The 71,039-nt window shown below is 50.5% G+C and overlaps 1 protein-coding gene and 1 long non-coding RNA gene across 8 annotated transcripts; one reads left to right on the top strand and one right to left on the bottom strand.

Moving 5' to 3' along the window:
* Nucleotides 1–54,713: 54,713 nt before the first annotated feature.
* LOC122442096 lies at nucleotides 54,714–63,921 on the bottom strand. 7 transcript variants are annotated; one of them, XR_006269543.1, is made up of 4 exons: nucleotides 62,810–63,449; nucleotides 59,350–59,481; nucleotides 59,183–59,263; nucleotides 54,714–55,239 (listed from the first exon to the last, which is right to left on the bottom strand). It is a non-coding gene; the product is annotated as an uncharacterized LOC122442096 (long non-coding RNA). The 7 variants fall into 7 exon arrangements; XR_006269541.1 differs by having other exon boundaries at nucleotides 59,350–59,477; nucleotides 62,810–63,447; XR_006269544.1 differs by lacking the exon at nucleotides 62,810–63,449 and adding an exon at nucleotides 60,575–62,786 and having other exon boundaries at nucleotides 59,350–59,477.
* Nucleotides 63,922–65,312: 1,391 nt separating this feature from the next.
* On the top strand, nucleotides 65,313–68,707 carry ID2 (inhibitor of DNA binding 2). The gene is made up of 4 exons (XM_043469424.1): nucleotides 65,313–65,511; nucleotides 66,065–66,770; nucleotides 67,092–67,155; nucleotides 67,942–68,707. The coding sequence occupies exons 2-3, from the start codon at nucleotides 66,423–66,425 to the stop codon at nucleotides 67,146–67,148; spliced, it is 405 nt and encodes a 134-aa protein (XP_043325359.1). The 5' UTR covers nucleotides 65,313–65,511; nucleotides 66,065–66,422; the 3' UTR covers nucleotides 67,149–67,155; nucleotides 67,942–68,707.
* Nucleotides 68,708–71,039: the final 2,332 nt, after the last annotated feature.

The raw sequence follows: 71,039 nt of genomic DNA, 5'->3' as shown, positions 1-71,039 counted from the left end.
TCTCCTTCTGCGCTCAACCGTCCCCAGGATCAAGTTCTTTTCCAATGAGTCAGCTCTTTGCATTAGGTGGCCAAAGTATTGGCTTCAGCATAAGTCCTTCCAATGAACACTCAGGGCTGATTTTCTTTAGGATTGACTGATTTGATGTCCTTGCTGTCCAAGGAACTCTCAAGAATCTTCTCCAACACCACAATTTGAAAGCATCAGTTGTCAACACTAAGCCTTCCTTATGATGAGGTTGAAAGTGAAAGTCAAAGTGTTAGTCGCTCAGTCATGTCCGACTCTGCAATCCCATGGACTGTAGTCCACCAGCTTCCTCAGTCCTTGGGATTCTCCAGGCAAGAATACTGGAGTGGGTTGCCATTCCCTTCTCCAGGGGATCTTCCTGACCCAGGGATCGAACCCAGGTCTCCTGCATTGTGGGCAGATTCTTTACCATCTGGGCCACCAGGTTGATGATCCAATAATTCTGCCACATCTAGTCCCAGTTGTCATTGTTTCAGCAGGAGCCCTAAACTAGAGGCTGCAAGGTCACGTGCATTTTGGAGCTTCTGTTTACCTGTCCTTTGTCCTGGGGAGGGATCTGTCTCTGTGGGGAGGATCAAGGCACAAATCCCCTGATGGCCTCTCAGGGGCAATCAGATTTTATGTGACAAACCCACACAGGGAATTCCCTCCTGATATGACAACCATGGTATGCAGTCCAGAGAGAGGGACTGCAGATAAAGGAGGCGCCTGTCCCCTGAAGGCCCATCCCGAGGCCACAAAGACCTACGTGCTCTCAGTGGGGTAAGGAGAATTCCAGGCAGACCTGGAGTTGATCTTTATGGCCTGTGTCTGGGTCAGCTCCACTTAAACGAGATTTTACACCCTGTGGTCAGTTTATTATTTCCCGTGAGAGGAGAAGGAGACCAGTCTTTTGCAAATTTTGAAAATATGCCAAGCAGAGCGTCCAGTAATTTGGCCTGATTGGGCAACAATCGGTCTCAGTTTCTAACCCGTATTTCTTTTAAGCGGATTATGCAAAAATGGCCTCACTAGAGTGGAAAGGGCTTCCCAGGTGGCGTTAGTGGTAAAGAATCTGCCTGCAATGCAGGAGACGCAGGTTCGATCCCTGGGTGGGAAAGATCCCCTGGAGGAGGGCATGGCAACCCACTCCAGTATTCTTGCCTGGGGAATGGACCGAGGAGCCTGGCAGGCTACAGACCATGGGGTCAGAGAGAGTCGGACACGACTGAAGTGACTTGGCACACATTCAACGTGCTAAGGGAGGACAACTCGATAAAGCCCAGCTTGCGAGCCCTGAACAGTGTCTCCGTGTGGGTTAGAGGCTGGCGTGCTCGATCAACAGAAACCAGGCCGCTTCCGTGGTGGCCCCGGGTTTGACATGAGCTCAGGCAGGGCTGTCTGCAGGGTTTCCCTAGGATGGTCATGAGCGCTGAAAATGTGAAAGGAGCCGGGTCACTGGGCTTCAGAGGCACAGAGAGGCAGCAGAGAGGACCCAGGCCACGGTCTCGCCATCCTCTTATGAGCTGTCTGGCCTTGGACGAATAGCTCACCTGAGCCTCGCTTCTCCAAGGCATCCCTCACGTCAAAGGGGAGCGGCAAGACCTGATCTCACAGCGTGATGGAGGGCACTGGGGGATTCTCAGAGAGACAGCACGCCATGCACTGTGCCTCCAACACGCCGTATCCGTGTCAGCTATGAAGACGGCCATGCTGAGCTCAAGAGTACCTAAACCGGCGTCCCTGACAGGAGAGGTCACCCCCACGTCCAGACTCATCCCATCTCCCCCACACCCACAGAGGCTCGCACAAAATAAAACAGCCAGTAGCTGCCATTACTGGGCACCGGCTCTGTATGCACAAGACCTCATTTATCCATCACAGCTGCGCTCCCGGGCATCAGTGGGACAAGGTCACAGAGAAGGAGGCCAAGAATCTGGCATAAGTGCCGGGAGCTGGGTCTGAAGACTGACTCTAAGAAGTGAAGAGATACAAGTGAAAGTATATATAAAACAAACTCACAGATACAGAAGACAAATCCGTGGTGACCAGTGGGGAGACAGAAGTCGGAGGGCAAATTATGAATATGGGGATAAATGTAGTGAAGAGAAAGAACAAGTGTCCCACTCAAGGCAGAAGGAGAACCTGGTGCTACTAGGGACCCCTGCTTCCTTCCCTGTCCCCCCACCTCCACTGAAGGGAGCCAGCTGGGCCCCCACAACCTCCACCCTGGGGGGGCTGAATAGGGCACTGGGGGTCACTAAGAGCCCCCACATCACTGCTCAGGAGAGAGCGGGCTGCCGGCGACTGCTCTGTGCTCGCTGAGGCACCTCCTCCCTGGGCCCCTCTCAGGACCCGGAAGGTGACCCTGGGCTCCCAGGGAGCCCCATGATGCTGCGACCAAGCGGGTCCCCCAGGTACCCACGGCGAGAAGGGCTCTGTGGTCCTTGCTGCATCTTTTCCGTCCCCTAGTGTGTCGATTCAGGCTTTGAACTTACACGGTGCATGTCTGTAGCATTTCCCTGGAAAGAAAGTGCCCGTGTTCGGCTTGGAAGGTGCCAGACACCCGCTTCCTTCCTCCCATGAGAGACCTGGAGCTTCCAGCTCAAGGCCCAGCAGACTGGGAAAGACCAGTCTGGGAAATGGTCAGAAAAACACTGGGAAACGTGTTTCATGGAGGCTGCTCCCAGCGGAGATGACTCTGTGACTCCTTGCAGAGTCCAGGAGGAATGTTTGGCCTGCCAACATAAAAGGGTAATAAAGTTTGTCGTCAAATATTGAGAAACTTCAGGCCACACGGGGATCGCGGCCTTGAACGCTGAAGGCCCCTGTGAGGCCTGAGTCACAGAAGCAGTATTTCATTCCAACGTGATGCTTTTATAGGTCGTCACGTGGCAGAGCATGGAAGCTGTGAAGACCGGGGTGAGCTGGTCTGGCTCCCTATGTTGGCGAGAAGGAAATGAAACCCATCGAGGCTAGAATACATCCAAGGTCCAGGGTCCTGGATGCAGAGTGGGGAGCGGCCGGAGTTTCAGTCAGTGCCTATTGTGGCTGAACTCCGACCCCCTAAAATGTTCATGTCAAAGCCCTGACCCCCAGTGCTTCAGAATGTGACTGTATTTGGGGAGAAGGTCTTTAATGAGGTAAGTTAAAATGAGTTCATATGGGTGGTCCTAACCCACTGTGACTGGCGTCCTTATAAGAAGTTAGGACACGGACCTGCAGAGGGGAGGCCACGTGAACCGCAGCGAGGACAGGCCGTTGACAAGCCGAGGCAAGAGGCCTCAGGAGAAACCAACGCTGCAGATAACTTGATCTCGGATTCACCGGCCTCCAGAACTTGGAGAAATAAGCTTCTGTTGTTTAAACTACTCTGTCTGTGGCCCTTAGTTCCAGCAAATGCAGCTCACTCAAATATACCCCTCTGCTTGCCCACATCACAGCAGCCATTTAGGGAAGGGGAATTTTAAAGGACAACATTTTTCACAATCACTGACATTGGTGACATGTTGGTAACAGCACTTTCAGTTAGCAACGCCTACTTGGGAGAATCTCTGCAATGCTGTTTTTGTTGTGCAGACAGTGACATAAAGTCACGGAAATGGCTTTTCCAGCACCTCTGTCATCAGTTCCCTAAGAAACCACTCGAAACAGCCCAGACAGCAGTGAACACCCCTGGAGCAACTGGTCAAGGGGAGCGATGCTCACGTCTGTGGACAAGGCCAAGTTCATTTGTTTGAACAAAGTAGCAAAGAGTTTCACGAACGTTTTCCCACACTTAAGTTATGGAGATGGACCAAAAAAGGCAAAAGTAGGGAGCTTTCTAAGGGAAATGTGGATGGAGGAAGGTGGAGAGGGAGTTTAAAAAAAAAAAAGACCAGAAGATGGAGCCCACTCACCCCCATTCATCCCACTGACCAGCAGTGACCAGCATCCTGTGAGTGAAGAGATGGACACGAAGATGGACACTGCCGAGCGCTGCTGGTGACAGACCGTGCGGCACTGGGGCCTCACGTGTGGACGTGGAGCCCGGCTGCCTCCATGCTTGTGGGCTGTGTGAGCTGAGGGAGATTCCTTGACCACTCTGTGCCTCCGTTTCCCTGTTACATTTTAAGTCAAGACACAGTAACGCCTCTCTCACAGGGAGCCTGCAAGGATCCAGTGAGTTAAAACAGGCAAATTTGTCAGCACAGGAACAGGCACTCAGAAGGCTCCCCTTGGGCCTTGCAGGGAAACCCAACTCTCAGAAAAACATTCAGAAGGCAATGCGCTAAGTGTCCTAATGAAGGGCTTTGAAGCCCAGAGGAGAGCGCACCTCTGACTCAGCTGCGGTGGACTGTGCAAAGATGGGTCCTAAGAGGTGCCTCGGAAAGGCCCCCCAGGAAGGCGTCCCCCAGGGCCTTTAATTCCCAGGGTGGCAGCCCCCCTGGGATGCCGCCCCTGCCCGCCCACCCAAACCACCTAGGATGCCAGCCTGCCGCTGCAGAGACACGGCCCAGCCCTGGAATCCAAGGGCTCCCCGACACAACACAAGACAGGATTCGGCTCAATGATAACCCTTGAGCGAGGCCCTTGGCTCAGCACGGGGGAGATAACAGGTGGTTACGACAGTCCCAACCCTTGAGGCACCAGCGGTCCAGGAGGCGAGATAAGGCGGGTTCAGAAATAGCTCACTGGAGGCAGACGGTTGTAAGTGCCCCAGGCGAGGAGCAGATAACGCCCGAGGGAGTCTCAGAGGGAGATGACGTCCAGCTGGGAGAGAGATCAGGGCAGAAACAGGTGAAGCAGGGTCCTGGGGGTGCCAAGCCTACTATGCGGGTGCCCGCGTCACTTCCAGGCTCTGGAATAAGTGGTTTCACTCCTTCATCTGGCCTGGGCTTCCTTCTGATTTAATTAGCAGCCGCTGTCACGGTGGGAAGGGTTTTACTACCCTTTGTTCCTTGGATGATCAGCAGCAAAATGAATCTAATGCAGTAACAAGAGCTGACTCCTGGGTCTCCGTGGACAACTCCTGGGATCACGGGGACATGGGTGTTCAAGCAGGACGCCAGGAATGCCGAGCACTTATATCTTATCATGCGGTTCAGAGCACCTGAGAGGACCACAGTGCCCGCTTTGACAATTACAAGCCATGCTCCTTTGACAATTACAGGCCAGTCCCGACTGTGGGAACAGAATCCCATGGATGAGGCAGCTTCAACAACACTTATTTCTCCCGGTTCTGGGGGCTGGAAGAGATCAGGGCACTGGCTTTGTCGGGTTCATGGGAGAGCTCTCTTCCTGACTTGCAAACGGCCACCTCCTTGCTATGTCCTCACATGGTGGAGGGAGAATTCATTGCTCTCCTGTTTCTGAACAAGGATCCATTCATGGGGGCATCACCTCACCATCTGATCACCTCCCAAAGGCCCCCCACTCCAAATACCATCACCCTGGGGGTGAGAACTTCAACACATGAATTTAGGGGGAACGCAGAAACATAGCCCATAGCACACCTTTGTAAATTCCTGCCTACTGGTAATGAAAAATCCAAGAGGTAAACTTCACTTCTCAGATCTTCCAAATAGTCCATGAATTAGGATCACAAAGGATGTCAGTAATGTTTTAAAGGGAGGGAAGTACATCATCTTGAGTCCCACACATAATGAATTGCTCATTTATGTAAGAAGTCAATTTTGAATAACGAAATGGGCACTCAAGTCAGTGGCTTTTTTAAAAGTATTTTTTTTGCCTCTCTTCACGCGATTTCTCTTACACTCCCCTTGGCAGTCACAGATAGGAAAACCAGGACATGTAACAATTACCGTCGACCTAAGGTCACAGGGTCCCTTGTCAAAAGGCAGTCATGCTCCTGAAACAGTGTTGTGGGAAAGACAGTGGTCATTCTAGAATAGTTCTGGTCAACCCTGGGGGAGGGGTACAGAGAGGAGAATGCCAACAACGTGACAAGCCCGGGGCTGTCATTTCTGTGCTGTGCGCACTAGTGGGCAGGCGACAGTGACCACCTTCAGGGTTGAATTCTTGGGCCACACGCTCAAAACAGTCCCGAGGGCCAGGAATGAGGGGAGGCCAGGAAAGCCCGCATTGCAGACGGCTCACCTTCCACCCTTCACCATCCAAGCCCTCAGGATGCTGAGATGAGCACTGGGGCTTAGCACGTGCAGCCTGCCTCTGGGTGCCTGCACAGTGTCCGAGGGGCCTCGGGGCGCCTCAGTGAGTCAATCCCCCAAACAAGGCCCACTTTCTCTAGCCTTCCTTTATATTCTGCAGGCTGGAGTCTCCCCTCACCCCTCGACACTGAACTTCTAAACTTCATAATCCCACTGGTGGGACTTCCCTGGTGATCCAGTGGTTAAGCCTTCACCTTCCAATCCAGGGGGTGCATGTTCAATCCCTGCTCAGGGAACTCAGATCCCACATGCCTCATGGCCAAAAGCACCAAAACATAAAACAGAAGCAATACTATAACAAATTCCATTGGAAACTTTAAAAATGGTCTACAGAAATAAAGAAGAATCTTAAAAAAAAATCCATTGGCTGCTTTCAGCCCTAAACACAGACATTACGAACCTTCAAGGCCAGCTTTCAGGTCCCCACTTCCTCCATCTCAGGAGCAGGTTGTCCTGGGTTTATTGTTTGGAAGCAGAAGCTTGTGGCTTGGCTTCTTTATATTTTAGAGCTGACAGCTAGGAAAATGTATTTTGCAAGGCGTAATGGAAGTAGACCATCTTTTTCGCTGGTCACTTTGCAGACATATGGCCTGCCATCGCACCAGGGAGGAAATGGTTATTGGAGCGACACAAACAGATTTTTTTTTTTTGGTCAAAGTTGAGGTGTGATTTTTCTCAGGTTCCGTGAGAACATGCACACATATTTTTACCAACCTGATCTGTTTCCCAGCAGCTGAGTCACTGTGGGACCTGGGAGGCCAACTTGGATGTTTGGGAGTTAGGAAGATACAGTCTCTGAAATCTTCGAGTATCTCTGACATGCTGGGAAGCAGAACCACCAAAGATCCGGGGAGGGACTCTGCAAAGCTCACATCTCAGATCTGAGGGCAGCCTTGCTACGAAGCAACCAGCTTTTGTAGCAGAATCCACGAAAGGCTCAAGGCTTCTCAGGTGGCCGTGGTAAAGAATCCGCCTGCCAGTGCAGGAGATGCAAAAGACATAGTTTCGATCCCTGGGTCAGGAAGATCCCCTGGAGGATGAAATGGCAATCCACTCCAGTCAGTATTCTTGCCTGGGAAATCCTATGGACAGAGGAGCCTAGTGGGCTACAGTCCACAGGGTTGCAAAGAGTCAGACAACAGAAGCAACTTAGCACGCAGCATGCATGCCTACAGGGAAGTGAGTTGAGGACAGGGGGACAAAAGCTACATCATTTATGAAGATCACAGCCTCAAAACACAGGTCCATTAAAGACTGAGATTTAATCAGAAGATAGTACAACACTTTCCCCTTCCCAGTGCCTTACCATGGCACCAGCAGGGCTCAGCAGAATAACTGGATTTTGGCTGGAAGAGCTACAAGACACGGCCCTTCCCTGAGAAGGAGAGCTAAGGGAAGCCTGAAGTCAAGAGGGGAGAGAAACAAGGACAGTCAGGGGAGTTGAAGACTCTGGCACCTACAACTACAGCAAATACGAAACACAGTCCAGCTTCCAGGCAGATTTATATAAATCCTCACACGAAAGCCTATTTACATCAATTCCTTTTACCCAACACAACATGTCTGGCTTTCAACAAGAAAGTATAAGGCATGCCAAAAGGCAAACAAAACCACAGTCTGAAGAGACAAGCAATCATCAGAACCAGACTCAGATATAACACAGATGTTGGAATTATCAGACAGGGAATTTTAAATAACCATGATTAATATGTTAAGGATTCTATTGGAAAAAAAATTGACAAAACGTAAGAACATATGGGTAATGTAAGCAGAGCGACGGAAATTCAAAGAAAGAATCAAAGTAGATGCTAGACATTTAAAACACTATCAGGTCAAAAACACTGAAATGAAGAATGCCTCTGATGAACTCATTAGTATCCTGGGCATAGCCAAGAAAAGAATCATGACCTTGAAGATAGATCAAAATAAAATTTTCAAACTGAAAGGCTAGGAAAATAAAGAATGAAAAGATAGGACAGATATCCAAGAACCGTGGAACAAGTTCAAAAGGTATAACTTATGCATAACTGGAATACCAGAAAGAGAAGAGAATAGAGCAAAAGAAATATTTGAAGCAAGCGTGGCCAAGAACTTTCCAAAATCAATGACAGACACCAAATCAGAGATCCAGGAAGTTCGGGGAACACCAACCAGGATTAGCACCAACAAATCTACATCTAGGCATATCACATTCAAACTAAGAAAATAAAAGATGAAGAGAAACTCTTGAACTGCAACCAGAAGAAAAAACAGCTTTTCTACAGAGGAACAAGGATAAGAATTACAGCACCCTTCTCACCAGAAGCCATGCAAGCAAGAAGAAAATGGAGCAAAATATTTAAAGAAAAACAAAATACCAACTTGGAATTTTGTATATCCAGAGATGAGTGCTCAGTCATGTCCTACTCTTTGCAAACCCTTGGACTGTTGCCCACCAGGCTCCTCTCTCCATCCTCCAGGCAAAAAAACAGGAGTGGGTTGCCTTTTCTCCTCCAGGGGATCTTCCTGACCCAGGGATCAAACCCAAGCCTTCTGTATTGGCAAGTGGATTCTTTACCACTGAGGCACCTGGGAAGCCCCCATATCCAGAGATATTACCCTTCAAAAGTGAAGGAGAAAACTCTTCCAGTTTTATACATTAATTATGCACAGCTTTCTGTATGTCGAAAATAGAAGTGAGAACACAGGGACACTTTTGGAGGTGATGAATATGCCATTACTTGATTGTGGTGACGTTTTCACAGCTGTATCCATATGTCCAAACTCACCATATTGTGTACTTAAAACATGCGATATTTTGTATGTCAGTTATATCTCAGTAAAGCTGTTGTAAATAAATAAATAAGAAGGATAAATAAAAAAAGTTCTCAACCAGACAAGAATGGAATTCATCACCAGCAGACCTCTCCTGCAAAAGAAGTTCAAAGAAATCCTTCAGAGAGAAAGAAAATGTTGTAGGTAAGAAATTCATATCTACATAAAAAAGAGTGTTGGGGAAGGAATAAACAAAGGTATAAAATCTTGTGTTTTCCTCATTCTTAATAGATGTAAAATATAACTGATTAAAGCAGTAATGGTAACAAGGTATTGAGTGACTACAGCAGGTAAGTAAGGGAAATGAATGCCAGCAATATTATGTGATAATTGGGAGGGACTAGAACTTGTCACTTGAAAGTTACCTGAGTGACATGTGAAGCGATACAGTGTTATTTGAAGGCAGGCACAGAACAGTTTAACATGTATATTTTAAAATTTAGGCAACTTCTACTAAAATATTTTAAAGCATAACTGATACTCTAAGGAGATAACATGAAATCATATAAAAAGCTCAATTAAAACTAGAGAAAACAGACATCCCTGGTGGTCCAGTGGGTAAAACTCCACGCTCCCCATGCAGGAGGCCTGGGTTCAATCTCTGATCAAGAAACTAGATCCTACGTGTCGCAACTAAGAGTTTGCATCCTGCAGTTAAAGATCCCGTGTGCCACAACTAAGACCTAGCACAGCCAAAATAATTAATTTTTTTTAATTTAAATAAAATGTAGATTTCTCAAGTCACCATGGATTTAAAAGAAAAAGAAAAAAACAGAAAACATGGGGGGAAAAGAATCAAAGAAGGAATGTAACAACAGTAAGCAGTTAGAAATATGGTCAATATTAATTCAACTATATCAGTAATCACTTAAAACATGAATGGTCTAAATATTCCAATTAAAAGAGTTTGTCAGAGTGGATAAAAAAAATGAGACCCAACTATGCTAAATACAAGAAACCCACTTTAAATGTACAGACACGGATAGATTAAAAGTAAAGAGATAGAGAAGGATACATCATGCTGCTGCTGCTAAGTCACTTCAGTCTTGTCCGACTCTGTGCGACCCCATAGACGACAGCCCACCAGGCTCCTCTGTCCACAGGATTCTCCAGGCAAGAATACTGGAGTGGGTTGCCATTTCTTTCTCCAATATATCATGCTAACATTAGTCAAAAGAAAGGTGGAGTAGTTACATTAATCTCAGACAAAGCAGACTTCAAAATATGGAAGATTATCAGGGATAAAGAGGGGACTTACATAATGATAAAGGGGTCAGTTCTCCAAGAGGACATAAAAGCCCTAATTCATGAATACCTAAGGATAAAGCATCAAAATATGAAAGGCAAAAACTGATAGAACTTCAAGGAGAAGTAAATGCATCAACTATTATAGCTAAAAGCTCCAATACCCTTCTATCAGTAATTGGTAGACATCAGGCAGAAAATCTGTGAAGATAGAGGTGACCTGGATAGTCAATGCAGTCTACTTGACATTTAGAGAATATTCCATCCCACAGCACAAACATTGTCTTCTCAAAGAACATAGCTCTGTTTACATAAAGGTGAAAACAGCAAAACTAATCTGTTGTTAGACGTCAGGATGGTGGTTAGCTTTGGGGAGTGGGATAAGAGGGTACCTGGGAGGCACATGAGGCTACTAGTAAAGTTCTAGTTCGTGACAGTTGCATGTGAACGTTAGGATAATTCATCAAGACATGCATTTATGCTTTGTGCACTTCTCGTGTGCTTATTATGTTTCAAGCAAGTTAATTTTTTTAAAGACAGAGGCAAGGGGATGCCTGGAGATAACAGAGTTGCCTGTAGAACAGTCAGCACAGTTGCCAAAGGGCTGCCAGTCCAGCTTGGAGCATCTCAGGAGATTCTAGAGTAGGTCACTTTAGGAGGAGGAAAGTGACCTGCTCCCAAACACCCAGAATCTGGGGGGAAAGAGGAGAGAACCCAGGGGCAGGAGAGGTGGAGCCGTATCTGCACAGATGCCTCAAAGGTACAGATGTTCCCAAAGAACTTTCTTCTCTCACAGAGGAAGAAAGAGGGGCCGATAGGTGATTTGATTACTTTGATCAAGATTCGTGGGCTTAAGCTGAAATAAGCAGAGCCCCTAGTACTCTTTGATGTCCTAGCAAATAGGCAGAGTGGAGTCTGAAGAAACAGAAATATTGTTTTCTTGCTTAACATACTTCCTTCTGAGTGGATGCATTACGTATTGTCATGTGATTCGGTGGTGCTTGTTTTATGAGCAAGAACAGTGACCCTATTCACATTTGTCAGATTCCTTGAGACGGGTGTAAATTCCAGTTTTAGTTTCAGGACAAAGTGTAATGGGGTTTCCCCAGTGGCTCAGTGGTAAAGAATTTGCCTGCAACACAGGAGACTCAGAAGATGCAAGTTTGATCCCTGGGCCCGGAAGATCCCCTGGAGGAGGAAATGGAAACGCACCCCAGTATTCTTGCCTGGAGAATCCCATGGACAGAGGAGCCTGGTGGGGTACAGTCCATGGGGTCACAAAAGAACTGGACACAACTGAGCACCAAATGCACTCCTAACTGGCTTGTTTTATCTTTGCTTTTTTCCCCTCTTAAACCTAATAAATGGCTTATTTTCAATTTCCCTAGTTGTTCATTATAACAGGCAGAGGCCAAGAGAGCAGAGAGAAGTAAAGTTATTAAATGATCTCACCACACACTTTCTCTCTCTTTTTAAAATTTTTTGATATGGACCATTTTTAAGTCTTTATTCAACATGCTACAATATTGCTTCTGTTTTATTTTTTTAATTTTTTGGCCAGAGGTATGTGGGATCTTAGCTCCTCCACCAGGGATTGAATCCACTCTCCCTGCATTGGACTACATTAAAGTCTTTGTGTGGATCACAACACACTGCGGAAAATGATTAAAGAGACGGAAGTAACAGACCACTTTACCTGTCCCCTGAGAAACCTGTATGCAGGTCAAGAAGCAACAGTGAGAACCAGACACGGAACAACAGACTGGTTCAAAACTGGGAAAGCAGTATGATAAGGCTGTATTATTGTCAACTTGCTTAACTTATACGCAGAGTACATCTTGTGAAATGCCAGGCTGGGTGAATCAGAAACTAGCATCACGATCACTGGGAGAAATATCAACAATCTCAGGTATGCAGATGATATCACTTTAATGGCAAAAGGTGAAGAGGAAGTAAAGAGCCTCTTGATGAGAATGAAAGAGAAGAGTGGAAAAGCCAACTTGAAACTCAACATTAAAAAACAAAGATCATGACATCCAGTCCCATCACTTCACGGCAAATAGAATCGGAAAAAGCAGAAGCAGTGACAGATTTTATTTTCTTGCATCCCAAAATCACTGCAGATGGTGACTGCAGCCACAAAATTAAAAGACACTTGCTCCTTGGAATCAAAGCTGTGGCCAACCTAGACAGTGTATTGAAAAGCAAGGACATCACTTTGCCAACAAAGGTCTATGTGGTCAAAGCTATGGATTTTCCAGTAGTCATGTATGGATGTGAGAGCTGGACCATAATGAAGGCTGAGTGCCCAAGAATTGATGCTTTCAAACTGTGGTGCTGGAGAAGACTCTTAAGAGTCCCTTGGATAGAAAGGAGATCAAACAAGTCCATCCTGAAGGAGATCAACCCTGAGTATTCATTGGAAGGACTGATGCTGAAGCTGAAACTCCAATATTTTGGCTACTTGATGTGAAGAGTCAACTCACTGTAAAAGACCCTGGTGCTGGGAAAGATTAAAGGCAGAAGGGGACGACAGAGGATGAGATGGTTGGATGACATCATTGCTTCAATGGACATGATTCTGAGCAAACTCTGGGAGATAGTGGGGGACAGAAGAGCTTGGCGTGCTGCGGTCCATGGGATCTCAAAGAATCAGACACGCCTTAGCGACTAAACAACAACTAAACCAACACATAAAAAGCTGAACGCTTTCACCTCCTTTCTTCCTTCCCCACTGCCAACTGTTGATGCCAAAGAGCCGCAGAATCCTCTGCTTGGGACAGAAGGGAACTCAACATCTAGATCAATCACCAATGAAAAATCAGGAGGGTTTTCTTTTTTTCTGGTAACATTTTTGTAATTAACCTACAAACCTAAATTCTGTGCAAAAGAACCCAGTGCAAAATCCCAAGGCAGTAATCAAACCCTACTTCTTGGTTTTATACTTCAGGCCTGCCACACATTAACTCCAGGGCTTCCCTGGTGCCTCAGCTGGTGAAGAATCCACCTGCAGTGCAGGAGACCTGGGTTCAATCCTGGGTTGGGCAGATCCCCTGGAGAAGGAAAAGGCTACCCACTCCAGTATTCTGGCCTGGAAAATTCCATGGCTTGTGTAGTCCATGTGGTCGCAAAGAGTCAGACGCAACTGAGTGACTTTCACTTCCTCCTCTCCAGCGCTAATCAGGAGTGAAAGAGATCTTCCATCTTCAACCTGTGGCCTTCAATTTACTCTCAGGTCTCTAGGGGGCCTTACTGCTTTTCTAGTCTGGCCTCCTCATCACAAGGATAAGTCAAGGCCCAGGGAGACAGCATCCTACTAAGGGTCACACAAGGTCAGAGGTGCAGCGGGGACCAGAGCATGATCTCGCCCCTGACTTTACCTGCGTGGACCCCACTAGGAGAAGCCCTGGTCCCAAAGGGCCCTGTTCCCTGCCACCACTTGGATCCCCTGCCCTGACCCCCAGCGCTGCTGCCAGCTAGGTGATAACTTCCGGAAACGTGCCCCCTCCTGAAAACTCAGAGCTGCCGCCTCAGCACTTCAGAGGCCACCTGCAGGCAGGAGCTCTCCCCACGTCCAACCAGGCCTGTCTCTGCCCTGTCTGGTCCCTCCCTCGCCTCAAGGCCCATCTCCAGCTGGGCTCCTGACTGACTCCCTTCCAGCTTCCCAAGGCCCCCGTCTCATGGATAGGCCATCTCTCTTTGTCCTGTTCTTTCTCTCTGCACTAGCTTCCTGCAATCAGTTTTCAAGGCTGATACCTCTCATCTTAGAGAACAACACACATGCCCTGATCTCCGGGTCTCTGCCCTTCTGGATGGCTCCTTGCATTAACCGCCCCCCTCCCGCCATCCCATGGAATGATTCTCATGGGATCTGGGAAAGAGTTTCAGGCAAACCATGCATGGTCACAGGGAGATGAGCTCAAACTGCTGACCTCAGCAGAAGCCCAGCGTCCTGGCTGTAGTGGGCGTCCAGGTTACCCAGGCAGGACATGCCCCCATCGCCAGAGAGCTGTCTGTGCTGTCTGCCACTTGTCACGGGGAGAGGCCACCGTCTTCCCAAGACCCGAGGACAGGGGCCTGACGGGCTGCGTGGCTGAAGGTCAGAGCACCGGCCAGCCCTGGCGCCAGGGCAGCACCCAGGCCTTGAACCCACAACCACACAGGCGGTACTGCAAACCAGCTGCCCACAAAGAGCCAGATGTGACTTGTGGACCCAGGGCCGTGCTGGCTAACATGCCGAGAGTACTGGCCACAGAGGGCTACTCCGGCAGTGCCCTGTGTCCAGTGCAGCAAGCCGCCCTGCAGTCCAGCCGGCCTCTGAAAACACAGCAATCAGCCCCGTCTGCAGGACCGGAATGGAGAGAAACCAGTGACGACTGGACTAAGCCTTCAGTCTGACCACAAGGCTCTGAGTGTCTGCGGGGCTGAGGCCAGAAGTGTGCACCTGCCCAGGGGCGGGACGCCGGGTGCCCTGCACACAGGCCTCCGGCGGCCCCAGGCTCTGTGGCTCTCTGTCCCTCCGTCCCCCTCACTGTCCCTCACAGACACGAGTAAATAGCAGGGATCAGGGCCACCAGGCACCCCGGTGAAACACATCTCTTCCCAGGGACGCAGCTGGTCTGACTGTACTTCCAAAAAGGAGCTTGGCTGGAGGGCCGACCCTCACCCGCCCCAGGTGCCTCTGTGCCTAGCTGTGTCTGTGAAGGGTGTGCTTGTGTGTCTGTGTGAAAAGGTTGTGCGTGTGTGTCAATGTGTGAGCAACATGGAGAGACACAGAGAGAGGAACACAAAGAGATCTCAATCAATATATAATTTGACTCTACAGCTAAACACACAGGCCACAATCATGGCCATTTTGCCAAGTGGCCATAAAACTGCAAGATAAATAGGAAATCCCTAAATGGCAGGGATTTTTCTCTGTAGGGAGTGGTGTGATAAAGCGCTATCTGAACCAGGTCAAGCTTGCAGTGACCCGGGTGGAGTGGACAAATAGACAAGGCCCCATTTCTCTCTGGCGTAAAACCTTCTCCATAAAACCCATAAAACCTTCTCCAAGGCTGAGAGCCTGGGTCGAGAGCAGGTCCCCACAACCCCTTCTGGGGACCGGGCTCCCCTCCTCCCATGATAGCAACCGGGGTGAGGGGGCACAGGATGGGGTCCATTTCTCCCCCCAACATACATACATGCATATATGTATATATATGCACATGTGCACACACATACACACATGCATGCACACACACATGCATGCGTGCACACACATACGTGAGTGCACACATGCACACATAGGTGCACATGCGCACACACATACACACATGCATGCTCACACATACATACGTGCAGGCACACATGTGCGCACATACATGCACGTGTGTGAGCACGCACACATGTACAGATGTGTGCACAATACACATGTGCATGCATATACATACTTGCAAGCATACTTGCACACACGCACGTGTGCGCACACATACACACATTCATACACACACATACACACATGCACGCGCACACACATGCACACGCACACACATGCTTCTTGATGCTTGCCATCCAAACAATTTGCTCAGGGACCATCTTTCCCCCAAGGCAGGATGCCCAGTTCCCTCCATCTCCCACCACAAGGGCCCCGCCCCCCAAATCCAGGTCTGCACTCCTCAGCTCCCAAGAGGATGTTCTCTACAACTGAACAGTCATGTGAAACACTGTTTTTCTCCTTTTTTTCCAAAAAAGAAAGGCCTCAAACTTAGGATCCTGTGGCTGGCATTGCTCTGAGAAGGGGAGAGGTGGGCTTCTCCCCCCAGCAGTGTGAAGAGGGTCTCACCCAGGGGTCTCACTGCTGCTCCTTCCTGCTGGCTCCGTGCTGCCAGAGTGGCCAGGGCCAGCCAAGGGCCATCAGACAGTCAGGGGGAGCCCATGGAAGTGCAGCAGAGGAGACCCACAGAGAGCAGAGAGCTGCCTGAGACTGGACAGAATGAAGCAGGAGAGAGGAGAGTGACCGCTTTAAGGACAGCAGGAACATGGAGGGCAGTGACATTCTTTTAAGACCTGCAGTGCCAGGCCCTACATCCAATGCCTAGCACCTTCACCAGAGTCTTCCAAAGTCAGAAACATTGTATCCATTTGATGGATGAAGGAACTGAGATTCAGAGAGGTTAAGACACTCACCATGGTCACACAGCTAACCAGCATCCAAGCAGGCTATGAACCCACGGAGACAAAATCAGAGGACCAGCTGGGAGCAGGGAGGTGGGGCAGGGGGCGCCCGGGGCCTGCACTTCGTGGCCTTGGTGTCCTGCTACGTAGGTGGCGGTCTTGGCTTCACTCAGCAGAGCAGGACAGTGAAGCACAGAGCTCCCTGTGAGGATGTCTGAAGTCACCCAGCAGGCCAGGCCCAGGGCCCAGGCACCAGGGGGCTGTTGCTCAGTCCGGCCACAGTGGCCCTTCGCCCTGATAACACACTGTATCCAGCGAAGCACTCACAGCCCACGGCTTCCCTGCTGTCCTTGAATGGCCGTGAGCTCACTGAGCGCTCTCAGTCAACCGTGCTCAAGGAGTTGAACTTCTCCCAACTCCCCCCCCCACCTCACCCACCCACACACAGATGGGGTGTGCAGACCCCAGGGCCCCTCAGCTGCAGAGCGAGGGGCAGGAAAGGCCAGGGCACCGGGCCTGGCAGTCCCAGCGGGTGCTCAGCCGTCAGGAACAGGGTCAGCATAGTCTACTCAAGTCCACAAACAGGACGACCCACAGACTCACCCCAAGACCGCCTGACCCGGGTTCTCAGAGCGGGGGTGCTTGTGGTGGGGAGTTAGAGGAGTGTAAATCTGGGTTGCTGCTTCTGGGCAAAGATGGCCTGGGGTTCCCTGAGGGGGTTTCTCTTCACCAGGAACAACCTCCTGCCAGCCCTGGTTGACGTCTGCTGCCGAGGCCTCAGCCCGTGTCCCCAGCCGTGGGTGGTCACCGTCACCTACCCCATGGGGAATTGGGATGCGAGTAACTCAGGCACTTGGTCCCTTCAAGGGGCCACATGAGGCCATGGGGCTGGGGCACACACCGGCCTCGGGAGCCCGGGAGGTGAGGGTGGCAGCCAGCGCTGGTCCTGAGAGCAGTGAGTTCACCTCCCAGAGAACTACCACCTCCAAAGGGGACGTTTAAGATACCACAGTCATGCTCTTCTTTTTAAAGTCCTCAGGCTGATAGTTCTCATCTGATTTGAGAGAAAGAACTTCTCTCTGTTCAACTTCTTTTTTTAAGGAATTTTATATAAGGCCAGATGAACACCCTCGGTCTCAGTCATGCGCTCCAAGTATTTAAGACGTGTCCGACTAATGAACACGCACCTCAAGAGGTTAAGGCATGCTGCCTATCGCCTCCAGATTATTTTAGGCGTGTGAACTTCCAGATATCAGCACCTTTTCTAATTCCTACTTGACAAGTCAGTGTAGCAAATTTTAAAATGAAAAATGTGTCAACTTCAAGCTTCCCATTCCGCCCTTGGCCTCCCCCTGACTACCAGTGGCCCCGATACCACCTGCCTCTCCCTCTATCTCTGGCAAAAATTGGGAGGTGCCAGGACAGCCTACCCATCCAGTCTCAAAGCCAGTGCCTGGGCAGGAGTTGTCTGATAAATGTTTACAGAAAGAGAGCCTTCCTTGGCCTGGGGTGAACTGCTTGACGCTCTTGGCATCCAGGCCACCCTTCAGAGAGGTAACATCCCAGGGTGAGAGGCTCCACTTGGGCCTTGAATTTCAACACTTGCTATGTGACTCTCAGCCACCTACCTGATCCTTCTGGGCCCCAGTTTTCCTCATCCCTGAATTAGGGATCACCATAGTGAAAGTGAAAGTCGCTCAGTCGTATCCGACTCTTTGCAATCCCATGGACTATATAGTGGAATTCTCCAGGCCACAATACTGGAGTGGGTAGCCTTTCCCTTCTTCAGGGGTTTGTCCCCACCCAGGGACCAAACCCAGGTCTCCCGCATTGCAGGTGGATTCTTTACCAGCTGAGCCACAAGGAAAGCCCAAGAATACCGGAGTGGGTAGTCTATCCCTTCTCCAGTGGATTTTCCTGACCCAGGATTTGAACTGGGGTCTCCTGCATTGCAGGCAGATTCTTTACCAACTGAGCTATGAGTGAAACCCAGGGATCACGATAGAAGCCGTCAACTCAGATCCTTGAGAGGATTCATTAAAGTAACACGTGTGCCCCAGCAGATCACAAACTTTAGCCAGGCTTACAACAAAAAGTCATGGTGCTCAGTAAGTTACTGTGGAGTAGTCAAATTAATTAATAGAAAATCTAAAGGGAAAGAAAAATGCCACCGATCCTAAAACTCTGGTTTTAGGATTTCCCTGGTGGTCCATGGGTTAAGAATTGGCTTGCCAATGCAGGAGACCTGGAGTCAATCCCTGGTCCGGGAAGATTCCACATGCCAAGGGGTAACTAAGCCTGTGTGTCACGACCACTGAGCGTGTACTCTAAAGCTGCTCTGCAACAAGAGAAGCCACTGCAGTGAGAAGTCCGTGCCCAGCTAGAGAGTAGCGCCTGCTCACCACAACTAGAGAAAGTCTGCACACAGCAACAAAGACCCAGTGGAGCCACAAATAAATAAAGTTTTTTTAAAAACTTAAAACAATTTTTTGGTTTTATTTATTTCACCTTAATGATCATTTTATGGAAATACAACAGCAGTGGATATGATCATTCAGTGAGTGAAACATAGTAAGTATTTATGCCCACTATACTTGGATTACTACACTCAATATGCCAGCAAATTTGGCCTTGGAGTATAAAACGCAGCAGGTCAAAGGCTAACAGAGTTTTGCCAAGAGGACGCACTGGTCACAGCAAACACCCTCTTCCAACAACACAAGAGAAGACTCTACACATGGACATCACCAGATGGTCAACACTGAAATCAGATTGATTATATTCTTTGCAGCCAAAGATGGAGAAGCTCTATAGAGTCAGCAAAAACAAGACCGGGAACTGACTGTGGCTCAGATCATGAACTTCTTATTGCCAAATTCAGACTTAAATTGAAGAAAGTAGGGAAAACCACTAGACCATTCAGGTACAACCTAAATCAAATCTCTTACGATTATACAGTGGAAGTGAGAAATAGATTTAAGGGATTAGATCTGATAGACAGAGTGCCTGAAGAAAGAACTATGGACGAAGGTTCATGACATTGTACAGGAGGCAGTGATCAAGACCATCCCCAAGAAAAAGAAATGCAAAAAGGCAAAATGGTTCTCTGAGGAGGCCTTACAAATAGCTATGAATAGAAGAGAAGCAAAGGCAAAGGAGAAAAGGAAAGATATTCCCATTTGAATGCAGAGTTCCAAAGAATAGCAAGGAAAGATAAGAAAGCCTTCCTGAGATCAATGCAAAGAAATAGAGGAAAACAATAGACTGGGAAAGACTAGAGATCTCTTCAAGAAAATTAGAGATACCAAAGGGACATTTCATACAAAGATGGGCACAATAAAAGACAGAAAAGGTATGGACCTAAAAGAAGCAGAAGATATTAAGAAGAGGTGGCAAGACTACACAGAAGAACTATACAAAAAAGATATTCATGACCCAGATAATCACGATGGTGTGATCACTCACCTAGAGCCAGACATCCTGGAATGTGAAGTCAAGTGGGCCTTAGGAAGCATCACTATGAACTAAGCTAGTGGAGGTGATGGAATTCCAGTTGAGCTATTTCAAATCCTGAGAGATGATGCTGTGAAAGTGCTGCACTCAATATGTTAGCAAATTTGGAAAACTCAGCAGTGGCCACAGGAATGGAAAAGGTCAGTTTTCATTCCAATCCCAAAGAAAGGCAATGCCAAAGAATGTTCAAACTACCACACAATTGCACTCATCTCACACGCTAGTAAAGTAATGCTCAAAATTCTCCAAGCCAGGCTTCAATAGTATGTGAACCGTGAACTTCCAGATGTTCAAGCTGGATTTCGAAAAGGCAGAGGAACCAGAGATCAGATTGCCAACATCCGTTGGATCATCAAAAAAGCAAGTTCTTTCAAGAGAGCAAGAAAAATATGTACTTCTGCTTTATTGACTACGCCAAAGCCTTTGACTGTGTGGATCACAAGAAACTGGAAAATTCTTCAAGAGATGGGAATACGAGACCACCTGACCTGCCTCCAGAGAAATCTGTATGCAGGTCAAGAAGCAACAGTTAGAACTGGACGTGGAACAACAGACGGTTCCAAACTGGGAAAGGAGTACATCAAGGCTGTATATTGTCACCCTGCTTGTTTAACTTATATGCAGAGTACATCATGAGAACTGCCAGGCTGGATGAAGCACAGACTGAAATCAAGATTTTCAGGAGAAATACCAATAACCTCAGATATGCAGATGACACCACCCTTATGGCAAAAAGTGAAGAACTAAAGACCCTCTAGATGAAAATGAAAGAGGAGAGTTAAAAAGCTGACAAAATTCAACATTCAGAAAACTAATATCATGGCATCTGGTCCCACCACTTCATGGCAAATAGATGGAGAAACAATGGAAACAGTGAAGACTTTCTTTTCTTGGGCTCCAAAATCACTGCAGAAGGTGATTGCAGCCATGAAATTAAAAGACGCTTACTCCTTGGAAGAAAAGTTATGACCAACCTAGACAGCATATTAAAAAGCAGAGACATTACTTTGCCAACAAAGGTCCATCTAGTCAAGGCTATGGTTTTTCCAGTGGTCAAGTATGGATGTGAGAGTTGGACTATAAAGAAAGCTGAACACCAAAGAATTGATGCTTTTGAACTGTAATGTTGGAGAAGACTCTTGAGAGTCCCTTGGACTGCAAGGAGATCCAACCAGTCCATCCTAAAAGAAATCAGTCCTGAATATTCATTGGAAGGACTGATGCTGGGAAGCTGAAGTTCCAATACTTTGGCCACCTGATTCAAAGAACTGACTCCTTAGAAAAGACCATAATGCTGGGAAAGACTGAAGGCTGGAGGAGAAGGGGATGACAGGATGAGATGGTTGGATGGCATCACTGGTGTGATGGACATGAGTTTGAGCAAACTCCAGGAGTTGGTGATAGACAGGGAGGCCTGGTGTGCTGCACTCCATGGGGTCTCAGGGAGTCAGACATGACTGAACTGAGCTGATACTTGGATTTAAAATTTATTTTAAAGGGCACTGGCCGATCCTTATTACATATCAGTAGTCTTACAGGAGGGATATACTCACCTTTAAGGATTCAGGGAACCAAATTTTTACTCCATAAAATCATAGAATAAATGCCAATGGATGAACTACTTCAATGGGTTTCATTAACATCTCAACTGAAATGTCTCAAAAGTTTATTTTCCAAAAACATTCAACATTCACTTTTAAAAGTTCCTATTCTGACTGGGTCTAAACAGGGTTGCCTTCTTTCAAAATAACTTACTTATCATTCCAGCACCTACGGGTGCCTGGGGCCTACTGTACAGGTCTCCCAGAAGACAGTTAAGAATACTCCCATACTTGGAACAGAGAAGACTTGAGAGCAATCTTGAAAATCAGATCCTTCGCGTGGAAGCAAGAGTCCAAGGCTTTCTTCCAAGGTGGCCTTTGTCCCTCCTCAGCTTTGGCTCTATCTTGCCCATCCCCCCGCCCCCACCATCCCACCACCTCCCTGCGATTGTTTCTCAGGCCTCCAACCTCCATCCTATCAGCTCATTGTGCTCCTGTTTTCCTCACACACAACACGCCCTTCACAAGACCCCGGGGCTCTTTCTAAACCTAGTTAATCCTCCGAGATAGGCAAACCATGCTGGGGTGAGGGGTTCACCCAGGAGCCTCCAGGGCTTCAGGAACCAAGGTCACACCTTGTTCACTCGATTGCATGGGGCCCATGGGCTCCATGTCTGGGGACCTGGACTCATGAACACGTGGCTTCCGGGTCTGCTGAGTCAATCAACGATCGGCACATATCAGCTCTACTCACAGCCCAAGGGCCAAAGGGGCCCAGAGTGGGGAGGCTGGCAAGGATCCAAGTGCCCGGGAAGAGGAGGAATCTAGGTCACACTACCCTAGTCCTGCCTCTGGATCTGTGCCTGCAGAGCTTCCATCATCTGCCTATATCCCGGGTCCCTGCCCTGCTCTCAGGCTGCTGTACACACCCGTATGGACCTGGCCTCCCCTGAAAGTGGGAGCAAATACCCTGTGGCCTCCCAATGCCTTCCCAATGCACTGTAACCGCGGCCCCCCCCCACCCCGCTCCCCAATGCCCTCCCAGTGTTCTCCGACCATGGCCTGAGTGCAGCCCTGCTTGGGGATCTTCTCTAAACTGAAAGCCAAGACAGGGCCTCCCTCCTCCAACCTCAAGCCTCTCCTCCCAGGGGCTGCAGTCCCATCTGTCCAGCTGAACAGATTAGAGAAAAGCCTCCTGCTATCTGCCCCCTGCCCCCACTGCAGCCACTAAGGAAATGTTCTGAGTTCAACGAGAAGGAGCGGGGTGAGGAAGTACAGCTTTCTGAGCATGGCATCCATGGGACTGTTGGGCTCGGGGACACTGGCAAGAAGCCCCAGGGCCTACCAGCTCACACGGGCCCCCTCCCTGCGGCCCAGTGTCCACCCTGGACACGTGTGCATGGAGAGCTGTTCCCTGAGACAGGTCACAAGAAAAGATGTCACTGGATTTATTCGTTTTTCTGTTGCCACAAATAGAAATTACCTTGCAAATTACCACAAACTCGGTGGCTTAAAACAACACACATTTATTTTCTTCCACTTCTGGAGGCCAGAAGTCCAAAGTAGGTTTCACAGGGCTAAAACCAAGGTGTTGGCAGGGCTGTGTCCTTCCTGGAGCCTCCCAGGGACAGCCTGCTCCCTTGTCCTTTCCAGCTTCCAGGGGCTGTCTGCATTCCTTGGCTCATGGACCCTCCACCTTCATGGTCAGCACTGGCCAGCTGGGTCTTTCCACACAGCATTGCTGGGACACCTCCCCCTTTCACACTGGGGCTTCCCTGTGGCTCAGACAGTGAAGAATCTGCCTGCGATGCAGGAGACCCGGGTTCAATCCTTGGGTCGGGAAGATCCCCTGGAGAAGGGCATGGCAACCCACTCCAGTCATCTTGCCTGGAGAATCCCATGGACAGAGGAGGCTGGTGGGCCACAGTTCATGGGGCCGCAAAGAGTTGGACACAACTGAGCGAGTAACACTTCCACACTGGGCCCACTTGGGTAATCCAGGGTAATCACACCTCAGTGCCCTTGGATGAACCATATCTGCCAAGTCCCTTTTCCTTTCACAGGTTCTCGGGCTGAGAATGTGTTCATCTGGGGGGAGGGAGGTAGTTATTCTGCGCACCGCAGTCAAAGGAGGGTGCTTTCCCCAGGACCCACTGTGAATAAGAAGACACCTCCACTCTGGATCCACGTCTGGGGGCCACTAGACAGCCCCTAGGCGGCACCTACATGTGGTCTCTGTAATCAGCCAGCCACATCTGCCGGGGCCCCTGTGTGCTCACAGCCCCGGGGAAGGACCATCTCCGGGACCCGGGTCCCCTTGTGAGCAGGCAGGAGACAGGGGGTGTGCCTTCTGTGGGACACCTCCTCCAGGAAGCGGCATTTCTCCTATTTTGGAAAGAACTGGAAAGGCTGGGTCCGCGGGGAGTGGCCGGGGTCCCTGGAAGAAACAGGAGCCCCAGACTCTAGGCAGCTCTGACCAAGGGAACCCTCAGGCAGTCAGGCCATCCTGGGGAACCCCTGAGGGGTCTGAAGCAGGGGTGAGGCCTCCATGTGACATGCAGAGCCTGGGGAGCCCAGAAGGGATGACAAGACGCGGGGACTCCGTCTAAGCGGTGGTGGGGCAGGCCCTGAGAGTGGGCAGCCAGGCATCATGGACACAGGCAGGACCACCCAGCCAAGGGACGCCAGAGGCCTATGCCACACTATGCCCCAGGCAGGGATGGTGGGAAAGGAATAGGGGCTACAGGATGGCTCCTGGCAGCCCAGAGCAAAGGAGGCTGGCAGGGCGGGCGCAGGGAGACACCGATGTCCAGTCACTGCCCTGAGGGAGTGACTGTCCGCCCCAGAGCCCAGCTCATCTGAGCACAAAGACAGTCTTTATCCCTTTGAATCTCCAGAAATCACCAACCCTGCAATCTTAGGACTGGACGGCATCCTAAAAAGTCACCTGGTCAGCCTTATTTGCCAGAGGAAGATTCTGTCAAGCCTTCTGCAGGAGCCCTGAGGTCGCCCGGGGTCACCGGGCAGGTGATGGTGGCATGAGGCTGGCCGCCCTGTTCCGGCTTGTCCCCACACAACCACGTAAGACAGGGCAGAGCCAGAGGGGGTCCAGGCCCCTGGTTCCTGTTGCAGTCTCAGATCCTCCTCTCGAAGCTTTGGGAGTCTGGGGGTACCAGCACCACCGTGGGGGGCTCGGGTGTGGGGAGACCTGGGAGCCAACAGGCCTACCCCCTCACTCCTGGCCCGGCCACCCTTGCCTGCTACAGAGCCTTTGGCAGCTGTTTAACCCCTCGGAGCTCCAGGTTCCCCAGAAAAGAGGGGCTCAGAGCCTCCCGTCACCCCCCCACCCCACCCCAGGAGGAGTGCATTGTCAGATGCAGCCCCCACCCTGCCCTTTCTCCCCCTCCTACCAATTCAAGTCAGGCCAAATTGATTTTTCCTAATCACTAATTTCTCACTAATTTCCTGACCTGGCAGCTTCCAAAACTAAAATGCCTTGTTGTTGGTGGCCCTCGGGCTGAGCTTCCTGTGGTGTCCCCGTGTGGACCACATACCGACGATGATGACGGGGTGGGCAGGAGCGGGGTCAGCCCCAAGGACCCTGGGCTCGCCCGGCCCATTGTGGTGGCGCAAATAGTTTAATTATTAACTCTTTCTCCAATGCAGTAGGCCTCCCACGCACATTCATGAGATATTCACCCTCATCTGGTCCAGCATAACTCACCGCCCACAGGACAAGGGGACCAGCGTGCTTGGGCTCTGAGTCACTCTCCAGCACCATGTTCAATGCCTGGACAGGGTTATTTGTCGTCAGGAATCACGTCGGCTCTACATGGCAACATCTCACGGCCACTCTGACTTCCCCGGCCTCCCTGGGGCGACTCTCTGCCTCCAGCCACCTCTCCATCCTCCTGTGTCCACTGCTGCCCACCCGCACCCACGGTCCATCTGCTCCTCCCGGCACCCTGACCCCTCCTGGACCATGGTCTCCATGGAGACCCCACCTCCAGGCCACCGAAGACTCCAGGCCCCCTCCCCCACCCCAGCCACCTTCATATCCCCTTCCTGCCCCCCGCCATCTGCTCTCAAGCACCCTCATGTCCTTAGGGAACTCTCCACTTCTCTCTTTTTTTTTGGCCGTGCCCCTCGGCATGTTGAAGCTGAAGCTCCAATACTTTGACCACCTGATTCAAAGAGCTGACCCATTGGAAAAGACCCAGATGCTGGGAAAGATTGAAGGCGGGAGGAGAAACGATGAGGATGAGATGGTTGGATGGCATCACCAACTCAAAGGACATGAGTTTGAGCAAACTCTGGGAGACAGTGAAGAAGAGGGAAGCCTGGTCCAGGAGACAGTGAAGGACAAGGAAGCCTGGTGTGCTGCAGTCCATGGGGTTGCAAAGAATCGGACAGGACTGAGCGACTAAACAACACAGTGGTAACAAGGTGAGTGCTTGCTGTGTTCATTTCCTGTGGCCACCGTGACAAACTGCTACAAAGTGGGTGGCTGAAAACTACTGAAAGCTTTTCTGTCTCATCTCTGGAGACTGAAAGTCCAAAATGAAGGCATCAGCTGGGCCACGCTCCCTCTGACAACTCAAGGTCCGGACCCTTCCTTGCCTCTTCCCAGCTTCCAGTGTTGCCAGCAATCCTCAGTGATCCTTGGCTTGTAGATGCATCACTCCAGCTCTGGCTCCATCATCCATGGCTCCTCCCTGTGTCCTCTCTGCATACTTGCCCAAACACCCCTCTTCTTATAAAGACCCCAGTCACTGAGTTAGGCCCACCCACAGGACTTCATCTTCATTAGAGTACATCTACAAAAGCCCTGTGTTCAAATAAAGGCCTTCCCTGGTGGCTCAAATGGTAAAGAATTCACCTTTAGTGCAGGAGACACAGGAGATTCGGGTTTGATCTCTGGGTTGGGAAGATCCCCTGGAGAAGGGAATGTCTACCCACTCCAGTATTCTTGCCTGGAGAATCCCATAAACAGAGGAACCTGATGGGCTATAGTCCGTGGGGTCACAAAGAGATTTTGGGGGGGACATAATGCTCCTGCCAACACTGATCTTGTATCTGCCTGAGCCTCAGTTTTCTTATCGTCCAGGTAACAACACCTGCTCCCTCAGGGAGGTTGCGAGGATGTGATGAAATAACACAGGTGGAGACTGGCCACTTCCCGGCACACATTGCTCAACCCTTTTCCGTCAAGACCCACAAGAGGTCCTTGCAGGTGTGATTCCGGGCCCACCTGCCACTGCGTCTCCTTTCCTTCCTTCCTCTCTCGAAAAGGTCAGAGCAAGAGTGACAATCCCGGGGGCCAAATATGAAATCTGCGCTACTTTTTTTTTCTTTTTAGTTAAGTTTTAATTACAACTTTGCCACATTATTATGAAGATCAACTTTGGGTTTGGGGGAGGGTTGTTTTGGTTGGTTTTTTGGGTTTTGTTTTTTAATATTTTGTTTATTATTTGGCTGCACTGGATCTTAGTTGCAGCACATGGGATCTTCCATCTTCGTTGAGGCATGCGGGATCTTTAGCTTTCAAACTCTTTAGCATTTGAACTCAATGCAGCCTCTGGGATCTAGTTCCCTGACCTGGGGTCTATTCCTTTGCATTGGGAATGTACAGTATTAGCCACTGGACCATCAACCAGGGATATCCCCAAAGATCAATTCTCGAAGCATCAATTGTTCTTAAACAAATAAGAGCCATACATTTCAATCCAGCACAGAGTTTCTGAGTTCTGAAAGAGCATCTGTCCGTCACCCTTCCCCACGGCCCAGGGCAGCTGTTGCTTCCTTGAGAGCCTGCACACTAGCCACACAGCCATGGACGAGTCCTTCCAGCAATCTGAACCACCTCCATTTCTCATCCGTGAAATACTAGCGCGCCCCTCATGGGCGGGCTGTGAGGGTGGGTGGGACACTCTCATAACACAGCGGGTACTTGGCAGATCCCGAGGGCTCAGGGCCTGTGAGCTGCTCCAGTCTTTGTGCCAACACTTCTCCTGGGCGAGGAGAGTCTCCTCCATGAGCCAGAGAGCAAGGCCAGAGGTGTTCTCCTCCGAACCTGAAAGTGATATTGTCAGTTGCTCAGTCGTGTCTGACTCTTTGCGACCCCATGGACTGTAGCCCACCAGGCTCCTCTGTCCATGGGATTTCCCAGGCAAGAAAACTGAAGTGGATTGCTCTTTCCTTCTCCAGGGGATCTTCCCAACCTAGACTGACCCTGCGCCTCCTGAATTGCAGACAGATTCTTTTCTGAGCCTGCTTGCATACATGCGAAGTCGCTTCAGTCATGTCCGACTCTTTGCCACCCCATGGACTGTAGCCCACCAGACTCTTCTGTCCATGGGGATTCTCCAGGCAAGAACACCTTCCTAAATTCAATAAGAAGCTATTTGCTGAGTCTCATCAGAGTCCCTCTGAGGTCCCATAAGCCACTTCACTTAGAGCTTTTCTACACTCAGAGCTGGCAGTCAGGAGCTCCTGGAGAGTGAGTGACTCAGAAGGCCCCTGGGGTGCACAGAGCTGGTGTCCAGTCCCACAGAGAGACTTTTTCCCCACTGACCCCACTTCTCCTAGGCATCTCTCTTCCTCTCTGTCTCAGTGGTGACCCAGCCTAGGATGTCTAGTCAGGCCGCTGACAGCAAACTTACTTCTAACTCCAGGGAATTAAAATTAATTTTGTTCTAAATTCAAAGTAGAGTTTCCATATGACCCAGCAATCCCACTTCTGGGCATGTTCAGACAAAACCACAATTCACAAAGATATTTACACGAACCCAGTAATCACAGCAGCACTTTCCACAATAGCCAAGACACGGAAACAATGTAAATGCCCATCAACAGATGATTGGATAAAGAAGATGTGGTACATATATACAGTGGAATACTACTCAGCCATGAAAAAGAATGAAATAATGCCATTTGCAGTAACATGGATGCAACTAGAGATTATCATTCTAAGTGAAGTAAGTCAGAAAGAGAAACACAAATACCATATGATAGCACTTATATGTGGAATCTAAAATATGACATGAATGAACTTACCCACAAAATATAAACAAACTCACAGACATAGAGAACAGACTTATGGTTGCCAAGGGGGTGGGGGGTGGAGGAGGGAAGGATTGGGAGCTTGGGATTAGTGGATGCAAACTATTACATATAGAATGAATGATCAACAAGGTCCTACTGTGGAATACAGGGAACTCTATTCAATATCCTGTGATAAACCATAATGGAAAAGAATATGAAAAAGAAATATGTATATATATATACATGTATATATCTATATAACTGGATCACTTTGCTGTACCCACAAATTAATACAACATTGGAAATCAATTATATTTCAATAAAAAGAAAAAAAGACTCCTGTTGTTCTGAAAATGCCCCGGGTGACTTTGAGAATTTGAAGACTGCTGGCAGGTTGGGAATTCTGTGCTCAGGCTGCAGGCTGCCTGACCTTATGAAGCCCCCCAGACTGTCTCACCTCACCCTCCAGGGTCTGGTCCAGGTGGGGAAGTTAGCCTCAAACTGTCTCCCTGCCCCCAGGGCTCCTCTGGCCAGAATCTTTGTTCTTAATGCATGAAAGAGACAAGGCTGTTAAAATCTCTTTTCCCTTCCTTGCATTTTCCTCCCTCGCATTCCTAAAACACTCTCCTTCACCCCTTCAGTCCTGCGTGGCTGGCCTCTCTTATTTCTGTTTACGTTGCACGAAATTGGAGACTTTTAGAAGAACTGATAAGAATGAAACACTGGGAGGAAAGAGGAGCTAACATCTTAATTAGATGTTAACATTCGGCCAATGGGAATTCTTACTGAAGGGCCAGGCAGATTTTCCCAGAAACACTGCTGCATAATTATTTTCCATTTTTCTTTCATTATCATTCATTCAGCATCATTCATGTTATAATTTTTCAGGCTTCTTCCTCATCCACTTTAATAGTAGTGTGTAATTTTCTCCAAGTGGGCATGGCTGGGTTTGTTTTGTCTCGTTGGTGAGCGGGTTGGTTTGCTTTTTACGTAAAAGCTGTTGTTTTTCTCATTCCATAGATGGGGAAGTGAAAGGACAAAGTGCAAGGAGATTTCTTAATGTGAGTGACTCTGGAGCAGATTTAGAGAAAGGTGTTCCTAGGGTGGCACCTGACAGGGGTGGGCAAGGTGAACTCCCAGGAGTCCTCCCAGAAGGACTGCTCATCTCTGCTCAGCAACTAGGAGGTGGCATGGGGCCCCCTAAATGCACAGAAAGACCTTCCCCTCAGAATGTCTCTGGTGCCCCTAAGTGGGGTGTGGGTCCCCTATCAGCCCAGGTCCCTAGCAGTAATGAGACATTTTCTCAGGACCAGGGCTGACTCTGGGAAAAGACCATCCACTAAGACTCATTCATTGGTCAGTGTTAAATGAGAGCAGCTGATTTTTGAAGTTTTTTTTTTAAATTTCTTTTAACTTTTTATTCTGTTTGGGGGTATAGCTGATTAACAATGTTGTGATGGTCTCAGGTGGACAGCAAAGGAACTCAGCCATACAAACACACATATCCATTCTTCCCCCAACTCCTCTCCTGTCCAGGCTGCCACATAACACTGAGCAGAGATCCCTGTGATTCTCTGGTGGCCCAGGTGGTTAAGTATTCCTGCCTAGAGAATTCCATGCACAGAGGAGCCTGTTGGGCTACAGTCGGTGGGGTCGCAATGCAGTAGGTCCTTGCTGGTTATCCATTTTAAACACAGCACTGTGTACCTGTCAAGACTCCCTAAATATCCCTTTCTCTCCTCCTTTCCCCCAGCAACCATAAGTTCAGCTGATTTTTAGTCCAATATGCCTGAACTGGGCTTCCCAGGGGGTGCTAGAGGTAAAGAACCCACCTGCCAATGCAGGGGACACAGGAGATGTGGGTTCGATCCCTGGGTCGGAAAGATCCTCTGGAGTAGGAAATGGCTACCCGCTCCAGTATTCTTGCCTGAAGAATCCCACGGACAGAGAAGCCTGGAGGGCTACGATCTGTAGGGTCACAAAGAGTCGGACACGACTGAAGCCATGTAGCACACGCGCACGTACTCACGCCGGAACTAAGGATATTGCCTCAAGATCCATCAGAAAAGGCATCTCAGCTCTTGGTTTTTCCACTGACCCAAAGCTGCAACCTCTCTGGTCCCTAAAACTACTAAGACTCCACAGAAATATTGACTCTCTTGGACTCAGGCAACTGATCGCTGGGTAATAGTCCCAAACAGTCCTTTCCCACCCACCCTCCATTGGCCCCTTTGCTGTGGGTTCAGCCAGCACAGCCAGTGCGTCTCAGGAACTGTCCCCACACGGGGTCCCCTAGAAAACATCACCACATGGGTTCCCCTAAAAAACATCTCCGGAAGCCTCCAAGGGCTCCAAAGCCTGCCTTTTAAAACTCCCGGGAGCCCAGAGGCGGGGTAACCTAACACTCCTTTCTGATAAGCACTGTCTTTTGCCCAAACACAATGGTCCTCGGTCGCTTTCACTGGGCTTTGAACTCGGCACAAAACCCTCCCTCCCCTAACTGCCCGCTGGAGCCGGCCCTGGGGGCCCGGCCGTGTCAGCGTTTCCTTTGTGGTCTGTTTTTAAGGTGCTTATAATGGAGTCTTTTTTCTGCTCCACGCTCACCCCCCCAATAGGTGAAATCTCAGTCTGGAAGGCTATTCCGCTGCTTTCCAATCACACATGCTCTTTTCTTAATGCATGGGAATAAGCTAGGCTGCTTTTGAGCAAGGGGGTGGGGGAGGGGGCGGGGTGGTGAGGAGGCGGGGCAGGAAACTGGGAGAATTCTGATGCTCTGGGTACTGACCAAGCAACTGGAAAGCTTCGTGGGAACAAGACTGAGAAAGGCACTTTGCTGGTGCCTGTTTCTCCCTCTGGCCCTTACCCACCAGCTGATCTCCAAAAAAAAATCACTGGAACGTTAAACAGCTCCTAGGTAGACTAGCAGTCAGTCCTTTCATCCTGAGAAGCAATGTTTCAGCCGTCCCAGGGGCCCCAGCCAGCCCACAGAATCGGATTCCCTCCCTGGGGTTTCTGGTCTTTCACACTCAGGATGACACTGTGTTTTGAGTGTGGGGGGCAGGGGCGGAGGGGAGAGGCAGCTCCAGGGGAAGGAGAGCGCAGAGGGAGGCCCCCCAGCCCGCCGCTCTCCAGGCAAGCTGAGCATGACGAGGTGCAGAGTGGGTAGCGTTTGTCCTCCGTGGAGCCTCACCCGTCCACCTCTGGGCCCTCTCTCCCTGGGTACCAGTCCTGAGCTGACTCCAAAGCGTGCACTCTTCAGCACCCTGTCCTCCGGGGATGAGGCCAGACAAGCCTGTCCACCCCTCCATCCCCAGGCCTCCACTCCCCCTGTAGGCTAGTCCCCGCTCCCAGCGCCAGGCCCAGGGCCCTGCTTGATCCCTGCGGGCCTGGAGGCAGGTCCCCAGGTGAGCACCCCCCCTTGGGCAGCAGCCATGGCCCCACACAGCCCGTTGGAGACTAGCACGCAGCATCGAGAAGCGAAATGAGAGCAGGGACAGTTCAGAAGAAGCTACTTTGAAGCCACCTGCCCCACCAATCCTCGCTCCTCGGCTGGCCTTGACTTTCAGGAGCTTTCCTTCCCCAAAGCCCCAAGCTTTCCCTGATGGCTCTAGGTCAAGGACAGCAGAGCTCCCTTGGTAGAGAAGGCAAGTGGTCTTTTACAAATCCACGTGTTGGTGAAGCCGGGACCTCCTTTGTCCTGGGAGCCCACGTCTGCACACACAGCTGGAAGCACGCCCCCCAGGCCCCCCTCCCTGCCCCAAATGAGCAGTGCCACTGATTCACAGTTCAGGAATTAAATGTAACACAGACTAGCCTCTGTCTGTGGGTACACTTGATCTCTCCATGTATCATCTTACCTCCATTCTGTCATGAAGCTCTGGTGAGCAGGCTATGCATAAAGTGATCACAATACAGCTATGGAACCTCCAAGAGGCCATGGGAACTCCCAGTGTTTCTCTAGAGATGCATGCACCATAGTTAGGGCAAATCCAGGATGGGGAAGAAGTTGATGATACCATCAATAATGGTATAATTAAATTTGTTTATATTTATTTATTTTATCTTTTTTATTTTTTGAATTATGAAAATATGATAACACATTTATAAGAAACTTGGAAAATACAAAACAAAGTTACGTATAGTGCCACTATATATTACAACTGTTTAAGTAGATAAATTAAGATTTCTAGTTAGAGTTTCAATATCAAACTCTCAGAAATTAATTGAGTGAAGGTACAGATACAGTCAGTGATGATGTAAGTTCACTTTCAGTAGAAAAATGTATACATTTTTCATAGGTGAACACTTCTCATCATACCTATAAGTAACTTTTTAATAACTCGTTCCAAAAAGCAAGGTGTCCCTACAAGGATAATGAAGCATCACTGAAAGAGTAGCAAGGCCTCACTTGAAATCTTGCTGGAGATTAAACCGAGAACCCAATGGCAGCCCCATCTCTATTCCACGGTGATGCCATCTGCCCACGGTGCCAATATGCAGACCTTAGAATAACACACCCAACATGGAGTTGCTCATCTGGGCTGTGGATTGTTGGGGCTTCTTGCTTCTTTCTGTTTTCTCCCCTCCAGCTGACTTCCTAGAAGGGAAAATCCAAAGCTGTCCATCCTGTGGGGAAGGAGAATGAGGGCGTGCAGTCTGCTGTTGGTGCTGGCTTGTCCGTCCTTTGATAGCTCCGTTTGTAAAGAATCTGCCTGCAATGCAAGAGACCCTGGTTCGATTCCTTGGTCGGTAAGATCTGGTGGAGAAGGGATAGGCTACCCACTCCAGTATTCATTGGGCTTCCCTTGTGACTCAGCTGGTAAAGAATCTGTCTGCAATGTGGGAGACCTGGGTTCAATCCCTAGGTTGGGAAGATCCCCAGTAGAAGGGAAAGGCTACCCACTCTAGTCTTCTGGCCTGGAGAATTCCACAGACTGTATAGTCCATGGGGTCGCAAAGAGTCAGACACAAGTGAGAGGCTTTGACTTTTACCAAGTTCTCAGTGACATCACTGCCCCAGCATGGGTTCACCCAGCGACTCTGTGTCCCAAGCCAGGCTGGACACTGAGCAGTTGAAAGTTCTAAGCATGGTTGTTATCACCCTGGGGCAGCTGGTTAAACAAGCTCAGGGCTTCTCAAGCGGGGATTCTCTTGGTGAAGTCTGGAGACATTTGGGGGGTCACTCGGGAGAAGGGTGCTGGTGGCATCTAGTGGGAGCAGGCCAGGGATGCCGTCCACCCTACGAGGCAGCGGCTGGCCCTGCTCTAGTTGAGGAGGTGCGGCCAAATGGCCACAACTGACGCAGAAGGGAAGGGGCAGGGAGATTCTGCGCACCCCAAGGGCGGAGGAAATGAAGGCAGGCCACCAGGGTGGCTGCAGCCTCCGCTTCCACTTTTGTAAAATACGAGGCTTCAAGTTTGTGCTTTTATTAACTACCATTGGCGGAGCTGATTCCACCCCTTTCTTTCTTAGACATAAAAATCTTGTTCGACTCTCACAGGCTTAAATTAGGAATATTTGGTGGTGTGATCATGTATGTTTAAAACCAAACAGAAATTTCCTGTTCCCCAGCACAAAATAAAATTCAAGTTTATAAAAGGGCCTGTAAAATCTCATAATCAAGCCCATTAGCTGAGCAAAATGCTCCACTTTGATTTTGTGGTGTTTAGCTTTCTTTTCTTAGCACTACTTCATTAGCGTGCTTTTAACAGAGGCTCTTCCAGCCTGCTTCTTGAAATTGCCAAAAAAGAAAACACACGGCTTTAACGCACAAGCGACAAGAGCTGTCATCCCTGCCCCTCCAAATCCGAAGGCTCGGGGAGAGCAGAGAAGGCTGGGGGGCGCCCGCTGTCCAGCGCGTCCCCTCCCCCCCCGCCCCAGCATGTCTTAGTAGGGTGCTGGAATCTTCTCCTGCATTTTTGCTCCCTGGCCTCATTGCCAGTGGCCTCACTAATTTCCAGTTCTTTGCTGCTTCAGAAGACCAGATTTTCTTGATTAATAACAAAAGGTTTTGTTGGGATCAGAGCTGTTTCCCACCATCTCTATGCAAACCCCGGCAACACAGACTGCGGATATTAGCATTTCAAGGCGCTTCCTATTACGGCAGCAAGAAAAGCCCCTCTTGGTGGGTAAAATCCATTTTGTCCTCTCTGGTGACATCTGTTCTAACTTTTAAAGCCAGAAAGGAAACTAGATAATGCCAGTCCTTTGATTTACAGCACTCCTCCTCAGGATGTCGCCCAGCTCACTTGGGAGAGCCCAGAAGTAATTCTGAACCCGCCATTCAAATACTTTGTCTTTTCCATGATTTCTTAATTACATGTTCAACGACTTATACAACTCACAGACTTGAGTGTCTTAAACTTCTATTTTTTTGGGGGGGGGGCGGAATTGTAAATGTTTATTGTTTCAAATCCTCTTGCATTTTATCTCCGAGTCCCCCAAAGAGAAGTTCGCATGAGTGAAGTGAGGAAATCAAAGGAGACCCGATTAGGCCACCGCAGTATGCGTATACCTATAGGGCTTCCCTAGTGGCTCAGATGTAAAGAATCCGTCTGCAATGCAGGAGAACCAAGTGCGATCCCTGGGCTGGGAAGATCCCCTGGAGGAGGGTATGGCAAGCCAATCCAGTATTCTTGCCTGCAGAATCTCATGAACAGAGGAGCCTGGCAGGCTGCAGTCCATGGGGTCGCAGAGTTGGACACAACTGAGTAACTAACACAACACAGTAACTGTACAAGTAAGGAAGAAAAAGCCCCACAAGCGATAGGATATCAAGGGGAAGGAGAGAAACCCGCCGGATCGCAGCCTCCTCCTACCATCTGGGCTGCAGGCTCCGGGGTCCCTTACCCTGGTCATCCGCGAACAAAGCTGGAGGCAGATCTCAGCCGGTTCTCCATTCACTATTCATTCAGGGGTCCCTGCGCTCCATATGCATTCCGCCAACTGCTGTGCTAAAGCAGGGCCTCCTCCCAGGATTGACATGGTAATGAAGTGCCCGTGCAGCTCCTGAAAAGACCGCCCTAGGTATGTGCCCTTTCTGACAAATCCACCCTTTCACCCCTCAGAGGCCCCCAAATTATCTCATAACACTGCAACATCTGTGCTGAGGGCTCCCGTCTTTGGAGCCGGGCATGTTTATCACGTGGCCTGGCCTTCCTTCTCCGGGTGGGTCCCCTCCTCTCACCTCCACCACCGCCCACCCCACCGAACACCCCCTTCCCCTGCAGCCTCCCTGCTCCAAAGGGGCTGCACCCAGAGATGCTGAAGCCCCCGGAATGCTGAGCACCTGGCATTTTATTTGCTCACTTTCAGGTGTTAAAGGTGGACTGAAGAGTTAAACTATGTCATACGAACTTGCTGTCAGAGAACATTATAATTAGCCTGGCAAGGAAGCCAGATGAACACTAGGGGGTTGGGGTGGGTGGAGGAGTGGGGAGGTGGGGGGAGGGAAGAGAAGTGAGCTAATGAATTTCACTCAGACCTTAGCAGATGACATTTGCTCAACTAATAAGTGTGTTTGAACTTTATTTAAACTGGCCCAGGTCAATAAAACCCAAGGGGAGGCAGTGAGGCTGGGGGAATTTATAGAAAGACCACGCCATCTGCAACTTATATGTGTTCTGCCCGATACAATGATTTCATTTCATCTGATTTGACATTTAAGAGCCCTGTTTGGAATGAAAAAGGAATATTTCTATATTCTACTTGCAGTAACCTCACCTGACTCTGCACATGGCCAAGAAGAATAAAGGTCACATTTACAGCACCCCGTTGAGGCTTCCTGGGGAGAGGGGCGCCCAGGAGGGGCAGAGCAGGGCTGTTCCCGTGGAATATCTGGGGGCCCCTTTGGCCTCTGAGCGCTCAGGCTTGTTTTGTTTTGTTTCCCCACGTCCAGCTTCAAGTGATGGTTTGCATAAAATGTTCTTGACCGCATACGAGATGGATTTTTGGCTGCCAACCGGGACACCCAGAGCAGCCGCCAAGAAACCAGGCTCTCCAGGCAGAGCAGCAGGGAGACAGGCCAGCGTGGCCCCAGGCTTCTGCCAGCACCCTGATCCCTCTTCAGAATCTTTCCAAAGCTTCTAGGTCAAGACTGAACTGTCCTGCCATCGCAGGACCTGGAAACACGTTCCTGGCAAACACTTGCCATCCTTGAAAAAGAAGCCCTCTGCCTGCTGACCTCTGGGGGCCACAGGCTCAGGGGATGAGAAAAAGCAGGCGGTGGGCTGGGTGTCCTCCCAGGAGGGACTGTACCCTGCTGTGAACACCCCAGGTCTGAGGACCCGCTTTCTGGGGGGCGTGGGAAGGAGCTTGGGTTCTAGACCTGGGGTGTCCACAGGCCCCTGCCAGGACCCTTCACGATGCTGGACGGACTGGAGTGTGGGATGCGGAAGGGGAGACTGGAGCGGGGACCCCTTCCCTGCCCCCGTCCTGGGACCCCTGACTATCAGCAGTGAGCCCGCCTCTTTCAACCTCCTCCTCCTCCAGGCCAGATGGTGGGGGGAGAAAAGGGGAGGAGGAGGGGGCCCTGACTTAGGCCTCAGGGGTTCTTCCTGGAAGACAGGACGCTATGGATCTAAGAGAACATCCCCATTCCTTTATTTTCCCAAGAATCTGGCCCCTGGTTTATCAGTTAATCAAGACCCGCTCTCTCGAAGTGGCCGCACCCTCTGGCAAACAGTCCTTGCAAAGCATCTGGTGCTGACTCCAGGCACCATTAAGAACCTCTGAGCACTGCTGGGCTGACCAGTCAGGAGCCATGCTGCCCCCGTGCGGGGCCCCAGCCTCTGCCCCCACGCAGAACCTTCAAGGCCATGTGTCCTGCGAGGTGAGACCCTGGTGGGGATGCCCCTAGTGCTCCCTCAGGGTCTGCAGGCATCACTCTTTTCCCTCGGGCCTCCACCCCGGCCGAGACTGTCTGATATGGCAGGTGATATAGGGCAGATGCCTCCTCTGAGGTCACAGGGCCCTTGGGCTTCAGCCAACCTGGGACTCTTTCTGGCTAGAACCCCCGACCCTGGCTGGAATCATGCCCCACGCCCCGCCCCAAACACACATGCCTGACTGGCAGGATCTGCAGAAATTGCGGCATGCAGGAACCCCTGACATTTCCAGTTCAGTTCAGTCGCTCAGTCGTGTCCAACTCTTTGTGACCCCATGGACTGCAGCACGCCAGGCCTCCCTGTCCATCACCAACTCCCGGAGTTTACTCAAACTCATGTCCATCGCACCAGTGATGCCATCCAATCTCATCCTCTGTCGTCCCCTTCTCCTCCTGCCTTCAATCTTTCCCAGCATCAGGCTCTTTTCAAATGAGTCAGCTCTTCGCATCAGGTGGCCAAAGTATTGGAATTTCAGCTTCAGCATCAGTCCTTCCAATGAGCACCCAGGACTGATCTCCTTTAGGATGGACTGGTTGGATCTCCTTGCAGTCCAAGGGACTCTGAAGAGTCTTCTCTAAAACCACAGTTCAAAAGCATCAATTCTTTGGCGCTCAGCTTTCTTTATAGTCCAGCTCTCACATTCACACATGACTACTGGAAAAACCATAGCTTTGACTAGACGGACATTTCCAGAGGGGCAGCTAAAGGGCCTTCATGACAGGGATCTCCTAGTGCCCCAACCCCCTCTTCAAGAGTCAGCAGTAGGTCCCCTGTGCCCAGCTCCCGCCTCTCTTCACCCCATGAGTGCTTGGGGCTCTTTGTGAACCCATGGACCCCTTGTGACTCTTTGTGACCCCATGGACTGTAGCCCACCAGGCTCCTCTGTCCATGGGATTCTCCAGGCAAGAATACTGGAGTGAGTTGCTGTGCCCTCCTCCAGGGGATCTTCCCCACCCAGGGATCAAACCCGCATCTCTTGTGTCTCTTATATTGATAGGTGGGCTCTTTACCACTAGTGCCACCTGGGAAGCCATCTAACACCTAGTATCAGCACCCACCCCTACCTCCAAATCTCACAGCTTGTGTTTCCACAGGCAGAAGCCCACCCACCATATATATGTACACCGTCACCAGCCAACGAGATTAGCTGCCGCCAAGGAGGATGGGGGTCCACGGAAAGAAACTCCAGGGAGATGACCAGATGGTGAGAAAGAGCCCTCTCCCTAGTGCCCCAGGATGGGCATCCAGGTGCCCAAGCCCCCGTTGCAGGCCCACAGAACCAGACCCAATACGATGGCTGTCATTTCAGGCGGTTACGTAGGGGCAATTTTTCATATAGTCCTAGATAACTAAACCATCTCCATCACTTCTGGGATTCTAATGTATCATTGTTTTTGTTATTGTTTTCTGCTTTTCCATTTTACGACCTTCCTAAATCATCACCCACCGCTTCTCCAGAAGTCCAGCTTATAATAGCCAGTCTGTGCCCTGTCATCTCATTGCAAAACCTATTTATCTTCCTTAAATATCCCAGAGCAGTAAAACTAAAAATCTTATCAAGTTATTTTGGCAGGAGTTACCAATAGCCTTTCCCCAGCATTTAGCTTCCTCATTTCCCTGACCTGAGTTTAAAGGAAAAAATATATGTGCGGATCCCTCCGAAGATCTACATTTTGGAAAGGTATCACCTAATGGTTTTCTTCTGTCAGTATCATCCATCCACTGGGCCCTTCGGTGCCCCAAGGACTCATTCCCTGAGTGCCCTGTCTGCAGGGTCCCCCACCTTTCCTGCCAGCCCACCCCCCATCCAGTATCTAATTACACCTGTGGTTTAAAGCATAACTCACTTATCTCTTAGTCAACCAAACCCTGTAGCTGGTCAGCAAATATTGACTAATGAACCTCATGTAGTGGGTGTCTCCAATATCTCCCCTACCCTTTCCCCTTCCCTCCCCATCCAGCCACTGGGCTTCCTGTTGGGTTATTCCCCTGCTTCCAAATTCCTACACTCTCAGGGGTAAGCACCTTCTTCATCCTGATCCCCAAGCCGCTGATCAGAGATAGCCGATCACTAGACCAGTGGATGGGTCCCATGGTCGCAGGAACAAGGCCAAGGACTCACACAAGGACCAGCTCCTTTTTTTACACTAGCAGTTTATTGATACTGAAAAAACCCATCTCAGCACCAGGTAACTGCAGTGCAATAGCTCAGTGAATGCCCACCAACCATAAACTAAAAAGACCAAGCAAGGCATAAATAAATAAAGCTTGGCACCCAACCTTGATGTCTGGTGAGGAACACAGAAGCAGACCCGGATGGGGGGATTTTACATGCAGGGCGGTCAGGGCTAGAGCACAGGTGGGCGCAAGTGCTGAGGAAGCATGGATGAGGGGGGTTCTCCCAGCGTCAGAGGAACAAAAAAAGGCTTAAAAAGAAGGGCACATGGAGCAGGTACTTGAAGGGTGAGAGTTTGCCAGACAGAGAAAGGAGAAGCGAGAAGGGAGACCCAGGCAGGAGGCCAGGGAGGCATGGGTGAATCTATTTCTTTACTTCCATCAGTGAATCTATGCTAAAGTGACACCAAAGACCTGTGACAATAGGGGTCAGCCCCAGGCCAGGGGTGGGGTGAAGGGACACAGAACAGTGAGGCTTTGAGTGTAAAACTGAAGATGTCAAAAAAAAATCAGTGATCAAGATACATCTTTTTTTTTTTAATGCAGTACCTAAGGAATCAAAATTAATGCATAATCCATGGCTAACAAAATACTACACTTTTAAATGAAAACCAGATCACTATTACTGATCTTTTCTTTTGTTTCTGGCTCATTTTTCACTATGGGTATCTGTGCCCTTGTCTTTACCTAAAATTCCCTTTACTTTATTTCCAGGGAAAATGAGAGGGAGAAAAAAAAAAAAATACACGAAGACAGTTTGAACCAAAAGCTTATGCATTCCTGTCTCAGTCTTCAGCAAACTCTTCCATCTACAAATTCCCTCCTTCTTCTGGAAAATCAAAACATGTTTAACTAAATACTTGAGAGTCCAGGAGCTGGAAGCTTTCCCTCCCACCGAATACTGTTCAACACCCTTTTCCTCTGTTAACCCAACGAGCAAGCCAAATGTGCAGCCAAAGGCCCAAAGCTGGCCTGGGAGCCTGCGGAAGCCTGTGCATCCTGCCGGAAGCAGCCAAACCTGGCAGGAAGTTGCAATTATGGAGCGGGCAGGGCTTGTGCAGACGCCGAGCAGGGCTGGCCTGAATAAACCCAGGCTTATCAAAAGAAGGTGTATGGCAGTGAGTCTGGTAATTAATAGGATTGCAGGTTTCAAAGGAAAAGGGAGGAGGCCCGGCCAGCCTTGTGGCGCCCAGCACTTTCCCTAAAGGCACGGACAGAAACAGGATAAGCAGCCTCAGGGCAGGTCCAGAGGGGCCCCTGCGGTGGGGTGGAGCATGGCCAGGAGCGGGGTGGGCAGGCAGGCTCTCTCCTCCTTTGGGGATGGTGGTGGTTTAATCACTAAGTCGTGTCTGACTCTTTTATGAGCCCCTGGACTATAGCCCACCAGGCTCCTCTGTCCATGGGATCTCCCAGGCAAGAATAGTGGACTGGGTAGCCATTTCCTTCTCCAGGGGATCTTCCTGACCCAGGGATCGAACCCAGGGCTCCTGCATCACAGGCAGATTCTCTGCTGACTGAGTCACCGGAGAAGCCCCTCTCTGCCTTTACACCCTCCCTACGGACGCCTGTTTGCTCAAGACCCTTTCTCTTCTGTCATTAGTGACTCCTTGGCTTCTCAAGAGAATTATCACTGGGGATGAAGTTTCTTCTTGGATGCTAGCCAAGTGAACTTATTTTCAGAGTTTAAGGAAGATTTTCAAACTTCTCTTGTTAAGTTCCAATTTTCAACTCATTTTAACTGAACTTTACTAGAAGCCACGAAATATTTGCAATGTGTTATTTCAGTAAAAGTGAATCCATTTAGTCTCAAGGGCCAGACAGCACAACACAGGGAAGTGTAAAGGTTGCAGAAAGCTGCACCCACCCTCCAAGATGGGAATGAGGAGGGGACGGCCCTTCCACCCCAGACCAAGTGTTCTCCGGGGTCCACCGCCCGGTCAGCCTGGCCGGCAGCACGTGGGAGCTACTTTGCTTTCAGAACCACCCGCCAGCCCATGTGAGCCAGGAACCCGGGGTCTCCATTCAGAGCTTACAAGTGTCCACTGGAGCGGAACAGGAAGGGAAAAGCTCAGAGGAAAGGGTTTCTCCCTCCCGTGACCCTGAAAGAGACCCAATTGTAGCCTGCAGGGCTGGATGGAAAGACTTAGACAAAAAAATCACAGAACGCGGAGGAGAAAAGGTCACACGGAGTTTCTCTGGTGTGGTGGAAAGCCAGCTCACCTCGGAGTCAAGAGAGCTCCCCTGGAAGCCTACAACACGCCTGCTGTATTTCTGAGGTCTACCCTGACCCTCGGTGTCCTCATCAGACAAGGGCTGGGGCTGATGGAGGGCGTGATGTGCCCTCCCTTGCACCCCTTCTCATTCCAGTCCTGTTCCCTGACCAGTTCCTCCTCTTCCATTCCCTGTGGAAACCCTTCACGCTGGCTCCAGGGATCCCTGTGGACACTGAGTCACACCTGGTTACACCCCTGCTTCAGAATCGCCCCTGACCGCCCATGTCCAGCATTTACCTGCAAGGAGCACCACTGCCCACAGGATCAGCTCACACTTCCCAGTGCCCTCCCAACCCATCCCGCTACCCAGGGACGTGGCCTGGCCTGAGGTGCTGCCATGGGACACACAGTGGGGCTCCTCCCTGCCCTGAGCTCAGATTCCTAAAGGGAAAGCAGCAGTACGGCCTCAGGAGGAAGGAACCCAGAGACAGACCGTCTAAGGCATTTCCCCCATGGTGAGCATCCTCTCTCACCTGCCGTCAGCGTTACATTAATCACCCACCACACCTACCATCTTCGAAGCCTGAGGATGAGACCCTGCTTTTGAACTGTGGTGTTGGAGAAGACTTTTGAGAGTCCCTTGGACAGAAAAGAGGTCCAGCTAGTCCATCCCAAAGGAAATCAGTCCTGAATATTCATTGGAAGGACCGCTGCTGAAGCTAAAACTCCAATACTTTGGCCACCCGAAGCGAAGAACTGACTCCTTAGAAAAGACCCTGATGCTGGGAAAGATTGAAGGCAGGAGGAGAAGGGGACGACAGAGGATGAGATGGTTGGATGGTATCACCGACTCAATGGGCATGAGTTTGAGTAAACTCCGGAAGTTGGTGATAGACAGGGAGGCTTGGCGTGCTGCAGTCCATGGGGTCGCAGAGTCAGACACAACTGAGCGACTGAACCGAACTGAGACCCCGGGTCCCAGGGCAAACACAAGGGTCACCTGTGCACCCTGGAGCAGTCACTAGGCCCGGGGTGGACAGGCCATCCCAACCCTGAGATTCCCTAGCACCAATGCTCCGTGTCCCTGGAAGACGCCGGAGGTGGCACCAGGTGGATAGAAAGATCTTCTTTCCTGGAGATGTGTTGGGAGACTAAAGACAACTGACTCAGCCGCTATCTGAGAATCGTCTATGCTGTCATGGTCACTGTGGGGGACGAGAGATGAGAAAGAAAATGCAGCTGATCTCCTGGGTCACTGCAGGGGAGGTGAGATGTGAGAGACGGCCCCCACCCCCAGTCAGGGTCTGACACGGGACAGAGGGTGGCCGAGAGGGTGGCAGCGGGGCCTGCACCTGCCAGCAGGCGGCCAGGAAGGCCTTTCTGAAGAGGGGATGGGGCAGCAGGCCCTAAAGGCCGCCCAGGAAGCTGCAGGTAAGCGGCATCTCAGGGCCCCTGAGCAGAGGCTGAGGGAGAAAAAGCGGGGAGGCCACCTGGGGGGAGGCTGAGCCTCCAGGATGGGGACCCACAGAGGGGGCCCTGGGCGCAGATGTCCTGCTGTTTTGCCAACTGTGGGCAGCTGAGAGCAGCTGGGAGCAGGAGAACGGCAGGGTCCCAGTTTTGCTGGGAGGAAATAGCTGTGGCCTCATCTGTGTGGAAACAGGCAGGATGGGAGGAGACCAGGCATGCTCTGGGACTCGGCTATGAAGCTGGGTACCCGCTGCATCCTCACCTAGCCAACTGCCACCTTCCATGCCAATCTGTCAGTTCAGTTCAGTTCAGTCGCTCAGTCATGTCTGATTCTTTGTGACCCATGGACCACAGCATGCCAAGCCTCCTTCCTGTCTATCACCAACTCCTGGAGTTTACCCAAACTCATGTCCATCGAGTCAGTGATGACATCCAACCATCTCATCCTCTGTCGTCCCCTTCTCCTCCTGTCCCCAATCCCTCCCAGCATCACGATCTTTTCCAGTGAGTCAGCTCTTTGCATGAGGTGACCGAAGTACTGGAGTTTCAGCTTCAGCATCAGTCCTTCCAATGAACACCCAGGACTGATCTCCTTTAGGATGGACTGGTTGGATCTCCTTGCAGTCCAAGGGACTCTCAAGAGTCTTCTCCAACACCACAGTTCAAAAGCATCAATTTTTCGGCACTCAGCTTTCTTTATAGTCCAACTCTCACATCCATACCTGACTACTGGAAAAACCACAGCCTTGAGTAGACGGACCTTTGTTGGCAAAGTAATGTCTCTGCTTTTTCTTACATCAAATCCCACCTGCCCTTGTCCACAGGCCGTGGCCATCACCTCTCTGCTGCACACAGACAGGTGTCTGCGCAGAGTCTGGCAGCCACTGTGTGCTGTGTCTTTGCTCGGGTGGCAGACAACAGTGGCAATCCCTCATGACTGCCCTCGGCCAGTTCCCAGGAAGGCGAGCCTGCCCCTCGCCTGCCCAGGAGGGTCTGAGTTCACGCCTGCTTGTGGGGTCGTCCTTGACTGTGAATGGTGTCCCTGGCTCCCCTCACAAGCATCCTGCTTTGGAGAGTGACTCATGTGGTGACCCCAGTCCTGACACCACTGCTTGGAACATCGAGGTTGAGGAGGGGGCTGGGTTATGCGCGTCTGCCCCCTGAGTGGCCCTGACTGTGAGCTCCCTGGGGGAGGGCAGAGATGGATCTCTGTGAAGTTTTTGACTTCTCAGCAGGGCAAATGCTGGATAGAGTGGGCACTGAGTGCAAATTTCCCTTTGGCCCAAGAAATGGGCAAAAATCAGGAGTAAAAAGGAGTTACGTATCCTCAGTTCTCCAAAAGCCTCCAACAACCAGGGTGGACTTACTGGAACTGGCATAACCACTCTGATGACTTCCTGGCACCCCTGGATCTTCACCCGCACCCCCTAGCAGCTTAGGGGAGCAGAGGACCCCCTCCCCTCCAGGCTCTGAGAGCATCCAGTTCCCGGGGAGAACTGAGGCCTCTGGGAGACAAGAGTGGCCGAGAACTCTGTTCTCAACTGTAACTTTAAAAACAGCACAAAGTGACCTTCAGGGTTTGTTTCCGGCAGGAACATTTTGCAAGTCCATGAACACGACAAATTAAATGTCCAGGCCTGACAAAGCAGCCAGCAGCACCAGGATTCCAGGCAGCGTCCTCCACTGGAGTCTCGGACTTTCACCAGCATTTCCACCTCCTTTTCTTCCCCCACCAGCCCTCATTGGCACGGCCTACCAGTCCGATCAGGTGCGCTTGGCCAGCAGCCCAGGACCCAAGGCAGTCACTGAGCAGCCTTTAGCTGGAACCACTGAGGGACACTCAGCTCCCTTTCTGCCAAAATCGGCCTCATCTCCAGTGGGCTGGTGAACCCTTGGTTTTAAGCGATGGGTGACAATCTAGCTCCTCTGAGCATTCCTTTAGGACACAGAGTCTCATCCGGTGGGTTTGAAGGCTTCTGTTGAAACCCAAGTGGGCAGGGGATGGGGGAGGCGGAGGAGGCTGCCAGAGGAGCCTCACAGGACCCTCACATTCTCTTCTAGTCCCTCCGGGGAGAGACCTAATCAGCACAGACCCCCTGACCCCTCTCCAGGGCCTCTGATTCATCTCTGGGGTGAGGTCTGATCATTGGCATCCCTGATATTCCCAGCGGCGCTAAGGTCAAGGCCAAGGCCTAGAGGGAGGGGGCCCCAGTGGGCCAGGGAAGGTTCCAGAGGAAGTGACATTTGAGAGGCCATACTTGGGGCCACCCTCAGGGGGCGTGAAGGGAGCCCCAGAGAGCTGGATGGACGCCAGCAAACCCCCACCCAGCACAAGTGTGAACCAGTGTCCCAGGGGCAGCAAGTACGCGGGGCAGGAGCTCAGGCTGGACAACGGGCCAGGGCAGGACCTGCGGGCCTGCAGGCCCGTCAGAGTCAGGACATGACCCAGGAGGCGGGGCAGCGGCGAGGGGTCAGATGTCTGGTCCTGGGCCCCGGTCAGCCACAACTTCCCAGAAGGAACGGCCCTCGGAGGGCCGGGACCCAGGTCTGAGGTGGGGAGTGTTAGCTCGGGCTGCTGTCACAACATAGCACAGTCTGGGGCTTTAGAGACAAACATTTCTTCTGACAGTTCTGGAAGCTGGAAATCCTAGATCATGATGTCAGCAGGTCCAGGGTCTGGCAAGAGCCCTCCGCCCTCCTCAGGGTCGCAGCCACCCTTCCCACGGGGTGGGGGCCACGGGCTCCCTGGCGTCTCCTCTTTGTCATCGCTGTTGTTAATTGCTCAGTCGTGTCCGACTCTTTTGCGACCCACCTGGACTGTAGCTCGCCAGGCTCTTCTGTCCGTGGGATTCTCCAGGCAAGAATACTGGAGTGGGTTGCCATTTCCTTCTCCAGGGGATCTTCCCGACCCAGGGATCGAACCCACGCCTCCTACATTGCAGATGGGTTCTTTACCCACTGGGCTAGAAGCACAATGACCCCACCATGAGGGCCCTGCCCGCATGACCTCATCTAATCCTGACCACCTCCCAGAGGACCACCTGCAAAGAACATCACATTGGGGTGTGGGGCTTCAACATAATGAATTTGTGGGGGACACAAACACTCAGTCCATAGTAGTGGAGGGAAGGGGAATGGGACAAATATCAGAGCTGACATTTACTCAAATTCCCAGAAGGCTTTACATGGTGGGGCAGGGGAACAGTACGATGTAAAAAAAACTGGGACAGCTTTAAGAAGTCCCATGCTGTCTTCCCTCTTCTCTAGTAAACAGCAGGTCACCTCTAAATACAATTTTCTTTCAGAAGCAAGCTGGAAGGAAGTACTATCGGTTAAAAATTAAACAACAAAATGAAACTCAGGCCATGTGAGTGTCACATGTTTTTAAAAAGTAATCACTGACACATGTACACCCATGACTGATTCATGTCAATGCATGGCAAAAACCACTACAATATTGTAAAGTAATTAGCCTCCAATTAAAATAAATAATTTTAAAAACCAAAAAAAGCAATCACTGAATTATTGGTTTTTCTCTTGATCCTGACAGGATCAAAACACATTTGGTATCTATTCCCTGACGGTCAAAATCCATCCATGAATGGTTTCACAGTCCTTGCTCAGCGGTGGATGTCCGGCACTTCCGTTCAGCTCTTGCTTCTCCCTGGGACCCCTTGCTCAGCAAACATTTTTCAGTACACATGCAGGTCTTCTCATTGCCACGTTCCCGCTGATTTGGGAGGAAGTGGAAACACTGATGTCTTTTGTTTTTTTTCAAATGGCATCCTATGATTTTTTTTTACTATTTATTTATTCGGCTGCAACAGATCTTAGCTGTGGCACAAGGGATCTAGTTCCCTGGTCGTAGGGATCGAACCCAGGCTGGAACCCAGGAGCCCTGCATTGGGAACACAGAGTCTTAGCCACTGGACCACCAGGGAGGTCCTTGACCCCTTGTTTCAGAGTAAGAATCAGTGAATGCTCTTTGATGCAGAGAACTTTTCTTTTTTAAAAATGGAAGTGTAGCTGATTTTCAATACTATGTTAGTTTCAGGTGGAGGGCAAAGTGATTCAGTATGTGGGTGTATTCTTTTTCAGATTCTTTTCCCTTATGAGTTGTTACAAAATGTTGAGTAGAGTTCCCTGTGCTATAAAGTAGGTGTCTGTTGGTTATCTATTTATACATCACACAGAGGTGCATATGTGCTCAGTCATGTCTGACTTTGTGACCCCATGGACTGTAACCCACCAGGCTCCCCTGTCCATGGGATTCTCCAGGCAAGAATACTGGAGTGGGTTGCCATTTCCTTCTTCATTGGCATTGGGATACCCGGGTACAAAGGATGAACCAGGCCCTGCTCTCAGGGAGCTTATTCTGTGAGAATGTTCCAAGGGCATTAGCTGTTGTTCAAAGAACCAAACCAGGTTGGCAGGAGAGGGATTGCCTGAAAGCCACCCAGTCCATCTGCCTCAGGGCTTAACCCCAAGCCCAAGACTGACCCTTCAGTGCTGCTCCTTTAGCATGGGCTGGACATCCTACAGAACCTCTCCACGCCAGCTTCAAGTTCCCATCTCTTGCTCCAAGACCCTTCAAACATTCAGCACAGAGTCAAGACATTAAAACATACACATGCAAAAAAAAAAAAAAAAGCCTCTTCCAGTTTTCAAGCTCCACTTTATGACCTAAAAAGCAAAATCTTTCTGAAGCATAACAAGCTACTTCAGAAGAAGAAAACAGCAGACTCTAAAAGGCGAGGAATCCAGTGTATGTTCTCAGTCACGTGAGCATGAAATACCGAGAAACCATCCCGGGACAAGGAGGCCAGCCCAAACCAGCTGCTTCAAAGAGGCTGTTCTTTAACCGGAGGCTTAACACAATGACCCTAGAAACCGACCGAGAGCTCGAGCCGGCTTTCCAAGGAGGGGTGTCAGAAGGGCCCTCCTGGCAGGATTCACAGCCTCAAAATCCCACTTGGAGAGACGGCCAAGTGTCAGCGGCTCGGTGGCCCTTTTAAAGAGCCAGGCCTTCATGCCACTGAGAAAGGAAAAGGGACGAAGAGAAGCTAAAGAGTCACTGAGCTTAAAAGTTGGGAATAAAGGGTACTTTTCCCCACAATAAATGAATGCATTTGCGTTGTTTATTCGTTGCCAGCTGTCTTCTTGTTCACGGGAGGAGACCCTGCCTGGGCCCCTCTCCACCTGGAAGGCCAGGTGTCATTGCTTCTTTCTCCGCAGCTCCCCTCTAAGGCAGCCGCTCTGCTCTGGGGCCCCAGCCAGCCGGCCCCTTCTCAACTTGTCCTCCTCATCCTTGGCCTGATCTCTGGTTTGGGTGTGAAGAAATCTGGGCTTTTTTTTTTTTTTTCCTGTGTGTTTCATTTACAATGATTTTTCTAAGCAGTGTGAATGTTCACCATATGCTGGCTGCATGGCAGAATATTCTGGCTCCCCTAAATCCAGGTTGCTGAGTCATGCTGAGTCACTCGCCTGGAGAAATCCGGAAAGAGGGCAACCAAAACAGCTGAGGCAGCCACAGCCGGGCCTCCCTGGAGGGACAGGGAGGGGACGGCAGAACTGGACGAATCAGGCCAAGGTTCCACAAGAGGCCAGAGCAGCATGACTCTCACCAAACAGTAAAGTCCTGTTAATACTGAATTTCTAGAACTTTGCCTACAGCAGAGCATAGCTGAGATGCAGCCAAAACAATAAGCAGGACTAAAGACATATGTAGACAAAAACAGTGTTAAATTTAAAAAAAAAATGAAAACCAGAATTTTATCACTAGCAAAACACAAGGATTGCTTACATTGTTGTTGTTGTTTTTTAAATTTGTCCTGTCCAATATTGTATGAGGGCTTCCCTGGTGGCTCAGATAGTAAAGAATCTGCCTGCAATACAGGAGACCCAGGTTTGATCCCTGGGACGGGAAGATCCCCTGGAGAAGGGAATGGCAATGCACTCCAATATTCCTGTCTGGGAAATCCCATGGACAGAGGAGCCTGGCAGGCTACAGTCCACGGGGTCACAAAGAGTCAGACACGACTGAGTGACTAAGCACTGTAACATTGTGTGACTCTTGTATGGCATACATTCAAAAGTCAATGAACTAATTGACTTTGATTATGAGCAGCTGTGTATTTAAATGGACACGGGTAAGTTTGAGTGGTTAATACCTACAGTTCCTTCAATGTCCCCAAAGTCGGAACCTTCATGGGATAACAAAATGACCACTTCTAGTCACTTTTTGGCCATAAGAATCACCTGGGAGATCTTATCTAAAATGCAGGTTCTGTGATCATTTTTCTACCTCTGCTAAGAAGCTGGGGATCCCAAGAGTGTTCCCTAAAACATGATCCCAGGATTGCCCAGGAATCTTGTGTAAAAGTATAAAGTACTCTCAGCCCTAAACTTCTCCCTACCCTCAGGTTAGGTAGAGGCTGGATGAGGGCGGGGGTCTACACACCCATAGATTCCAGAAGCTTCCAAATCATTCAAGTTGGCTTTTCTCTGGCTCTGCTTTCAAGAACAAAACAGCCAAGTCCCACCAGTGCCTAGACAACCCTCAATTTCTGAGCAGATGTGGAAATGTGGCCTATGGGTTTTGTTACCCTCTTCCACTTGAGGATAACTTTCCTCACTATTTTCCCCACACTTGACTGAAAAATGCACAGGAAGTGCTATCTATCATCCCGGGCTTTACTCCCTAACCCTGACACTCAGTGTCTCTGTGACCTTAGACTTGTTACCTAACCTCTCTGAGTCTCAGCTTCTGACTCACACTAAAGCAGAGCCCCTAAATCTGTGGCTGCTTCTGTTGGGTTGTCGTTGAGATCAGGTACAGGCTAATGACTACCCAGCCCTCTCCTCCATTGCTGTACTCAAGTTCCAGCAATGTGACCGGGGAGACCGCTTTCTTCAAGGCTCTGTTCAAATGTCACCTTCTCCATGCAGCCTACCAGGACCACCCTATTTGAAATGGTCACTTTTGTACCTTGCTACTGGCACTGCACATTCCCACCCCTGCTTTATTGCTAATCTTCATCATCTTCTAATAACCTCTATGGTTTACTCAACAGTTTTGTTTCTTTATCTCTCCCCAGTAGGATGTAACATCCTGGTGGTCAGGATGGTTATCAATTTTGTTCACTGATGATACTCAAGTTCTTGGAGAAGTGCCTGATACATAGTAGGTATTCAGTAAATACTGGATGGATCTATGGTATAGATGGGTGGGTGGATGGGTGAATGGATGGATGGGTGGGTGAGTGGATGGATGGGTGAATGAGTGAGTGAATGGATGGGTAGGTGGGTGGATGGATGGGTGGGTGGGTGAATGCGTGGGTTGATAGGTGGATGAATAACTGGGTGGATGGATGGGTGAATGGGTGGGTGAATGGATGGATGGGTGGGTGGATGGATGGATGGGTGGGTGGGTGGGTGGATGGGTAAATGGGTGGGTAGGTGGATGGATGGATGGGTGGGTGGGTAGATGAATGATTGGGTGGATGGATGGGTGAATGGGTGGGTGGTGGATGGGTGGATGGATGGGTAGATGGGTGGGTGGGTGGATGGATGGGTGGATGGATGATTGGGTGGATGGATGGGTGAATGGGTGGGTGGATGGATGGGTGGGTGAGAGAGAACCTGTCTTTGAGCTCTATTTTACTATATCACAACTCACAGTGGCTGCATATCTGAGCTTGGAAAACCTGTCTTCTTTTCCAGCTAAGGTAAGATCTGATTACTCACAAGCTGGTGACTTCCCTCTTTAAGACCATATTGGTTGTTTTACTACCAACATTTTTGCCAAATCTGTTTGCATGCTCATTAATTCATATAAACGCTAATAAAAAGAAGCTATGAAAACAACTTCCTACATGTTTCCTCTTCCAGGCATAATCACGTGCACACGCAGCATGCCATGCGGGCGGTGGAATAACCCTTTCACTGGGCTTCCAGATGACAGCCCCTTCCCAGGAAGACAGCAAATCCCAGATTTTTACCTCTGGGAACCCCAATCTGTTCTGCTTTCTGCATGATTCAAGGGTCCTCAAGTAAGACAAGGACATCAAGCCCCCTCCCTGTGACACGGCAGCCGGTCACCTCCATTCCCACCCCAGGGCAGCCTGGGAACTCAGTCACATCTTTTAAGTAAGTGTTTGAGAATGATGGGGATATTCCTCTTCATTTGGTCATTTCCTCTTCATCTGCTCACAAATAAACACTCAGGGCTGTTGACCACAATGGCAGCTGGTTTCCAGATGCTCCCCCTGCCCCTGCCCCAGTCCTGTGCAGCTCCTGTCCCGTCCCTCAGGCTCTGCTACCTACCCCCCACCCGTAGAAATAGCTCTGCACTGGACCCCTCCAGTGTCCCCACAGCACCAGAAGAACCACCCAAGGTCACTGAGAAAGAGAGACTGGCCGGCAGGATCTAAATGAGCTTTCTTTTCTTCCCGATCAGACATCTGGGCTCTTTCCCAGCCTCCCTGCAGTCAGGTGGGGCCACGAGACAGTGATTCTCAGCCAGGGTGACTTTCCTCCACCCCCCTCCTCCCACCCCCCACCCCCGCCCAGGAGACATCTAGCGACATCTGGAGACATCTTTGGTTGTCACCACTGGCAGAGAGAGGGTTTTCTATGAGGAAATAGTGGGAGGTGATGCTGGAGAAGACTCTTGAGAGTCCCTTGGACAGCAAGGAGATCCAACCAGTCCATCCTAAAGGAGATCAACCCCGAACATTCACTGGAAGGACTGACACTGAAACTGAAACTCCAATACTTTGGCCTCCTGATGCAAAGAGCCAGTTCATTGGAAAAGACCCTGATGCTGGGGAAGACTGAAGGTGAAAGGAATAGCAGGCGGCAGAGGATAAGATGGTTAGATGGCAACACAGACTCAATGGACATGAGTTTGAGCAAACTCTGGGAGCTGGTGAAGGACAGGGAAGTCTGGTGGGCGACAGACCACGGGGTCACAGAGTTGGACACGACTGAGCAACTGAACAACAACTAGTGGGGAGAGGCCAGGGCACATCCTGTTCAGAACAGCCCCCCACGGCAAAGAACCGTCACCCCAAGTGTCAGCAGTGCTGATGCTGAAAGATCGCGTTCCAGCCCAGGGGATACGTTCAGTGTTCTGAGCCAAGTCCAGGCCTCATCCATAAATCCAGCCAAGTGCTTCCCCACGGGGCTGTCCAAGTTCTCCCTGCTTCTGGCTCTGTGCAGATGAGCCCAGACGCCTTGGAAGCGCAGGGTGAGCAGGGCTGAGCCACTGAATCAAGCAGAGACCAAGTGCCTGAGAGGTGCCTCCCCACCCCTGACACCCACTCTGGACTTGGAGCGAGAAACAGACTCCAAGCAGTGCGTGAGCTGGGCCTGGATCAGCAGACATGACCTGGGGGGTTGTTAGAGTCTCGACTCCTATCTCACAGGGGAGACAGGCCTCCAGGGGTATTTCCCTGGAAATCAATTTGTAACGGAAACAAGGAGCTGCCCTGTGCAGAGAGGCGGGCGGGGCCGTGAACCTGTCTGTCTTTGAAATTTCGGCTTTTTAAATAAACCCTCTGAGGCTCACTTCTGGCCATTCTGGTCCCCAAGGACTCCAAATTAGAACTCTTTTACTCTGAGTTCTGCTAGTGAAAGACATCTTCTCTCCCAGTTATTTTAACTAGTCAGAGTTTAGGAAACGTAAGGCCAGTTTCTATTTCTTTACGGATGTCTTAGTTCTGTCATAAGGAGCACTTGCTGCTGTGATAGTGATATTTACTGAGAAGGCTTAGACTAGACTTACAGGTGAATTACAGGGACTCACTCACACTTAAAAAAGTATTCACTGTTCACCTGAAACATGAATCCAAGGAGATTGGCTGCATTTTGTCTGCCAGCCGTGTTTACTGAGCACTTACATTCTTCCAGGTATCGTGTGTGATGCACACTGAAGCTCCAATACCTTGGCCACCTGATGCAAAGAGCCAATTCATTGGAAAAGACCCTGATGCTGGGGAAGACTGAAGGTAAAAGGAGTAGCGGGTGGCAGAGGATGTTCAAAATGCCATCCAGAGCGAGGTGCTCCGGATTCTCAGAGTCAGAATGGCCTGCGCTCTCCCCACATCACACACCATGGGCTGCAGTGCTGGGGGCTCCCCATGGGGAGGCTGCTCTGAGGACCACCTGCGCTCAGGGATGCTCCAGTCTCAGCATCTCTTCTTCCAGCCCCACCGACAGTGCGTGGGCTTTTGTGCTACAGGCAACCATCAGCTCACTGGGACCCTAAGACATGGTAAGGGTGGTTAGGAATATTTTATTTCAAAATGTTGTTTCAAATGCTTGTAAAATATCCATTGTCAGTGCCTCTTTATCTTTTTTTTAAGCAAGCATTTCTTGCAATGATAGTTAAATGGATTTAGTACACTTTGAGAAAGTCTTATTAAGTAACTCAGGGCAGAGAGGAGACTTTGACATCAGACAGGACAGGCCCAGATTCTGGCTCCCGCCTGTTGGCTGTGTCGACATGACGGGTGACAGGGCAGTTTCCCGACAGGTGAGATGGAGAGTGAGCTGGTCCTACCCAGAGGGTCTTGTAGGGTTTTTGGAGATTAGGCCAAGATCTCTGGGAAAGCAGGGCTCAGGGCTTCTGAGCAGGACTTCATGAACTGTAGCTGCACCAGCCCCCTTCTGACTCCAGTCTCAGGACCAGAAATGACCACCCTGAGATGGCATCACAGGAAGACGGATGGCAGCTTTCTGGCAGCTCCAGCCCCTTTCTCGGTACTCAACCTTAGAGTCCTCATGCCAACAGGGTCTTTCAGGGGGAAAACAGTATCCCCAGGGGTCCCTGGAAGTCAAATCAGTGAGACAATGGGATGAAGAACGTGGGCCCAACTAGGAAGCCTGATGGCTCCACACTCAAACCCATGACATGTAAAGAAAAACACCAAAATCACCATAAGATCTTAATGCTCAGAAGTGATGAGATGTTTCTATGATACAGTTTCTAGAATGTCTGGAGGCCCCAGATGCTCTTACTGGGAGGGGTGTCCACAGATGGTCACCTTCCTCTCCCACCCAGCTTTCGTGTCCTCTCCAGGGCCCTGGAGTCAGTCAGGCCATTTATCCTACTTGGTTTAGGTTCAAAAAATATAGTCATTCATTATGGTGATAAACTATAAATTAGGGAAAAGGGAGCAGGGATTCTGATTGGTTAAAAATGAACCCACGCTATGTGTGTGCACGCTCAGCCGTGTCCAACTCCTTCCAACCCCATGGACTGTATGTAGCCTGCCAGGCTCTTCTGTCCATGGGATTTCCCAGGCAAGAGTACTGGAGTGGGTTGCCATTTCCACCTCCAGGGTTTTTCCCAACACAGATATTGAACTCATACCTGCTGTAGCTCTTGTATTGGGAAGTGGATTCTTTACCACTGAGACACTGGGGAAGCAGACTTACACTATATACCTGAATACATGCTCCATGATGTCAAATAAAACATCAGACACTTTTAAAAAGTAAGGTGTTTTTGTTAAACATGAACATACACTTATTTTGTGCATTGTAAATCATCTATTGTAAAACTTTCAGGGGGGAAAAGCCAAAATATGTTATCAATGATTACAGCTACAATGCATGTGTAAGATTACACTTAGAAACCCTGATTCACCACCAACCCCGCCCCCCGCATCTCTAATTTCTCTTTTTGTGGCAATTTAGTCATCAGTGTAACAAACTGCTCCAAAGCATAGTGGTTCCAGACCATAGTTTCTCTCATATTCTCAAGGCTTGGATCCTCAGCTGAACGTGGTCTGTCAGTGGCTGGGGTGAGGTCACCTTCAAGCTTTCCAGGCTGGACATCCAAGGTGTCTCCTTAACTCACAGTGGGGTGCTTAACTGGGATGATGTGGGGCCCAGGACTGGCCCCTCCCTCTGTTAGCTCTTTCTGTGTGGCCTCTCCATGAAGGGAGCTTGCATTCCCCAAAGCATGGTGGACTCCAAGAGGCCCAGATTTCTTCCATGGAGACTGTAAGAGAAGAGCCAAGAAAGCAAAGTGGAAACTAGAAGGCGTCTTTGACGATTTCCTGGGAAATCACACAGGACCACACCCACTGCATTCTCTTGGGTGCACAGGGCCTCCCCAGGTCCAGTCTGGGAAGGATGACGCCCACATTGAACCCTTGGAAGCATAGTTCATTAAGGGGCATCTTTGGAGAGTAGTGACCTCAAAAGCTACTGGTGAAGGACAAGCTAAATAAATTTCAGGGACCACTGCAAAGTGAAAGTGCAGCCCACCCACCTCATTCAAACAGCAGAAAAAGAATTCTTCTTTTCTTCCACATCTCTCTCTACTTGTCATCAAGGTTCATTTGTGATTTAATGGCATTTTCTTGGTCACAAGGATACTTAGGCAAATAAAGACTCAGGTGCCCAGGGCCCTGGTATGCAACTCAGCACGCAGGCCACATTCACCCACTCCGACCCTTCCTGCCCCCAGTCCTGGGTTCTGGGGGTCAGAGGCGCAGTGGTGGATCAGCAAGAGGCAGGAACAAGTGGCAAGAACCCAGGGACGTAGGAAGATAAGACCCCCATAGAGCCCAGGCACCAACCCGCAGTACATACTCCATTTTCCGATCAAATATCACTCAGAAAACACAACTGAAAGATAGATTGTTAAGACTCTCAAGATAACACCTGCAGAGCATTAAACCCCAGGCACGGGGCCCCTCTGAGCTAGGTGCCCAGCAGACATGCCACTGGGGCCAAGGAGAAATGATAGAGCCGGAGCGCCAGCAGCATGAGCAACATGAGCAGACCCCTGCCGTGGGAGGGGAAAGATCCCTCCAGCTTGCCCAGCTAGCCAGGACCCAGACGGTGCTAGCGGAATGAATCAGACTCCACTGAAAAGAATTCTAAGCGATTCTTCCAGCCAAGGGCAAGGACAATACTCATTTAGACTGGGGACTCGACAACGATCAGACTCAAGGATGCCTCCACACACCTGCTGTCAGGGCCCAACTGGGCTTGATGAAAGCAACAGTTAAATCATATTTTTTTTTTTTTTTTTTAAATCCAGGGCTTGATGAAATAATGTACCTGGGAAAGTACTTGCAAATCCAAACAATAAAGAAATGTGAATAGCTTTCTTCAAACAGAGACCATTGCTTCATGTTTTCTATTTCATTAAATGATAAACATTTGGTACTTCTATTTCAGGCAAGATGGAGTAGATGTGCTTCTCCTCGTTCCTGCCAAGGAGAGCCTCCTGCCTGGAGATCAGCGAGAAAACAGACATCGGGAGACTCTGTGAGGCGGAGAGAAGGGCAGACTAGCTGCCTACTCTGGGGCCCAAGGAAGGACATGGCGATGTTTTCCCTGGGTTTTCTTCATGCTTCTTATATCCTGGACGGGGGGCTGGGGAAGTAGGTACCCAGAAGCATCAGTGGACATGGAAAAAGACAAAGAAAAGCCTGTACTTTCAAGCAGTGGACCAGGAATGAGGCAGCCTGGTAAGACAGCAAACTTCCAGACAATAATTATGTGACTCGAAAGAAGCACCGCAGATACAGCCGAGGCACCAACTCCACCTCCATCACAAAGGCCGAGTGGAGAGTCTGCATCTCAGCCTCCCTCCACGACAGGGTGGTGATACAGATGGTGGGGTGGGGAGCAGCGGCGCTCCTCGGCAAGGAGCCCCCTCAAGAATGTCAACAGAGATCACACGGGAGCCTGGACTCTCACCCCCACCCAGCAGTAACCAGGCCCTGCTCCCCTTCCCCACGGGGTGGTCTCAGCGGGGGTTGGGTGGGGAGCTGGGGCATTCACACCCTTCCGGAGGCAATAGGTCTTCACCCTCCACCATGAAGGGTGAAGCCAAGGCATGTCTCCCCTCACCCACCACCACCACCACCCCGCCCCACCCCCAGCCAGGGTGGTGGGGGCAGAGACTTGCTCTCACAGAAGATGTAAATAAGATCCAGAGTCTCATAATACCCCAAAAGTCCAGGTTTCAAACAAACATCCCTCTTCTTTCTAAGAAACAGGAAAAGCTAAATTTGAATGGGAAAAGAATACAGTTGCCAACACTGAGTTGACATGATGTTGGAATTAACTATTAAGGATTTTATAGCAGCCACAAAAAAAAAAAAAAAAAAAAAATGTCTTTCAAGGAGCAATTCTGAATACTCTCCAAAAAATGGAAAAAATAGAAAATCTCAGTAAAGAAATAAAAGATACAGACAAGAACCAAATGGAAAATTTCAAAATGAAAAGTACAATAGCCAAAGCAAAACACTCATTGGATGTATTCAAAAAGCAAAATGGAGAGGGTAGTGAAAAGAATCAGTGAACTTGAACATCAGGTCAGTTCAGTCCCTCAGTCATTTCCGACTCTGCAACACCATAGACTGCAGCACACCAGGTTTCCCTGTTCATCACCAACTCCCCGAGCTTGCTCAAACTCATGTCCATCAAGTTGGTGATGCCATCCAACCATCTCATCCTCTGTCGTCCCACCTTCAATCTTTCCCAGCATCAGGGTCTTTTCCAGTAAGTCAGTTCTTCCAATCAGGTGGCCAAAGTAGAAAACTTGATGATATAAAAATAGAAATAATCCAGTTTGACCATCAGAAAAAGTAGAACACCACCCCCCCCACACACAAAAGCACAGCCTCACAAACCTGTGGGACTATAAGAAAAGATCTAATATTCTTGTCATCAGAGCCCCAGAAGGAGAGGAGAAAGAGGGAGGGGCTGACAAAGTATGTTAAGAAATAATGGCTGAAAATTTTTCTAATTTGGCAAAAGACTTAAACCTACAGAGTCAAGAAGCTGAGACACCTTCAAAATGGAAAAACAAAGAAATCCTTGCCAAGATACATCATGGACACGTTTCTGAAAACAGAAGATACAAAGAACAGGGAGAAAAAGCATCTTATTTACAAAGGAAAAAACAATTTGAGAAACAGCAGATTTCTCATCAGAAACCATAGAGGCTACAGTAAAGTGGCATAGCATGTCAAATGTGGAAAGAATTCTAAACCAGAAGTCTAGATCCAACAAAAACATCTATCAGCAATCAAGAAGATAACAAGACCTTCTCAGACGCAGTGAAACTGAGAGAGCTTGTCACCAGCAGACCTACCCTTAAACAATGTCTAAAGGATGCCCTTGGACAAGAAAGGAAATAATAAAAGAAAGCATATTGGAGGGACTTCCTTGATGGTCCAGGGGCTAAGATTCTGTGCTCCCAACGGAGGGGGCCTGGGTTTGATCCCTGGTCAGGGAATTAGATCCCACGTGCCACAACTAAGACCTGGTGCAGCCAAATAAATGAATATTTTAAAAAGGATGTCCTTAATGGGCCAATGGTTCGGAGTCCATCTGTCAACGTGAGGGGCACAGGTTTGAGCCCTGGTCCAGGAAGATTCCACACGCCTGGGAACAGCTGAGCCCAGGTGCCACAACTACGGAAGCGCATGCCCCTAGAGCGCATGCTCTCCTGCAGAAAAGCCACTGCAATGAGAAACCCGTGCACCGCAACTGGAGAGTAGCCCCCGCCTGCAGCTGCTAAAGAAAGTCCACCTGCCGCAACGAAGACCCAGCACAGCCAACAAATAAATTAAAAAAAAAAAAAAACTGTAAAAAATTTCCTTCAAAAGAAAGAATACTGGAACATCAGGAAGGAAGACTGAACAAGGGAGAAAGTAAAGATGGGGGTAAATGCAACATACCCCTTGTCTTCCTTATCTTCTTGGGCTTTCCAAAAAACAAATGTATGGGTCCTCAAGAGGAACAGGCGAACTGCAGCTGCTGCAGGACTGATCGCACAGATTACCTGTCATTTCATCAGGGTGGAACCTGCACCACCTGCATCCATGTCTCCTCAGCATTTCCTGGGCCACTCACCAAACCCAATTAAGCAGAATTTCTAGAGATGTGGGCCCCAGGACTCTGTCTGTAAAGGTTACCTGCACTAAGAAGTAAACTCCTCAGACCTGAGTTGAACTTCTGTCAATAGAGAGTCAGGCTCAGTCCCTTGGTGTTAATACCTGAGGAAGGGGAAAGCAAAGTGTTTTATAAATTCCCTGCAGGACTGGAACAAATTTCAAGGTTAAAAAAGTAATTGACATCCCACCTGAGGTCAAGGTCACATACCTCTGGATCATCACAGGTACCATTCTAGGGAGTGTGGGCTCACAGAGGCGTCTGTTGTTCTTCTATGCCTCAGCTTCTCCTGTAAAATGGAGGCAGCATCTGTCTCTCCTAACTCATGGGGGCAAAGTGAAGAGCAAAACAGGCAAGCTGTGATGAGCTTGTAAATGATTGTTCTTACCCAGGGTGAACGATTAACCTCCCCTTAGAGAGGGCCATCACTGGAAAACAAGCTCATGGTTACCAGAGGATAAGGAGGTTAGGGGGATAAAACTGAGAGATTGGGACTGACAGGTACACACTAACCTACTGTAGGAGAAGGAAATGGCAACCCACTCCAGTATTCTTGCCTGGAGAATCCCCATGGACAGAGAAACCGTGGGGTCGCAAAGAGCATACAGGACTAAGCAACTAACACGCACGCGTGTGCGCGCGCGCGCACACACACACACACACACACACACATAACAGAAGAAAATGAAAATAAAGACTTAAAAAAAAAAAAAGAAACCTACTGTATAGCACAGGGAACTCTACTCGATACCGGGTAATAGCCTATACAGAAAAGAATCTTAAAGAGTGGATACAAAAAAAAAAAAAAAGAGTGGATACATACTTGTGTATAACTGATTCACTTTGTTGCACACTTGAAACTCACACAGCATTGTAAATCAGTTGTGTGCGTATGTGTGTGTGCACGCACTCACTTGCTAAACGGTGTCGGACTCTTGCAACCTCATGGACTGTAGCCCACCAGGCTCCTCTGTCCATGGGATTCTCCAGGAGTGGGTTGCCATTTCCTTCTCCAGATCTTGCCCCGCAGCTATCTAACCAGGTCTCCTCCCTGCCTCTCCTGCATTGGCAGGCAGATTCTTTACCACTGAGCCACCTGGGAAGCCCCATCAATCAACTGTACTCCAATAAAAATTTTAAAATAGAGAGGGTCATCACGGTTCCCTTTTTGCTTTGAAATGTAATGTATCTGTGCTCTTCGCAAAGACTCCAGGAAAGGCAGAAATGGTTAAGATGAAATGGACCACTTAATTCAACCGGTATAAAGAGTCTGGTTGATGGGCTGCATTGGCATCGAAACAGATGAGGGTCCTGACATCAGCAGCGCTGGGAAGACAGTGTGATCACCATCGGGCTGAAGGTGGGTGCCCAGGACTGCTCCTCCCGGGGCGCCCCCACAGGTCCCCAGCACTCACCTCCCTGAAAATGCAGCCCTAGATCCTGTCACCTCCTCTGGACAGGGACAGCAGTGACATGGGACAGGGGTCAGAGGGCTTGCAGAACCCTCGGGCTATTTCCAGCTGAGAGAAGGTCTACTGTAAATTGTACTTTTTAGGGAAGAGGGATGGTAGAACCTGGGCGTAAAAGCCCCAAGGACTTGGGGGTGGGGGAGATAGAAGGCTGTCAAAGTTTTTTAAAATAAAGCCCGTCCACCAGCCGCCCGCACTGGCGGCTCCTGGGTACCTCCCCGGGTCGGGAAAAGGCAGGGGCCAGAGCGCCGCGGGCGCAGGACGAGTGTCCTCCGAGCGGGCCCCGGCCCCGGCCGGAGCCCCTGACCTGTCGGCGGGACAGGGCGGCAGGGCGCGGCGGGGTGGCCATCCGGGCCGGGCGCGCACGTGGTGCGGGGCAGGCGGGTTCCTCCCCTCTGAAGTCATGGACTTGGCTCACAGTACCGTGGCCAGCGCGCCAATGTGGCTTCGGCCAAAAAGGCGGAAAAAAAAGAAAAGGCGCACAATGTGTTTCTTGTTAGAGACTCGCAACCGGGGCCGCGAGTTTTGCTTTGGGGGCCGTATTATAATATTAAAATGCAGCCTGATTCCGGACAAGCCCGCCCTTGTCGCTGGCCGGAGAGGGTTACCGCGGTTTCCCACGGACGCCGGCGGGCAGCCCGGCGACCGGGGCGCTGCGTGCCGCGAGGGGGGCGCACGGTGGGCGGCGGCCCGGGGTCCGAGCGATGACCCGGGCTCCCCGCGGGGGCCGGACCCCCGCAACGCGCGCCTCTGGGCGGCGCAGACTCGGCGACGCCAGCCCCGCGCCCGCCAGCTCGCGGGCGGCCGGGGGTTGTTTTCCAAGCTCTTATCTCTCGCTCAAGTTAATTTTCTTTTTTAATTTGGTGACCGGAACAAAAGTCACAGGAAAATCCTTTGTGAAAGCCAAACGCGGCCACAAATCGGGGCACCTCACAGCGTTTGTAACTAAATATTTGCCGTGCTGGTAGTTAAATCGGCCCCTCCGCCAAACTTTCCAAACTTTGCTTTCTTTGAACGGGGCTGAAAGGTGATCTCCCTACAAGGAGATCAGACGGTTGAAGGCAATTGGATTTAGCACGCCGTTTTTCCTGGTGCTCTTGAGATCTCTGGGCAAACAGGACCGCGAGCGAATCCTAGAAGGAATTAGGGCCGGGGTGGGGGCAGCGCGGGGGAGGGATGCCCGCTAAGCCACGGTAGTAGCTGAAGCGCTTTGTTAATGCAATTTATTAGCTGTGAGCGACGAGAAATAAGAGGTTAGGCAGGTCTTCAAAACTACCCAAAGGGAGAAAAATAAACATCCCCTTGTTTACTTTTTGTGGTTTGGTTCATTTTCTTCCCCTCTCGTTGCCCCTCATCGAAGGCTGTTTTAAACCCAAATTCGGTTATCTGGTTTCAGAGTAAGGGTTCCCTCTTGCCAAGGTATTAAATAAACAAGCAAAGCAAAAACTTGAATCCTTATGTAACCCAGATGCTGTTTCCTCGAAAACCACAACAAACTCTGCTAAACCAGATAACTGGATCGGCGGGAACAGTCGTGTGTCCCCACCCCACCCCCACCCCCAGGGTCCGCCGAGGACAGCCGTGTTCAGGACCTCCTCTCCAGGGCAGACGATAAATAATTGCTGCTAACACTCTAAGCCGCGGATGCGCACCCCGAGGGATCCGGATCCCATAAACTGTCCGGGAATGTTGGCATCTGGTTCTTAAAATGGAACTTTCCCTAGAGATAAAGCCAGGACCGAGGCGGCGTCTGCATCCTCAGGCCCACTTGGAACTTTTCTGGCCTCTTGATGTTCGCAGCTGAAAGCGCAGCTCTGGAAAGAGGCGACGTCTGCCCGGCTTTGTAGTGGTAATGAGGACGCAGACGCGGGTCGGCGGCGCGCGGAGGCTGGGAGCCGCGAGACCCGGCTGCCCAAACTCCAGCCTCCCGGAGGGCGAAGGGAGGAGGCCGTTTAGGGCAACTGCCCAAGGTTTCGAGGAGGGGCAGTATGGGGGGGCGGGAGGGAGGGGGCCCTGCAAAGGTATTTTGGGGAGTCCAGCATCAAAGTCCTCCTCGCGAGGATCCCAAGGAATAAATCACTCTCGCCCTCCACTGAGACACTTTCTCCCCATCGGCCCTCCCCTAGCGCCGGCCCCACCCTGAGCGCCTCGGTTGCAAAAACAAATAAAATAAAGCAAAACCTTTTGCTTTGGCAACCTCTAAGCCACATGACGCCTCCTCTGCACAAGGAAGATTTCTTTCTTCTCCCTCTCCTGGCTTTTCGTGTGTGTGTGTGTTTTTGTTTTTGTTTTCTTCTCTCCCAACCAGCCCCCCTTTTCTTTTCTTCTCGGTCCTCGGTCCTCCTTCCTTGCCCCAAATCGCTGGAAACTTAAGACGCGCGGCGGCTGCAGGTGCGCGCGGGCCGGGCGGCGGGGCCGGGGCGCGCCGGGGCCGGCCGGGCCTCGCAGGCATTGATCAGCTGGGCGCGCGCGCTGAGTGACGGCGCGGTTGCCATGGCAGCCGCCTGAGCGGCGCCGCGAGGACAAGGCGGCCGGGCGGCGTGAATGGGCGGCGTCACGCGCCTGGCGCCAGAGAGTCTGCTCCCGGGCTCCGGCCCCGGCCCCGCCGCGGCCCGGCCCGCGCGCCGCCGCCGCCGCCGCCGCGCATTCATCACCTGTCAGGGCTCGCTCGGGGGGTCACGGGCTGGATGGACGCAGCTGGGAGAACAAAACCGGGGGGAAGAGAGGCGAGCGCTCCCCAGCGCGCCAGATGTGCCAGGAGGACCTTGAGACACCCCCTCCTCCGCACCCCCCCCGCCCCCCGCCTTCCCGCAGGCTCCTCCCGCCCCCAGTTGCATCACGCGGGGCGGGGGGTGGGGGGTGGAATTGCAAAGGCTGTCCCGCCAGCCTGGCGCGCCCGGCCCGGAGCTGCTTCTCATTACCGCGAGGGGCCAGTCGCCCTGGGAGCCGGCGGCGGGGCCCAGGGTGGAGACCGAGGGAGTGAAGCCCTGGAACCAGGTTAGGCGACCTTCCCGGGCCGGCGTGTGACTTTAAGTAGAGGAGGGGGGGCATGCATCTCCACCCCCCCCACCCCCCCACCGGAAACCATTCACACCTTCCCACCACCCACGGATCTAGCAGATCCAGGGCCCATCTGCAGCTTTAGAGGCCTCAAATTGAAGCCCACGGAGACGCCAATGGACAGATTTTTTTTTTGTAACCCACCTCGAAAATGCTCCAACACCGTTTTCCCGATGAAAACAATTTTAAAGGTAATGTCGTATTGGGCTTGCTGAGACAGAACGTACTAGGAACTCAGGCCTTTAAAAAAGAAAAATCATGAACTTAGCCTCATAGTCCCCTTAAGTTGACCTTTAAATTAATATAGAACTGGTTGGCCTGCCAGTCGAACCGAATTCCACTCATCCAGGCTGAGTGGACTCTGACATGGCCGATAGAGGAAGAAACACCAGAAAACTTTAACCATATTTAGCAGCTTTACTGCATCAGGGTACACAGATGAGCCTGGGAGAAGGCAGTGCCTTAATCAACTTTACGAGTGTGTAAAGTAATCCCGCACAGCGCTCATTAGGAAGCAGCCCGGAGCCCGGCTGGAGGGATAATGAGGCTGGCACGGATGTTAACATACGGTGTCCTTGGAAAAAGCTAGGAATGCGTCAGTATCTCAGAGCTGCAATGTCCAAGAATCACAAGTAATAATTTGAGAATCCCAAAGATGTTTGTTTACATTGGCTATTATTGTAAAATAGTCAAAGTATAACATCATGAACCAAAATAGTGTCAAAACAAAATCTGTTCCACTGTGGCACGTATGTGACAGAAACACATGCACACGAAGTACATCAAAAGGTTCGAACTGTGGGGGCTCGGGGATGAAATCATTTCCAGACTTAATATCAGAGGAGAGGTGGGGACTCCACTGCTGTTCGCAAAGAAGTCGCAGACAGCATTTGCTGGGCAGGCCCTGAGCAGATTTCCCGCTGGTCAGGAAACCATCAGCTCCATCCTCCCACCTGAGATGGCTGGATTTTTGGAAGGTGATATCTACCCTAGCGCCACCAACTTTTCCTCCCTCGAGAGCAGCCGAAGTGCAGGCACAGGGCTGTAGCTGGTGTCCAGGACCAGACCGGCTGGCCCACCAGCTGAGGAATTAATCATTAATTGAAGGAAAATATACTGTTTCCCCATTATTAAGCTTTACTTTTTCTCCAGTTCTGCCCTCTTTCTCCTTCTTAAAGGCCGAGGAGATACAGACTGAGATAAAAAAGTAAACAAGATACTTAAAAATAGAATGCTTTTTCAGACCTTCTAGTTTATTGTATTCTAGAAAAATGATTTTCAAAACACACAAGTAATTTACTGTAGTCTTCCCTTAAGCTAGAATTACGTGTAAATTCACTGAAAAGGATTTGAGTAAATAACTGCAAACCGTTTTGTATTTAGACCTCAGGAATGAGTTCTTAAAAGATTTCTAGAAAGAAAACAAAAGGTGGGGGCGGAGGACACAACCTGAAGCTCCCTCCAGTGCTAGTGCTGAAAAGATTCCCAACCTGGTACCTGATAGATTTTCTTTTTAACAGTGTGAAGATAGTGACCGTGGCTGGGGCCACCTACCTGTACAAAACTTTAAAAATACAGCAGGCGCTGAAATGTGACACCAGAAATCACTCTGTGCATAGCTAGTCACTTTCCTTTGCCACCTACACTGCAGAGCGGACCAGCAGCCTCTCAAGGGTAGTGTATGTAAATACAGCTTCAATATGCAAATACTCCTAATGATTTCCGATTGATAGCTTTACTACAATAGCCCTTCCCAGTGCTAGAGAGGGAACCCAGGAAGGGTCCCGTGTCTCGAGCTCCTTAGCGATCAGCACGGTTATTCAGTAAGTACTCATTTCACAGAGTTTACAATACTGCCTCCTGCGTTGCTCCGGGTTGCACGATCCCACGCTTAAACCTGTCGTTGAAATGCGCGCGCGTGGGTGTTTTGGGGTTTGTTTTTGTTTTTACAAAGCTTTTCCTGATCTTAAGAGGCCGATCTCACTCTACAAACAGCAGTTGTCGATGGCAAACTTATTTGCGTTTTCCCCTTTTTCGGAAATGCTTTTTATAACGTCTTGATGACTTTCCGGGAGGCGCGGGGAACCGTGGTGGCTTTCCCCCTCTGCCGTGCAGACTCCGCCGGTGGTGCTGTGATCTTAGTGATGCTGAAAGCTTGGAGGTGTAGCAGCCTCCATCGGGGGGGGGCACCTTTAGGGAGAGGGTCCCGCCTAGTGATCGGGATTGGAATTGGGGTGCACGCTTACGTTCCCGGGGTGTCCCCGCCCCCACCGCGTCCGCGCCCCCCTGCTCCCGGTGCTCGGCCCTCACCCGGCCCCTGCCCACCCCCAAGTCCCCCCGGGCCCCGCGCTCACTGTACTCTATTTACCACCGCAGCTGGTCTGGCGCCCGTCCCGCCCACCCCCACGGCGATTGGCTGAGAACGCGGAAGGACCGAGCGCTCGCCTCGCGCCTGCTCCTGCCAATGGGCGCGCCCGCCTGGCCTGATGGACGCGCCTCCTTCCACCAATGGGGGCTCGGGAAAGCCAGGTCGTGTGGCCCCGGCGAGCGCGTATAAAAGCCTCCGGGCCGGGCTCCCCGCTTCATTCTGAGCCGAGCGCGGTGCCGAGCGCAGCGAGCTCTGTAGGCGGCGGCGGCGGCAGCGGCGGCGGCGGCGGCGGCGGCGGCGGCCTGAGCTTCGGGGCAGCCCGCTTCCTTCCTCCCAATCGCTTCGCTTCCCTTCCCCGCGGTCAGTATGAAAGCCTTCAGTCCAGTGAGGTCCGTTAGGAAAAACAGCCTTTCGGACCACGGCCTCGGCATCTCCCGGAGCAAAACCCCGGTGGACGACCCGATGAGCCTGCTGTACAACATGAACGACTGCTACTCCAAGCTCAAGGAGCTGGTGCCCAGCATCCCGCAAAACAAGAAGGTGAGCAAGATGGAAATCCTGCAGCACGTCATCGATTACATCTTGGACTTGCAGATCGCGCTGGACTCGCACCCCACCATCGTCAGCCTGCACCACCAGCGACCCGGACAGAGCCAGGCGTCTAGGACGCCGCTCACCACCCTCAACACCGACATCAGCATCCTGTCCTTGCAGGTAAGACCCGCTCCCCCCAGCGATGCTCTGGTAGAGCCGTTGTCAGGCGGCGGGCCCAAGTCGCTGACTTACAGATGGGCTAATAACTTTATCATCACTATCCCTGTTATTGTCATTTAAAAAAAAAAAACAAATCTGCTGTGGAAGGAGTCGTGTGCGTGAAATTGTTAAGTTATGACATGTTAATGCCTTTGAGTCTGAATTCAACATAAACGTGGGTTATTGGAACTTGCTGTTCAAAATAAAACTATTTTTTTTTAAAGGTTCTTTCTCCTTAAGGTTGTCTAACGTCTCGTGCCTTTCCCCCCCTTTCTCTCGCAGGCTTCTGAATTCCCTTCTGAGTTAATGTCAAATGACAGCAAAGCGCTCTGTGGCTGAATAAATGGTGAGTGTCTGCTTGTGTCCCCCGTTGATGAACTGGCGCTTGGAGTGTGTGTGTGCGCGCGTGGGTACTTGCGTGTCTGTAAAATTGGGGGATTTGGTAAGTGAACGTGTACTTCGTTATGTTGCATGCAGTACATTGTTTACACGTACTAGACATGAAGGGCCATCTAGTTCCTGTTACTCAAAATCCCAGAACGTTTTTCTTTAAAAAAAAAAAAAAAATCAATGCCTGTAACTTACTCCCAAGGTGGTGAAGGGGAATACATACTGGCTTCTTGTGCGCCTGTAACATGCCCCGGCTGTTTTCTGCTATTGCTCTGGTACTATGAAGTACTAACCTCCATATAATTAATCTTATCACCGCAAATTCCATAGGGATCCTCCTTCCCCAAAACTCCAGCCCCCTGGGATTCGGCTAGCTGAGCATTGCTACCCTGTGTCTCAGACCCTGTGATGTGGGATTCCGACTTCCCTATCTGTTAACTAAAGGGCTGTTTTCAATCAAATAATTGTTACAAGAAGCAGACTGGCGCCTGTAAGCACTGCCGTTGGAGATCCAAATAGGAGATTGCGTTGGGAAGTTTTCCCCTGAGCCTCTGCTATTTTCATGTTTAATTTGCGCTGTCCAGGCCGAGTGTGTGCGCTGCATCTGGACGCCAGGGTTTGCCCAATGTTTGAGTGTTTGGTTAAATGTTCAAACTGCGGCTTCCTCCAGGCGCCAGTCTGCCTGCCTCTGCCCTTAGGTTAAAACCTCCTAAACAGTCCTTTCTCTCCCGATCTCTTGCAGGTGTTCATGACTTTTTTTTTCCCCTTTGCACAACAACAACAACAAATCCACAGGCTCTTTTAAGGCGCTGAACTTACTTTTCAACCATTTCACAAGGAGGACAACAAGTCAAATGGACCTTAAAAAAAAGAAAAAAGGAAGGAAAACTTAAGAATGATCAACTTCCCCAGGGTGTTTTCTGACCTGGACTGTGATATTAGTTATTTATGAAAAAGACTTTTAAATGCCCTTTCTGCAGTTGGAAGGTTTTCTTTATATACTATTCCCACCATGGGGAGCGAAAACGTTAAAATCACAAGGAATTGCCCAATTTAAGCAGACTTTGCCTTTTTTCAAAGGTGGAGCGTGAATACCAGAAGGATCCAGTATTCAGTTACTTAAATGAAGTCTTTTGGTCAGAAATTACCTTTTTGACGCAAGCCTACTGAATGCTGTGTATATATTTATATATAAATATATATATATTGAGTGAAACCTTGTGAACTCTTTAATTAGAGTTTTCTTGTATAGTGGCAGAAATGTACATTTCTGCATATAAAGTGTAATGATGTACTTATTCATGCTAAACTTTTTATAAAAGTTTAGTTGTAAACTTAACCCTTTTATACAAAATAAATCAAGTGTGTTTATTGAATGGTGATTGCCTGCTTTATTTCAGAGGACCAGTGCTTTGATTTTTATGCCATGTTATAACTGAACCCAAATAAATACAAGTTCAAATTTATGTAGACTGTATAAGATTATAATAAAACATGTCTGAAGTCAATGCCTGAATTCTGAATGATTTTTAAGATTCTGTCTCTATCTCGCCATTTTATTTAATCCCTCCTCCTTCATCGCTTCTACCACCCCTAAGTCTTGGAATCTGCAGTGCAGAGAAGGCCCTTATCAGATAGATGTGTGGTCAGGGCTAGCACTCTGGGGCAAAGGGCTGTTGCTGCTTTTTAGGGGAGCTGACCGTGCTGGGGAATCTGTAAACCCAGAAGTTTCTCTTAGTCTGTCAAGGAAAAAGTTCTGTGCCTTGGGGTGGGGTTTCCAACCCAAGAGTTACTGTGGTGGGGACTCCTAGCACTTTAGATGACGGTTCAAATAAATGTGGAATCTGGAGGACGAGTTGTCCGAGTGGATAAGACACTTCTGCAGCAGATGAAACTGCTGTTAATCAGGAAAGAACACTTTAGATGACGGTTCAAATAAATGTGGAATCTGGAGGACGAGTTGTCCGAGTGGATAAGACACTTCTGCAGCAGATGAAACTGCTGTTAATCAGGAAAGAAAAGAATCCACAGAATTTCCGAACCTGATTTTAAGATTTAGAGGTGGGACCAAAAAAAAACCCTCCATGCTACTGGTTGCTCCTAAGGCCCCTTGGCCCTGGGGATGAAGCTGTAATATGGCCGCGAGCTCCCTCCTGCACCTGTAGCTCAACCAGCCTGGGGAGGAGGCTTGGGCCCTGCCGGGGCTCCGAGACAGGTTTCTGTTTAAATCTTTAAATCGCCCTTCATCCTTGGCTGCGCTTGGACTGCGCAGGGAAGGATCTGAGTGCTGTGTCCACCGCATCCCTCACGTGGCAACGTTGGGACCGGCTTCAAAATGCAGAGCTAGTGTAGGTACGTGTTTACAATTCATCTGTATCCCCGTATATTGATACTACCTTCTCATGTTGGAAGACACTTCCGCCGGGGCGTGTGGCTTGAGGGTGGGGGTGGGATGCTCGGAAGGCCGGTTCGGGGTGGACGGGACCTGGAGAAGGAGCTGGGAAGATGGGCCGGTGAGGATGGGGCGCGGGGCGGGGGGTGGTCTCACCTGGGGCCACCGTCTCAGGCCCAGCCAAACAGGTGTTCGGGTGGCGCCGGCGAGTCTGCCCCGGGCGACTGCCGCGTTTCCGGGCCCGACACGAAATCCATCGCGGCCCGAGCGCGGGGCGGGGGCGGGGGCCCCGGCAGTCCCAGCTTCGCCGGGTTCCTGCACCCGTCCAGGGCGGGGGGATTGGGGTGGGCGTGCAGCCGCCCGGGCCAGCTCTGCTCCTCACCCGCGCTCTGCGCATCGTCCCCGCCCCCGGGCCGCATCCTCGTCCGCAGGTGGGCAGGTCCTTGGATCCGGGGGCCGTCGCCGTTGTCGTGGATCATCATATCCCCGGGCTCCGGTGGCGGGCCCCTTGCGGAGCCGGTTATCCCCACCGTGGCCGCCCTTCAGGACTGGACCCGGCCGTCGGTCCACCCGTCCTCCGCCCCTCCAGCGCCCGGCACGACGGGCCACCCCGCGTGAGGCTGCACCTGGGAGCGGCGAGGGGGGGAAGCGCCAGGCCAGGTTGCTGCCCACCCGCGTCCTTTCCTTCTGGGGGGGCGAGGAGCGCAGATCCCAGGTTCGGTGCCCCGCCCGCGGTCGGCTCGGACCGAGACCGTGTCTGACCCGGACCGAGGGGTCCCCCGCGCGAGGGCTCCCTGGTCTTGCGGGGGAAGCGTGGGGTGGGCCGGGCCCGCACCGTCGGTAGGAGTTGCGGGCCGTTCGCGCCTTTCGATCGACGACCTAAGGGAGCAGCCGCGTCCGGGAAACGGGCGCCCTTCCGAGGGGACTTGGGGCGCCGGAGCCTGGCTAGCCTTTTCGGGTCCGGCCGGTGGAGGCCGGGCGCCACCTGCTGGCCACCGCGAAGAGGGCAGTTCGCGAGCGGTGGTCCTCTCGGGCGAAGGGCTTTGAGGCTTAGATGCGGTGTTAGCATCAGGGAGATGTAGCCTTTTGAAAATGAAGGATGGTGTTCTGCAAGCTTACTTCTCCAGCACATGTACAGTGGAAACCACATGCGACTCATTTCATCTTTACTACTTCATAATTTGGATAAGATCCCTTTTGCAAACTAGTATCTACCACCAACTCGACACCAGGATTTTTTTTTAAAGTATCAGATGTGATCCTTGGCCTCAAATAGATGATAAGGGGATTGTGGAGAAAAATGAATTGTGAAGTCCAACGAAAGCCCGAACGTTCTCCCTTCTCTTACCTTAAGCTTCTGTTTAACTGAATTTTTTTCTTTTCTTTCTGAATTATTTAAGCACTTTAGCCAGAATCTTCAATGCTGTGTTAAAGGAATAGGGGTGAGT

Source organism: Cervus canadensis, chromosome 5, assembly GCF_019320065.1.
Source record: "Cervus canadensis isolate Bull #8, Minnesota chromosome 5, ASM1932006v1, whole genome shotgun sequence".
NCBI classification, from domain to species: domain Eukaryota; kingdom Metazoa; phylum Chordata; class Mammalia; order Artiodactyla; family Cervidae; genus Cervus; species Cervus canadensis.
This window is presented reverse-complemented; position numbering and strand designations above follow the sequence as displayed.

Excerpts from the sequence above, each read along its gene's own strand:
- ID2 (XM_043469424.1), top strand. The coding sequence starts at position 66,423 with ATGAAAGCCTTCAGTCCAGTGAGGTCCGTTAGGAAAAACAGCCTTTCG. Across the intron at positions 66,771-67,091 it reads TCAGCATCCTGTCCTTGCAG|GCTTCTGAATTCCCTTCTGA; the intron begins GTAAGACCCGCT and ends TTTCTCTCGCAG.